Source organism: Papaver somniferum, unplaced genomic scaffold, assembly GCF_003573695.1.
Source record: "Papaver somniferum cultivar HN1 unplaced genomic scaffold, ASM357369v1 unplaced-scaffold_135, whole genome shotgun sequence".
NCBI classification, from domain to species: Eukaryota; Viridiplantae; Streptophyta; class Magnoliopsida; order Ranunculales; family Papaveraceae; genus Papaver; species Papaver somniferum.
The window spans coordinates 3,452,561-3,524,649 of record NW_020622713.1 but is presented as its reverse complement, the minus strand read 5'-3'; the positions used below and the strand labels follow the sequence as shown (position 1 = coordinate 3,524,649).

Genomic DNA, 72,089 nt, shown 5'->3' with positions numbered 1-72,089 from the left:
ACGAAACTTGACTAGCTTGTTCTTTGGTTGGTTGGGATAGAAGGTGGAGGTTACATTAAGAAAGACAACCATCGAATTTAACTGGGTGCATCAAAAAGGGCTACCTCTTGCAAAGTGTCATGTAATTTTTTGTTTCCTTTTGTATATGTATCAAAAGTGTTTCCTTATCAAAAAAAAAAAAAAAAAAAATGAAAAAAATGAAAAAAATCAATCAAGTATTTATCAATTCCATCCTCTCTTGTTCCAAAAATAAAAGAGAGTAGTCAATGTAAATAAGAGTCATGTAAAGAGTCATCTTTTGTGTTTTATTGTAATAAGCAAGGAAGGGTGTATGCCATTGATGTACAACGCGAGTAATTGTGAAATACCTCCAACTCATTCACAATTCTCGTAAAGTCCGGACAGCTAGCTAGATTTCGACCTTGGTTCTTAGCCTGAGAAACTATCTCTTGGTGATTAGTAGTCATAACATCCGATATTTATTTACACATGTGTAGATACACTTTACACTCTTATCACATGTCTTTATTTGTTATCAGTGCTAGGATTGTGCCTTGGATAGCTAGATTGACATCTCCATTTTGCTGTGAGCTTAAACTGACTTGCACATGTCACATTTGATGGAATCTGAGCTTATATTTTGACCTAGAACTTTGTAGGTACGTTCTAAGCAAACCTTCACGAGACTTCACTCGTCCACTAGGGACACTTAGTGGTTTAAAAGGCTTATTGCATTCGCTAAATGCAATCGAGAGACCAGCGACAGTGGTATAGGTAGGATTTCCTTAGTTTTGTTTTACTTGAGGACAAGCAAAATTCAGGTTTGGGGGTATTTGATGAGTGCTAAAAAGTGCATATTTCTATATATTTTTCTTGGCATTTAACTCATCTTTTGTGCATTAATTCTACATTTTATCCCATATTCTGTGTTTTCGTTGTTTTCAAGAATAAATACTTTTCTTAATTAATTTTGCATTTTTAGGTACAAAATAAAGCATGGTTATCTCACGGAGCGAAAAGAGCAAAGGAACGGCAAAGACTCCCGCTAGGAGGAAGCGAAGAATGATGTTTGCAAGAGCCGGATCAATTAGAAGTGGGCTTGAAGAGGAAGAATTGTTCTTAAAGAAGATATGGGCTTGGCATACCCAAGACCCAAAACCCTTACCCAAATCCATTTCCATTATCCATACCCATTTCCATGAGAGCCGTCAGATTGGATCCATCTTGTCATCCAACGGTCGCCTCATCATTGTGCATCAAAATCCGAAGCTCCTGTCAAACACCATAGTACCTAACTCCATCTGAAGCCGTCAGTTTTGTTGTATCTCATAATCCAACGGTCGCTACATACCTCTCCATCGTAGCCGTTCGATTCAATCTATATGGGATCATCCAACGCTCTTTACTTGCTGTTCATCAAAGTTCGCTACACCCGCTTCACACCCTAGCATCCAAAACCATCGACTTCACCCAAACAAGTTCTTCTTCCCCAAATCTTTTTTCCCCAAAAACTCTCTTCTTCCCCCGACAGTTGCAGTCGAGCTCTGCTCCTGCCTCTCTTCCATGTCCACTGCCACCCTCTGCCTCACAACCATCTCCATACCCCGACACCACCTCAATCACCATCACTTTCCCCAACCCTCTAGCCTAGTTGCTTTTTCAAACCCACATCTCTCTGACCTAGGTGTGGAGTTGATGAAACAACTCGAGCTAGGGTTGCAGTACATCAATTGGAGCAGGAAGAGCATCAGAGGGACATCAAGAAGCATGGGTCGAAGCCAATTTACACATGGGTATGTCGAATTTGATTTTCCCCAAAAAATTAGGGTTTCGAATTAGGGTTTTGTATTTTGTTGTAAGCTATAAAAGGGAAGCTGTAGAGAATGCAAAGGTTGTTCTTGGGTCATCCGAGAAACCCCCTAATTGGGTTAATTTAATTTAATTTGATTTCACTGTTAATTTTTAGGGTTATTTATTTGCAATTTTCATTCACTGTTTAGTTGTTTAAATGCTATGTTATTTCACATGATCATGTTTAGTTCCATTTTAATGTTAATTATGTTCTGAGTTCACTGCTGAGGCTCAGATGAAACCTTAGTGCACTAATGAATGATGAATTGCTAGGAAGGCCTATTTTGCTTGAGTAATGGGAAGAAGTTGGTGCTCTGATATGCCTGTGATTGACTGTGCTTTCAAAAGACAGTCAATGCTAGGGGCAAATCAGTGAGCAAGCTGATTTTCTTCCCATTCTAGTTGGATGCTTAAGTTTTTAAATCTAGAATTGCATTGTTTAGCTAGGACACAAGGTGGATTCTAAGCCTTAGCTTAGCCACAGCTGCAAACTCCTCCCTGCCCTTGGCTAACAGCCTTGGTTTATTTGGCTTTGTTTCCTGTTAACTGCCACTGTTACCTTTGCTTCACTGTCACATTTACTTCACTGCCTTGGTCTTTCTCTTTGCTTCATTTCCATTGCCATCCTCACTGCCATTTTCACCATTTCCTTTGCTTTTCTTCACTATCACTCTCCACTGCCACTGTCACCTGTTTTGTGTTTTGTATTTGTATCTGTTTTCTTGTGTTTATTGTTTTATCATCCATTGTCTCATTATTTCACTACCATCTTCATTGCTTTGTAAATATCACAGCTTCACTGCCACTATTTGCTCTTTCTTCTCATTTGTTTCTCCTGTTCTTGTTAATGCATTCATTACCTTGTTTTACAAAAGCCCAGTGTAATCTAGTTCATAGCTCAGAAGCCTAGCTAATCTAAAGGCCCAGCCAACTGAGCCCAAGGCTCAGTTCATTCCAAAAATCAAAGGTCCAGTCCACTGTGGACTTAATCAAAGCCCAAGGCCCAGTGCAATTCAAAAGACCAAAAGCCCATAAGTTCACAGTCAATCCAAAAGCCCACTGAGCCCAAAACCATTTCATTGTTACAAAAACCCACTAAGCCCAAAGCACAATTAGAAGCCCAATAGCAATTTAGAGCCCAAATAGCTAGAAACTCCAAACACCCCCAATCTCTGTGGATCGACCCGTACTTGCACGAGCTACAACTGACGACCGTGCACTTGCGGTATTACTGTAGGCCCGTTTCATTTCGCTTCAATTTTATACGCTTTCCCGGGCCCACCAAGTTTTTGGCGCCGCTGCCGGGGATTGGTGCTGTGTTTTTCTTGTAGTTTTCTTGGCTATTTTGCATTTCACTTCATCGCACTTGCATCTGCATCTGCTTCACTTCTTTTGCTGTTGGGCCTGCTGTTCTGAACCTGTTTTCCTCTGCTGGGACGCCACCAAGGAAAAGAACCAAAGCCCAACTGGGTTTTTGCAACAATATCAGAGCAGCTGGGCTGTGCTAACAAGGTAAGCCTAAACCCATTAAGAGAACCCAACCTGTGGGCTTCCAATTTTTAATTGTGGGCTTGTAATATTAAAGCCAATTTTTGGGCTTTTTTATTTTCTGTTGGGTTTGTAATTAATTTTTTGTGGGCTTGTTTGTTTAATTTGTGGGCTTGTTTAAATTCTTTCATTGGACTTGTATTTTGGACTCTGGGTTTAAACCCAGCTGAGCTTGTAACCGATTGTGGGCTTGTTTCCACTCAAGAGTGGACCTCGAAACCAAAGTTTTAAAACAAACGTCGGGCCTTAACCAACTGGGCCAAATTAAACTTTCAAAATTAAAACTTAGTGTTTCGTGGGCCGCAGCCTTCCTCCCATTCCATTAGAGGACCAACAGTGGGCTTGCTCCCAAATTCAAAAAAAAAAAGAAAAAAAGAAAACAAATTTATTTTCTTAAATAAATATTTTCTCTCCCATTCAAAAATCAAAAATTTCTCCCATAAAAACCAAAGTTTTCCAAATGTTTCCCTAAAAACCAAAATTTTTCTTTTTCCCATCAAAACCAAATGTCTCCCGACAAAACCAAATTTTTCCCAAAAAGTCCAATCCCATTAAAAACCAAATTTTCTTGTAGATAATGTGTTAGTTCAATTTCCTTTTGTATATATTTTGTGCTCATCCATTGTGACTCTGAATATGTTGGAGTTTTGCCTTGGATAACGGAGTTTTAATTCTGCTTTCGCCGAAATCGGGTATTCTCTCTCCTTTTACTCTACTCAGCATGTCCCTTTCCATATGTTGCATTTTAATTCTTTCCATATTTTTAAACATTCAGGACAATGTTTAGTTTAGGTTTGGGGGTATAGAGTAGATACCACGATAATATGCCATAATTGAAAACAAAACTCCATCTTTTTGAAAAAATTGAAAAATTCCAAAAAAAATTGAAAAATCAAAATAAAAAATTTAAAAATTGAAAAAAACAAAACATAAAAATGGAGCTCATTTACCTTGAAATGTTGACTCTTGTGCAAATATGTAATTATTAGGAGTCTTAGTCTAGATATTTAGGCACCCTGATTCTAGCACAATTCACATAGTGATAAGAAATTTGCACGCGCACGATCTACCAATACATGTATAGCCTCGATCTTCAAGGTGTTTGATAGGAAGTCACGATTGCCAATCACTTTAGAATACTGAACGAAACTTGACTAGCTTGTTCTTTGGTTGGTTGGGATAGAAGGTGGAGGTTACATTAAGAAAGACAACCATCGAATTTAACTGGGTGCATCAAAAAGGGCTACCTCTTGCAAAGTGTCATGTAATTTTTGTTTCTTTTTGTTCTGTATCAAAAGTGTTTCCTTGTTCTAAAAAAAAAAAAAAAAAAAAAAAAAAAAAAAAAAAAAAAAAAAAAAAAAAAAAAAAAAAAAAAAAAAAAAAAAAAAAAAAAAAAAAAAAAAAAAAAAAAAAAAAAAAAAAAAAAAAAAAAAAAAAAATTCAAGTATTTATCAATTCCATCATCTCTTGTTCCAAAAATAAAAGAGAATAGTCAATGTAAATAAGAGTCATGTAAATAGTCATCTTTTGTTGTTTCATTGTAATAAGCAAGGAGGGTGTATGCCATTGATGTACAACGCGAGTAATTGTGAAATACCTCCAACTCATTCACAATTCTCGTAAAGTCCGGACAGCTAGCTAGATTTCGACCTTGGTTCTTAGCCTAAGAAACTATCTCTTGGTGATTAGTAGTCATAACATCCGATCTTTCTTTACACATGTGTAGATACACTTTACACTCTTATCACATGTCCTTATTTGTTATCAGTGCTAGGATTGTGCCTTCGATAGCTAGATTGACATCTCCATTTTGCTGTGAGCTTAACTGACTTGCACATGTCACATTTGATGGAATCTGAGCTTATATTTTGACCTAGAACTTTGTAGGTACGTTCTAAGCAAACCTTCACGAGACTTCACTCGTCCACTAGGGACACTTAGTGGTTTAAAAGGCTTAGTGCATACGCTAAATGCATTCGAGAGACCAGCGACAGTGGTATAGGTAGGATTTCCTTAGTTTTGTTTTACTTGAGGACAAGTAAAATTCAGGTTTGGGGGTATTTGATGAGTGCTAAAAAGTGCATATTTCTATATATTTTTCTTGGCATTTAACTCATCTCTTGTGCATTAATTCTACATTTTATCCCATATTCTGTATTTTCGTTGTTTTCAAGAATAAATACTTTTCTTAATTAATTTTGCATTTTTAGGTACTAAATAAAGCCTGGTTATCTCACGGAGCGAAAAGAGCAAAGGAACGGCAAAGACTCTCGCTAGGAGGAAGCGAAGAATGATGTTTGCAAGAGCCGGATCAACTAGAAATGGGCTTGAAGAGGAAGAATTGTTCTTAAAGAAGATATGGGCTTGGCATACCCAAGGCCCAAAACCCTTACCCAAATCCATTTCCATTATCCATACCCATTTCCATGAGAGCCGTCAGATTGGATCCATCTTGTCATCCAACGGTCGCCTCATCATTGTGCATCAAAATCCGAAGCTCCTGTCAAACACCATAGTACCTAACTCCATCTGAAGCCGTCAGTTTTGTTGTATCTCATAATCCAACGGTCGCTACATACCTCTCCATCGTAGCCGTTCGATTCAATCTATATGGGATCATCCAACGCTCTTTACTTGCTGTTCATCAAAGTTCGCTACACCCGCTTCACACCCTAGCATCCAAAACCATCGACTTCACCCAAACAAGTTCTTCTTCCCCAAATCTTTTTTCCCCAAAAACTCTCTTCTTCCCCCGACAGTTGCAGTCGAGCTCTGCTCCTGCCTCTCTTCCATGTCCACTGCCACCCTCTGCCTCACAACCATCTCCATACCCCGACACCACCTCAATCACCATCACTTTCCCCAACCCTCTAGCCTAGGTACTTTTTCAAACCCACATCTCTCTGACCTAGGTGTGGAGTTGATGAAACAACTCGAGCTAGGGTTGCAGTACATCAATTGGAGCAGGAAGAGCATCAGAGGGACATCAAGAAGCATGGGTCGAAGCCAATTTACACATGGGTATGTCGAATTTGATTTTCCCCAAAAAATTAGGGTTTCGAATTAGGGTTTTGTATTTTGTTGTAAGCTATAAAAGGGAAGCTGTAGAGAATGCAAAGGTTGTTCTTGGTTAGCCGAGAAACCCCCTAATTGGGTTAATTTAATTTGATTTCACTGTTAATTTTTAGGGTTCTTCTTTTGCAATTTTCATTCACTGTTTAGTAGTTTAAATGTTGTGTTGTTCCTGTTAATCATGTGTTGTTCCATCTGTTTTCTCATGTTCTGAGTTCACTGCTGAGGCTCAGATGAAGCTTTAGTGGACTGTTAGATAGTGGAATGCTAGGTTAGAGCCTTAGTGCAGTGTGTTGATTGATCAATGGGAAGAGATTGATGCTCATAGTGCCTGTGATTGATTGTTCTGTCAAAAGACAGTCAATGCTAGGGGCAAACTAGTGAGCAAATCAGTTTTCCTCCCATTCTAGATGTATGCCTAGGATTTTCAACTCAACCTAGGATCACATTGTTTGGCTAGGACACAAGGGTGGATTCAAAGCCTTAGCTTAACCCACATTTTGTTTTCACAGTCACTTGCAACTTAACTTTTTTTTTTTTGCACTTCACATTTTGCTGTGCACTGAAGTCAGTGCACTGTCACCCCTGCCCTTGGCTTAGGCCTTGGTTCCATTGTTCTCTGCTTGTAGTTTCATTGTTCTGTCACCTTCTCATAATACTTTTGTGCTGTTTGCTTTTGCCATTGTAAATTTTCCTCCTTTTGCCCTGTGTTGCTTCCATGTATATACCATTGTCACTTTTTCTTTGTACCTGTCATTGTAAATGCCATCCTTGGCCCTGTGTGATTTAGTGCCCTGTCTGCCTAGAGCCTGCTTTACCTTGTCTGCCTGCACAGCTCCTGCTCTCCCTTTCCCTGCTGAGCACCTGCCCTTTGCACTGCTGCTGCTACTACTTGCTGTTGCTGTTGCTGCTGCTGTGCACTGCTTCTGCTGCTACTGTGCACTGCTTCTGCTACTGCTGAAGCCCAGATTCATTACAAAAGCCCACTGTGGACTTAATCAAAGCCCAGGTGAAAATCTAAAACCCAATTCACAGTCACTGTTAGCCCAAGGCCCAGTGCAATTCAAAAGACCAAAAGCCCATAAGTTCACAGTCAATCCAAAAGCCCACTGAGCCCAAAACCATTTCATTGTTACAAAAACCCACTAAGCCCAAAGCACAATTAGAAGCCCAATAGCAATTTAGAGCCCAAATAGCTAGAAACTCCAAACACTCCCAATATCTGTGGATCGACCCGTACTTGCACGAGCTACAACTGACGACCGTGCACTTGCGGTATTACTGTAGGCCCGCGTTTTTATTGCGCTTAATTTTCACACACCTCCGGGCCCACCAGTAGCAGGGCATTCCTTGGTGAGGATGCACTTTCAACACATTCAAGTTGTGTTGAGGTGAATAATATCTTGCTCACCACAAGTGACTTTTGTATTATCATGAAAGAGATCTCTTTTAGAAACTTTCACATCCAAATCCTTCTTTCCAAAGAACTTTTTAAATTCCAACATCATGGATACTGCCTTCTCCATAGTCATGGAATTTTCTGGGAGATCATTCCTTTCCACACTCAAAGCATCATTGACTTTATTTGGAACCCACTTCTGAGTGTGTTTAGGAACAACCGGAACCTTCTTCCCATTACTCTCGTCAAGATTTCTCGAAAGAGTGGATTGACTATTCTTTTGCAAGTTAGTCTTTCTCCAATTGGGAGCATCGGATCTTGTCTTTGTCTTTACGAAGTTATCCTTTTGATAACCATTATGATTGTGAAAAGGATTCGTATGACGTTTATAGGAAAATCTAGGTTTATCACAGCACTGATTCCGTTGCCTAAAGGTTGGACAGTTACAACCTGTAACGTTAAGGGGATTAGTCTTAACATATGATCTTGGTTTTACAACTTATTTTGATGCCCAAACAAGAACATCATGAAGTTTATCATTCCTTATACGGAAACAACATCTCCTTTCCAGGTGACCTTTATTTCCGCAATAGTGGCAAACATAAGGAATGTTCCTACCTCGATCCGGATATGCTGACTTTGGAGGTTGATATACTTTGCTCTTTTGAACCTTCACTGCCGGTGAAGGTATTTCACTTTTGCCATCAGTGCAAACCTTTTGATTAGAATCACTAGCCTTGACAAATTTTACCTGTTTGCTAGTACTTAGAGCATTTATTCCCTTATAGCCCAATCCTCGTGTATCACGGTGATTTTTACTTGCTCCTAGTATAGTGGTTAATTTGCTTGAACTAGTATTGAACTTTTTCAAGTCATCGTCCAACATCTTGATTTTATCAAGAGCAGTAGTTAAATCAGCCTCAAGGCGTTTTTCTCGAGCGAGATAAGCGCTTTCCCTGTCATCAAAACTAACTTGTTGAGATTTAATCCTTGCTTCAGATTCTGCAAGTTTCTCTTCCAACTAAAAGTACTTTTGATAAAGAATATCACATTCAAGTGACTTTGTACGTAGGTTTTCCTCAGAATCCTTGTGGATTGATTTGTTAGAACGATTCGAAACATAAACACGTGCATAACATCTTCTCAACTGCTTGTTTTTTCGACATAGAGGAGTCAGAAGAGGTGTGACATGAGAAGTTGTCATCTTCTTCTTTTCCAACGAATTTCAAAACCTTAACATACTCTGAGACTTCCTTATCAACCTCTCTATCAATATCTGAATCACCTTCATCAGAAAGTTCATCCAATTGTTCTTCTAGGAATGTTTCCCAGTTATCAACAATTTTTACATTAAGAGAATGTTTAGATATTGATATAGATGTGATAGTTCTCTCAGATGAATCCAAGCTTTGAAAAACATCTGGTAATTTCTGACCTGGTATGTTATTAGAGATAGACTCGTCCATAATCAGATCGCTACAAACACAGACTTATAAGGTCTTTAATGTGTTTTCCTGCTCTGATACCAATTGAAAATGCGGGGGTCTAACAACCACACCCAAAAATTCGTTTGGAAATCCGAGAGGACTTACTCCAATACACTTTCTATTGAATCAACTAGACAGTCAGACTCAATCTAGAGTAAATTATATCAAAAAGCTTAATATCTCTAACTCTTAATTCAATCCTCAATAAGCAAATAGAAATCTGCGAGCCCGATTAAATATAAGAGGAGTTACTTGAACGGTACCAAAGACCAATGTTCAAATGTCAATCAATGTAAATCAACAACCAAAGGTTGGATATTCTAATTGATTGATCTTAACGCGCAACCTGTGATATTTCAATTATATAACAAAATATAATGAGGAAAAGAAATAACACAGACACCAGAATTTTGTTAACGAGGAAACCACAAATACAGAAAAACCCCGGGACCTAGTCCAGATTGAACACCACACTGTATTAAGCCGCTACAGACACTAGCTTACTACCAATTAACTTCGAACTGGACTGTAGTTGAACCCTAATCAATCTCACACTGATTCGAGGTACAGTTGCGCTCCTTACGTCTCTGATCCCAGCAGGATACTACGCACTAGATTCCCTTAGCTGATCTCACCCAAAACTAAGAGTTGCTACGATCCAAAGTCGAAGACTTGATAAACAAATCTGTCTCACACAGAAAAGTCATATGATTGAATAAATCTGTCTCCCACAGAAATACCCAAGAATTTTTGTTCCGTCTTTTGATAAATCAAGGTGAACAGGAACCAATTGATAAATCGGACTTATATTCCCGAAGAACAACCTAGTATTATCAATCACCTCACAATAATCTTAATCGACTAGCGAAACAAGATATTGTGGAATCATAAACGATGAGACGAACATGTTTGTGGTTACTTTTATCTTGCTTATCGGAGAAATTAATCTCGAGTCAATTATTTCAATACGATAGAATCGGGCAAGATCAGAACACGCAACTACAAAGAAAATAGTTGGGTCTGGCTTCACAATCCCAATGAAGTATTTGAAGTCGTTAACCTACATGATCTTGATAGAAAAAGTTTAAAGGAGAATCGACTCTAGTTATGCAACTAGTAACACACAGGAGGTGTGGGGATTAGGTTTCCCAGTTTCTAGAGCTCTCCTTTATATAGTTTTCAAATCAGGGTTTGCAATCCAAGTTACCTTGGTAACAAAGCATTCAATATTCTCCGTTAGATGAAAAACCTGATTCAACCAAGCTAATATCTTTCAACCGTTAGATCGAACTTAGTTTATTAAACACAAATGCAATGTACCTTCATTTAAGTTTATGTAACCGTACATAAACGTGTACACCATGTTGGTTCACAAATAGTTAACCGAGGTTAGCCACATGATTACTCTCATATCAACCTTATTCATCTTAACCATAACTAGTTCAAATGACTCAAATGAAACTAATTAAAGAATTGTTCAATTGCTATATTCTCATAGAATTGTACAAGAACACAATTGAAGCCAAATCGGTTTGATCCACTCGAATCAATCATGAACATTATATCCACGGTTTGCAAAGATTGCATTCCTTATTGTATAAATGTTTATGTTCATGTTCATGTTTAAAACCGATTTTAGAACTTTAACCTTCGAGTATGGAAACGGGTACGCATACTTGAAATACCCGGACTAAGATTGAGTTACGCCAGTATGCAAACGGGTACGCGAACTTCAAATCCCAGCAGAAATTCTCGGACATTAACCTGTACGCCAGTACGGAAACAGGTACGCATACTTAGGTTCCCGGATTTCTCAAACCAACAGGTACGCAAACGGGTGCGCATACTATGTTTCCCGTACATGAATTACATTTGTGCAAGAGTGCACAACATGACATATCCAATGATGGTTAAGTGTTCTAAACTCTTATTTCAATCATTGAAACTTTCTTAGAGGATGACAATAGCCGTTTTCACACACTATTAGCATCAAAACAATTTTCAAGTTATGAAAATAATCATTACGAAACATTCCAAGGCAACACCAAATGATTGTATCACATAAACCATGTAAGATGTTACTCGGCAATTTTTACATGATATAAGATGAACTTGGTCGAAGCGAAAGCTTGCCAACACATATTTCGAGAAATATGTAAGCGAGATAAACTCAGCTCGAAATCTCAAATGTGTATATATAAAACTATATCGTAATACAACTTATGTCTCAATATAGGAGATAGAGTAGAAATAGACTTTCCAAGTGATAGATGAGTTTAAGTCTCCACATACCTTTTGTCGATGAAGTTCCACAAGTTCCCCTTATTAGTTCTTCGTCTTCAAATGATGAACGCCGTGAAAACTAAGCTCAACTACACAATTTATGTCCAAGTCCGAGACATATATAAATATGATAGAAATCAAGACTTATAATTTTGAGCACTAACATTGAAAAACATGCTTGAGATAGCAACGCATGCGAGTTCGACCGAGCAGTACTCTAACACCATCCATTCACTATTCTGAAAATATGTTAGAGTGTGCAAAAAAGATTAATTTTTTAATATTAAACCTAGAAGTACTATTTCACTAATGATGGGTCATTGTGTTTGTTTCATAAACAGTACACTCTGTCTATGTATACGAGACAAGGCTTTATGAATGAATCTAATTTAATTTTATTTTTACATCAACTGAGTATCTGATGTGTTTCAAAATCAATTGAAACCCATTGGATAGTCACTTTCACCTGTGTAGAATGTAGACTCGAATATGCTATTTTGTCCTATAAGACAATAATAGCACATGTCAAGGGTTGTGTTAGTTTCTTTGGTACAAACTTTAATTTATTGCACTGTTGTTGTGTCTACGTGAGCAATATGGGGAAAGCCTATATAGTCCCTATTAATTATGACTAGCTACACATCTCTAGTTTATTTTATGTATACCTATGCTTTCCTAGCTACGGGTTAGTATAAGAATATCTTTTTTTAGTTTTTATCACTGAAATCAATATGCCAATACTTTCACGGACATTGTATTATTGTTTGTAATAGCGCTTGAAGTGTTTGTATGTATATTAATTATTTAATGGTCACGTTTGGTTATGTCGCCTGACCAATAGTTATTTCTTTATTTTTCTCCTATATTCTGTATTAGGAATTTTATTATTATTATTTTATTTTTTTCTGTTTCACTAATTTTACAAATTACTGATCATCTCTTATTTTATTAATATTCAGATCATGTCGACTCTTTCAAAGGTGAACTTCAAAATCCTTGACATATCCGGTAAGAATTACTTGTCTTTGGTTCTAGATGCATAGGTACATCTGGGTGCTAGCTCACTTGATAAGACTATTACTAAGTACAATAAGGAGTCCCAAGAAGATCGCTCCAAAGAATTGATTTTTATTCGTCATCACTTAGACGAAGCTTTGAAGTCTCAGTATCTTACGGTGAAAGACCCGTACACTCTATGGACAGAGCTGAAGGATGGGTTTGACCATAAAAAAACAGTCACCCTTCCAAGAGCTAGATATGAGCAGATGCACCTCCGCTTACAAGATTTTAAAAGCATAAGTGAATATAACTCGGCTTTATTTCAGATTGTATCTCGCTTAAAACTATGCGGAGAAACAATTACTGACGCTGATCTTTTGGAGAAGACTTACTCTACCTTTCATGCTTCAAACATTTTGCTTCAACATCAATATCGTGAAAGGCATTTTAAGAAATACTCTAAGCTTATCTCTTGCCTTCTAGTAGCTCAGCAGAATAATGAGTTGTTACTCAAGAACCATCAAAGTCACCCAGCAGGTTCAACAGCTGCTCCAGAAATGAACACTACAGAAAGTCGTGGCAATGCTCTTGAAAGCCGTGGGAAAGGACACGGACGTTGGTTAGTCCCTAAAAATCCCAACAACAAAAAGAGGGCTGGTAATAATTCCCATCATCATAAGGGTAAGAAGAATGTGTTCCCGAAACACAAAGGCAAAACCTCGCAAAGCCATTCAAAGCACCATGAATCTGTCTGTCAACGTTGTGGTTCACCAGGGCACTGGGAAAATGTTTGCCGTACTGCAAGGCACCTTGTTGATCTTTATCAGGCATCTATTAAAGGAAAGGAAAAGAAAGCTGAAACCAATTTTTCCCAATATGACATGCCAATGGATATGACCCATTTTGATATTTCTGACTTCAAGAATGATGGAAATGAGTTTGAAGACATGGATTCCTTCCTCAAGGAAATCTAAGTTTGTCTGTTTTATGATCAGTTCTTTTTGGTATATTGAGTAGTAGTTTGGTTTGAATAAGTGACAATGTTTTGTCATATTTTTTTACTTCTTTTCTTTTAGGCAGTTGATTTTAATGTATTAGTTATTGGAATTCTCTTTAGTAATGAAATTATTTTCTTAGTGTGTATTCTCCATAACTTATATTATTGTCTTTATTTTTCTAAAGGGATATGGATATTGCTAATGGAAATCCGCAAACAAGTGACGAAGATATATGTCTTGTTGATAGCGCAACAACACACACAACTTTCGTAACAAAAGTTTTTTCTCCAATTTAACATTAGCCACGGCCAATGTTACTACAATTTCAGGGACTTCTAATCTTGTTGATGGACATGGAAAAGCATCAATAATGCTCCCTAATGGTACAAAAATCTATGTCCAAGATGCCTTATTTTCAACAAGATCTAAACGCAACTTGTTGAGTTTTAAAGACATTCGTCTTAATGGCTATCATATTGAGACAACAAACAACGCTAACAAAGATTATATATGCATTACTGCATGCCATTTTCTCAGGTAAGAAACAAGTTCTAGAAAATCTTCCATCTCTGTCTTCTGGATTATATCACACTATCCTAATAGAATCACATGTCGTGAATCATCCTAAGACTTCTGATCCCGGTTTTTTTAAACTTTTGCATGACCGTTTGGGTCATCCGGGATCAACTATGATGCGTCGAGTTATTGAAAACTCATATGGACATCCTCTAAATAGACTAAAAGTCTTATCATTTAATGATTGTCCATGCATCGTTTGTTATCAAGGAAAATTGATTATTAGGCCATCATTGATGAAAGTTGGCATCGAATCACCTAATTTTCTGCAATGAATTCAAGGTAATATATGTGGAGCAATTAAACCTTCGTGTGGATCATTTCGTTATTTTATGGTTCTTATTAAGCTTCAACACGATGGTCACATGTTTGCTTACTTTCGACTCTACTGTTGCATTTGCAAGACTTCTTGCACAAATTATTAAACTACGAGCTCAATTTCCAGATTTTTCTATTAAAACTATTCATCTTGATAATGTTGGTTAATTTACCTCTAAAATATTTAATGATTATTGCATGTCAATTGGCATTGATGTCCAACACTCCATCTCTCACGTGCACACTCAAAATGTCTTAGCGGAATCATTTATTAAGCGCTTAAAATTGATTATCCGACCATTAATCTTAAGGTCTAACTTGCCATTTTCAGCATGGGGTCATGCAATATTACATGCTGCAGCATTGAGCATTGCTCGGTCGAACTCGCATGCGTTGCTATCTCAAGCATGTTTGTCAATGTTAGTGATCAAAACTATAAGTCTTGATTTCTAGCATATTTCGATGTCTCCGACTAGGACATAGATTGTGTAGTTGAGCTTAGACTTCACGGTGTTCATCATTTGAAGACGAAGAACTACTAAGGGGAGCTTGTGGAACTTCATCGACAAAAGGCAAGTGGAGACTTAAACTCATCTATCACTAGGAAAGTCTATTTCTACTCTATCTCTTATATTGAGACATAAGTCCTGTTTACGATATAGTTTTCTATTTTACACATTTGAGATTTCGAGTTGAGTTTATCTCGCTTACATATTTATCGAAATATGTGTTGGCAAGCTTTCGCTTCGACCAAGTTCATCTTGTATCATGACAAAATTATCGAGTAACATCTTACATGATTTGTGCGATACAATCATTTGGTGTAGAATTGGAATGTTTCGATAATGATTATTTCAGTATCTTGAAAATTGCTTTGATGCTAATAGTGTGTGAAAACGGCTATTGTCATCCTCTAAGAAAGTTTCAATGATTGAAATAAAGAGTTGAGATTATGTAACCATCATTGGATATAAGAATATATACTGTGTTCGCACATTAGTGGATCCGAAAATTTCTGATGAGTTTAGAAACTAAACAAACTCAGATCATGTTGCTTAAGTACGCATACCCGTATGCATACCTAAGTTGGTTACTTTATCAAATCGGTCAGTTCATGAACTTAAACATTTAAATTATAAGAAATGCAATCTTTACAAACCGTGGCTATAATGTTCATGATTGATTCAAGTGAATCCCGGTTTTGTTTCGATTGTGTTTTCCATACAATTGAACAACTCTTTAACTAGTTTCATTTGAGTCATTTGAACTAGTTATGGTTAAGATGAATAGGTTTGATATGAGAGTAATCATATGGCTAACCTCGGTTAACTATTTGTGAACCAGCATGGTGTACACGTTTGGGTACGGTTACATAAACCTAAAGGAGGGTACAATTCATTTGTGTGTAACAAGCTAAGTTCGATCTAACTGTTGAAAGATATTAGCTTGAATCTAATCAAGTTTTCATCTAACGGTGAATATTGAGTCTTTGTTACTAAGCTAACATTGATGGCAAACCCTGATTTGAAAAATATATAAAGGGGAACTCTAGTAACTGGGAAACCTAATCCCCACACCTCTTGTGTGATACTAGTTGCATAACTAGAGTCGATTCTCCTTTAACCATAGGTTTCTTCTCGAGACCCTGTAGGTTAACGACTTAAAGACTTCATTGGGATTGTGAAGCCAGACCGAACTACTTCTCTTGTAGTTAGGTGATCTGAACTTGTTGTTTCTATCGTACCAGTACAATTGTAAAATTGGCTTGAGATTTATATCTCCGATAGACAAGATAAAAAGTAGTCACAAACATCTTCGTCTCATCGTTTGTGATTCCACAATATCTAGTTTCGCCATCGTACGATTTAGATTATTGTGAGGTGATTGATAATACTAGGCTGTTCTTCGGGAATATAAGACCGGTTTATCAATTGGTTCCTGTTCACCTTGATTTATCAAAAGACGGAACAAAAAATCTTGGGTATTTCTGTGGAAGACAGATTTATTCAATCCTATAGACTTTTCTGTGTGAGACAGATTTGTTTATCAAGTCTTCAACTTTGGTTCGTAGCAACTCTTGGTTGTGGGTGAGAACAACTAAGGGAATCAAGTGCGTAGTATCCTGCTGGGATCAGAGACGTAAGGAGCAAAACTGTACCTTGAATCAGTGTGAGATTGATTAGGGTTCAACTACAGTCCAGTCCAAAGTTAATTGTTATTAGGCTAGTGTCTGTAGCGGCTTAATATAGTGTGGTGTTCAATATGGACTAGGTCCCGATGTTTTTCTGCATTTTCGGTTTCCTCGTTAACAAAATTCTGGTGTCTGTGGTATTTTTTTCGCATTATATTTTGTTATATAATTGAAATATCACAGGTTGTGCGTTAAGATCAATCAATTAGAATATCCAACCTTTGGTTATTGATTTACATTGATTGACATTTGAACATTGGTCTTTGGTACCGTTCGTAACTCCTCTTATATTCAATTAGGCTCCCATATTTATATTTGCTGATTGCGAATTGCGAATTGAATTAAGAGTTAGAGATATTAAACTCTTTGATATACTTTATTCTAGATTGAGTCTGACTGTCTAGTTGATTCTCTATAAAGTGTATTGGAGTAAGTCCTCTCAGATTTCCAAACGAATTGTTGGGTGTGGTTGTTAGACCCCAGCATTTTCAGTTGGTATCAGAGTAGGCAAACACGTTAAAGACCTTACTAGTATGTGTTGGTAGCGATATGAGGATGGACGATATTGTCTCTGATAAACGCATCACCAGAAATAAAAATTATCTTTTCTTTAAGTCTATTCAAGAGAAAGATGTGTAAATATCTAATATAGAAGAACCCAGTTTTCCAAGGAAACAAACATATATTGACAAGAGTTTCTCTGACTACCTTACCGAAGAGTCTGACTCTGAAGTTGAAAGGAATGCAGCCAGAGAGAGTGCAATGATTCTAAAACTTGTTAGAATCCATGATGATGATGTTAATCGGTTGAAACATAAATTCAATGTACTTATTGGTATAGTTAATAATCGTGACTCGCTTTTAAAGACTCTTTGCAAGGAGAAAAATCTCAAAGAGGATGCCTTGGAAACTGAACTTCGTTTCGGTAAACTCTTTATTCAAGAATGTTCAAAAGAGTCCATCATACCAACTGCTTCTGAGTTAACTAAAAATATTTCTGTTACAGAAGCAAAATCAGAATCCCTTCCTATTGGAAAAGATGTTCACGTGTCCTCCTCTAATCAAGGAAACTCCACATCACATGGAAGGAAGAAGTCTCCCAACAATCGTGTTAAGATTGTTCTCTCTAATCACTCAAGTGATCAGAGAATGTGTCTCTTTTGTGATTCAAAAGGACATGTCGAACAAAAGAGGAAATCTGGGTTGAGTGAGAATTCTATTGTTCGTCTTCAACACACCTTAGATTTAATTCTTAAAGGTGTAACTGACATTCGTATGTCTAAACCAATTGGTTTTAGTACTCACCCTGTGCATCCTACCAGGAAAGTCATTTCGATGAGTTCCTCTAATGTTCAATTTGAAAAAAACGGGGGTATAACAACACCGCCCAATATTTCGATTAGCAATCTGTATGGACTAACTCTGAAATACTTTGCTAGAGAATCAACTAGACAGTCAGACTCAATTTAGTTATAAAGTATCTCAATGAGTTATTATCTCAATCTCTCGATTTGATCTTTACTCAAGCAAATAGAAATCTGTGAGTCTTTATCAAAGAGAGATAACTTGGACGATACCAAAGACCAATGTCCAAGGATCAATCAACTACAATCAACAACCAAAGGTTGGATTAGAGAAGTTGATGATCACGAACGCACAACCTGTATTATTTCAATATATAAAATATAATGCGGAAAAGAAATAACATAGACACCACAAGTTTTGTTAACGAGGAAACCGCAAATGCAGAAAAACCCCGGGACCTAGTCCATGTTGAATACACACTGTATTAAGCCGCTACAGATACTAGCCTTTTGCAAACTAACTTCGGAATGGACTATAGTTGAACCCCTATAAATCTCCCACTGATACAAGGTACAGTTGTACTCCTACGTCTCTGATCCCAGCAGGATACTGCGCACTTGATTCCCTTAGCTGATCTCACCCACAACCAAGAGTTTCTGTAACCCAAAATCACAGACTTGATAATAAACAGATTTGTCTCACACAGAAAAGTCTATAAAAGGATAAATCTGTCTCCCACAGATAAACCCTAGATTTTGTTCCGTCTTTAGATATAAAATCAAGGTAACAGGAACCAATTGATAATCCGGTCTTATATTCCCGAAGAACAACCTAGATTAATCAATCACCTCTCTACAATCCTTCCTGACTACACAAGCGGATTGTCGAGGAATCACAAACAGTGAGACGAAGATGTTTGTGACTTCTTTATCTTGCCTATTGGAGAACTCTCACGATCTCAAGCCAATCAATCGATTGTACTCGTACGATAGAAGATGCAAGATCAGATCACACAACTATGATATTTAAGTAGTATCGTTCTGGCTTCACAATCCCAATGAAGTCTTTAAGTCGTTAACCTGATTTTAGAGAAGAAAATCAAAGGTTAATGGAGATCGACTCTAGCGGGGCCACTAGTAGCACACAGACGTGTGGGGATTAGTTTTGCACAGTGCTAGATCTCTCCTTTATATAGCCTTCAAATCAGGGTTTTTCCTTAGTTACAAAGTAGTCCTTATTCACCGTCAGATGAAAACCTGATTTAGATTCAAGTTAATATTTCTCAACGGCTAGATCGAAAACTTAGCTTGTCACACACACTTGGGTAGAATTTTACTGGGTTTGTGAAAACCATGCCCAAACGTGTACGTGTATGTTGGTTCAACATAGTAACCCAAAAGGTTAACCATATGAGCATTTCATATTAACCTTGTTCTTCTTCACCATAACTAGTTCAGTTGACTCAAATGAACTAGTTAAAGAGTTGTTCAATTTATATGAGATCTTATGTAACTACACAAGACACAATTGAAGCAAAGATGATTCGATTCGATTGAATCGGCTCATGAACATTATAGCCACGGTTTTCATAAATCATTCCTTAGTAATTTAATATTTCATGTTCAAAGCACATCTTTAGATCATAACCTCTTAAGTTCACAAACAAGTTCGCAGACTTAAGTTAATCGGTTGAGTTTTCCAAACTCAGCAGAAATTCTCGGAAAGAGAACTTCCACCAGTTCGCGGACTGGGTTCGCGTACTAAGCACACAAACGAGTATTTGGAAAATCCCAGCAGAAATTCTCGGTCGAGAACTTTCGACAGTTCGCGGACTTGGAAAGCCAATTCCACAATCCTCCCGATTTCTCTTGATCAACAAAGTTCGAAAACTTCGGTTCAAGGGATACATGGTTATGTAATCTAAACTCTCATTTCAATCATTGAGACATTCTCAGAGGACGCTATGTAGCCGTTATTCACAGACCGATTCACGTCAGAGCAATTCTCAAAGTGATTGAAACTTTTCATGACTTTCGTCACTAGGTGAAGATAAACTTGATCAAAGAGAAACGCTTTACCAACACATGATTTTGAGATAAAAGATAAGCAATGAATGCTCAGCTCGAAATGTCAAATGTGTATGATCTAGTCTATATAGCATACGACTTTTGTCTCATAAGAAGTAGGAGATAGAAGAGATAGACTTTTGCGTGATAGATAAGTTCAAGTCTCCACATACCTTTTTGTTGATGAATTTCCACGGTTCCTTGTATATATCTAGTCGTTGTATGATGAATCGCCATGATATCCTTGATCTCAACTACACTTTTCTATCCTAGTCCGAGGCTTAGCTATGTAGGCTAGAAATCAAGACTTATAGTTTTGATCACTAACATTGACAAACATGCTTGAGATAGAAACACATGCGAGGTTGACCAATCTATGCTCTAACACAATTGCGGAATAGTCTTCCTAAACTAAATCGTTCAAGAAAAACTTACAGATTTTCTTCAGTTAAGAAGGGAGACAATGTTGTTCTTGATGTGAAAAAGGTACCAGAAGATGGAAGCAAAAATGGAGAGCCGAAAGACGACCTAAAAATGATAATTGAAGGTTACAAAGAGATCATTAACAGGCTGTCAATTCCCTCTAGACAAACCTCTTCAGGTAAGAATCCAAACTATGATAATAAGTTTTATGATAACTTTTCACATCATAATTCTGGAAAAAGAGGTTTAACCAGAAACAACATTCATTTAATGAGCTCAGAGCTCATACTTATGCTAATTAATCACAAGGTTGGAACCTCACTCTCAAGAAAAATCCAGGTAGAGTGAGAATTATTCAGGTATACTTGTTGGCAAAAATTTTCTCTAATTTTCTATGCTAACTCTTATCGCTCTTAGCTAGATAATCAAGCATAAACATTTCTTCTTAAGTATTTGTACTTTGTCTTTGAAAAATCTTGTTTCTTTTGTCGAAAATTTGCTGCTCTAACTCTAAGAATTATTTTCCTGTATATATATAATTTTTATCGAGTTAAGTTTGTGAGTTTTCCCACATAGGCATACATTATCGTTGTATTGTCATGTTAATTGAGTACTTCTCTTTTCGAGTTTGCTTTTTGTGTAATGGGTCAAGATCGTGTTCGTACGGGTATCCCTGTTGCTTGTCACGAACCGACTTTGGAAACCCTAAACTCAGGGTTTTTGTGAAACCATTTAAATATCAAAACCTTCTGTTGAAAAGTACGCATACTCCAGGATACTTTTTCTGTCAAGAATGGCTTCACCTTCAGGAACTTGTTATTTTCCAAGAGGCTTTATTGACAAAGGTTTTGGTCTTTCACTCGAGGAGAAGGAAAAAGGAACTCTTGAGGAAATTGATGACAAGTCTTCTCGATCTCCTGATGGTTTGTCAGATATTGAGGATGATGAAGAGATTTCTAATGAAGTTGTTCAAAACTTTATCGCTAAATTTAACTATGAAAAAATGTTGCTTGTTAATACTCTAAAAGAGCTAGATGGGTTAAGAACTGAATTGATATCAACACCGATCTTGCTCTAATGAAGACACGACTTAAGGATCGTTTCAAAACTGTGTCTGAAGATACTGTCAATTCTGTCTGTCACAAGTTTGAAGGTTTTGGAACCAGTGAAGATTCCGAATCAGAACGCTGATTATCGCTTGTGATTTCCCTTTGTTTTTAGAGTTGTTTTTGATTTCATTATGTCTAGTAAATCTTCTTATAAGAATTTATTCTTGTTTTGTTTAAATGAATCACTAGGGTTTGGAACAACCATTATTGTGAGTACACATAGCTATATCCAACGTTTTTCATCTTCATGTTTTTAGATTTATTTATTTAATTCTAAGTCTTTTGTAAGATGATTTTTGCAATTCTAATCTTTATGATTTTATATATTGCAAATTTTTATGGGATATGTTGTTTACGTCCGTGAACCTGTGACTGTCCCATACTTGTTCAAAAGTTATCTCTAATATGTCAATATGAATGTGTTGATAAAAGATAGGATGAACTTTTGACAAACAAAAGTTAAAGACTTTTATGTCATTATTTTGATGGAAGAAAGGATGAACTTTTATTTACAAGGATTAAATCTATTATACGTCATTGTGCAAATAGTGATAAAATATAGAATGAATCCTTATCTATTCCGCAGTATTGGTCGATCTCCGATCCACAATTTTGTGTATGTACTGTGTTGCAACATAAGTTTTCTTATGATTGAGCATAATCAATTGGATTGATCATTCTCATGGTTAATTTAGCTGTGTTTCTCCGTAAGTTCTCTTATGTCGAGCATGACCAATTGAATTGATCACCATATTGTGGTTAATTTAGTTGTGTATTCCGATTGAATTAATCATGGGATCTCTTGTGGTTAATTCAATTGAAATTTTGGATACAAATTCATGTTTTTCATGTGATTTGGTTATATCCAAAGAAATCCTTCTTTTCTTGTGAAAGTAAGGTCGCCTTTGTTGTTCTTTCGGGAATGACATTTTATGGGGGAGAGTTATTTTGAACTTGTGCTTAATTTCCATATCTTTGTGGGGAGTGCGGCTGTGGAATATTTTAGGGGTTACCTTGTATCTTTATAAACTCCTTGATGAATGCATTTAGCTTCGGCTATATGATTGCATCTAAATTTGTTGGTATGTTATTCACTTTTGGTCATGAAGTGTCTCCATGAAAATTTCATTAGGATCCCACTAATTTTCGTACCTTTACCAATTTTATTGACAAAAAGGAGGAGAATTAATGTGTAGTTCACACTACAAATACATATGGTTTACGGATCATTATGTAAGGGGGAGTGGTTTTCATATTGAGATGAAGTATTGACTAAGGGGGAGTGATACATATCACCATAGTATTTTTGTCAAAGTTGTGATACAATTGAACTTTGATGCTGTGTAATAATACTATGACACTGTATAACAATGATTGAGAACATTTGTTTCTCATTGTTATCGCTACGGATCCTCAACAACGATGATGCTAAACTTACAACCTTTGGAATCATTGGAGTACTTGGAAGTGACGAAGATTTCGAGTCGTGTTGAAGATGCCAAGGATATCAAGCATGTGGATGAGAAGCTATAATTTTATCTATTTTTGTAATCCATATGTATTGATAGTTTTGTCACTAAAATTGACAAAGTGGGAGATTGTTAGAGCATTGCTCGGTGGAACTCGCATGCGTTGCTATCTCAAGCATATTTGTCAATGTTTGTGATCAAAACTATAAGTCTTGATTTCTAGCCTATTTAGATGTCTCGGACTAGGACATAGATTGTGTAGTTGAGCTTAGAATTCACGGCGTTCATCATTTGAAGACGAAGAACTACTAAGGGGAGCTTGTGGAACTTCATCGACAAAAGGTATGTGGAGACTTAAACTCATCTATCATTAAGAAAGTCTATTTCTACTCTATCTCCTATATTGAGACATAAGTCGTGTTTACAATATAGTTTTCTATTATATACATTTAAGATTTCGAGTTGAGTTTATCTCGCTTACATATTTCTCGAAATATGTGTTGGCAAGCTTTCGCTTCGACCAAGTTCATCTTATATCATGAGAAATTTCCGAGTAACATCTTACATGATTTGTGTGATACAATCATTTGGTGTAGACTTGGAATATTTCGATAATGATTATTCAATATCTTGAAAATTGCTTTGATGCTAATAGTGTGTGAAAACGGCTATTGTCATCCTCTAAGAAAGTTTCAATGATTGAAATGAAGAGTTGATATTATGTAACCATCTTTGGATATAAGCATATATAGTGTGTTCGCACATTAGTGTAAAAATCCATAAACCGAGAAATAAGTGTATGCATATGTCTGTATACGAAATTGGTGAAGGAGACAGGTTAGTATGTGTACCTGTATGCATACTGGCGGAAGTTAACGTCCGTGAATTTCTGCTGAGTATGGAAATTGATAAACTCTTAACTAGTCACCTTAAGTATGCGTACCCGTACGCATACTGGCGGAAGTTCTCGAACCGAAAATTTCTGTTGAGTTTGGAAACTAAACAAACTCAAATCTGGTTCTTAAGTACGTATACCTGTACGCATACTTAATCTGGTTACTTAATCAAATCGGTCAGTTCATTAACTTAAATATTTAAATTATAAGGAATGCAATCTTTGTAAACGTGGCTATAATGTTCATGATTGATTCAAGTGAATCAAACCGATTTCGTTTCGATTGTGTTTTCCATACAATTGAACAACTCTTTAACTAGTTTCATTTGAGTCATTTGAACTAGTTATATATGGTTAAGATGAATAAGGTTGATATGAGAGTAATCATATGGCTAACCTCGGTTAACTATTTATGAACCAACATGGTGCACACGTTTGGGTACGGTTACATAAACCTAAATGAGGGTACATTTCATTTGTGTATAACAAGCTAAGTTCGATCTAACAGTTGAAAGATATTAGCTTGAATCTAATCAGCTTTTCATCTAACGGTGAATATTGAATGCTTTGTTACTAAGCTAACATTGATTGCAAACCCTGATTTGAAAACTATATAAATGAGAACTCTAGCAACTGGGAAACCTAATCCCCACACCTCCTGTGTGATACTAGTTGCATAACTAGAGTCGATTCTCCTTTAACCTTAGGTTTCTTCTCGAGACCATGTAGGTTAACGACTTAAAAACTTCATTGGGATTGTGAAGCCAGACCGAACTACTTCTCTTGTAGTGAAGTGATCTGATCTTGCTGTTTCTATCGTATGAGTACAATTGTAAAATTTACTTGAGATTTATATCTCAGATAGGCAAGATAAAAAGTAGTCACAAATATCTTCGTCTCATCGTTTGCGATTCCACAATATCTAGTTTCGCCATCATACGATTTAGATTATTGTGAGGTGATTGATAATACTAGGCTGTTCTTCGGGAATATAAGACCGGTTTATCAATTGGTTCATGTTCACCTTGATTTATCAAAAGACGGAATAAAAACTCTTGGGGTATTTCTGTGGGAGACAGATTTATTCAATCCTGTAGACTTTTCCGTATGAGACAGATTTATTTATCAAGTCTTCGACTTTGGATCGTAGCAACTCTTAGTTTTGGGTGAGATCAGCTAAGGGAATATAGTGCGTAGTATCCTGCTGGGATGAGAGACGTAAGGAGCGCAACTGTACCTCGAATCAGTGTGAGATTGATAAGGGTTCAACTACAGTCCAGTTCGAAGTTAATTGGTAGTAAGCTAGTGTCTGTAGCGGCTTAATACGACGTGGTGTTCAATCTGGACTAGGTCCCGGGGTTTTTCTGCATTTGCGGTTTCCTCGTTAACAAAATTCTGGTGTCTCTGTTATTTCTTTTCCGCATTATATTTTGTTTTATAATTGAAATATCATAGGTTGTGCGTTAAGATCAATCAATTAGAATATCTAACCTTTGGTTGTTGATTTACATTGATTGACACTTGAACATTGGACTTTGGTACCGTTCAAGTAACTCCTCTTATATTCAATCGGGCTCGCAGATTTCTATTTGTTGATTGCGGATTGAATCAAGATTTAGAGATATTAAACTCTTTGATATACTTTATTCTAAATTGAGTCTGACTGTGTAGTTGATTCTTTAGAAGTGTATTGGAGTAAGTCCTCTCAGATTGCCAAACGAATTGTTGGGTGTGGTTGTTAGACCCCCGCATTTTCACAACCAGTTATCAAAAATACTCACATGTACAACTCGTATATGGGCATCAACCAAATATATCTCATCTTCGAACTTTTGGTTGTGCTGTGTGTGTTCCCGTTGCTCCACCACAGAGAGCGAAAGTGGGTCCTCAACGTAGACTCGGCATGTATGTTGGCTATGACTTTCCATCTATAATTCGGTATTTAGAACCTCAAACAGGAGATGTTTTTAAAAGCAAGATTTGTTGATTGCCAATTTGATGAATCAATTTTCCCTTCGTTAGGGGGAAATAAGCCAAAACTTGAGGAACGCCGTGAAATTTCATGGAATACACCATCATTAGCCCACTTTGATCCTCGTACAAAAAAATGTGAACTTGAGGTTCAAAGAATCATACATTTGCAAAATATTGCAAACCAAATGCCTGATGCATTTACTGATACAGGTAAGGTAACAAAATCACATATACCTGCTGCAAATACTCCTGCTAGAGTAAGTATCCCAGATAGACATCATGATAATCAGTCCACGATACGCTTAAAGCGTGGAAGACCTCTTGGTGCAAAGGATTTAGTTCCGCGGAAAAAGAGATCAGTAGTTGGCATTCCGGAAAAAGCCATTCTCTCTGAAACATTGATTGATCAATCAAGTAATGATACACAAGTTGCTCCTGAAGAGGCACATGTACCTCAAAACAATGAGATCTCTATAAACTATATGTTGGTACAAGACAAAACTGGGATAGGAATACAATTATTCCTGATAGTAAATTTGCTTTTACAGTTGCTTTGAATGTCATTGAAAATATTGATGATCCTGGACCACAATTTATCGAAGAATGTCGTCGTAGAAAGATTAGCCTAAGTGGGAGGTTGAAATCCAAGCATAGTACAACTCATTAGTAAAACATGGAGTTCTTGGTCCTATTGTTGTAACTCCTGAAAATGTAAAAGATGTCGGGTACAAATGGGTATTCGTACGAAAACGTAACGAGAAAAATGAAATTGTGAGATATAAAGCTCGACCCGTTGCACAAGGTTTTCATAAAGACCGGGTATTGATTATCAAGAAACTTATTCTCCAGTGACGGATGTCATCACATTCCGGTTTCTTATTAGTTTGGAATCTTCAGAAAATCTTGAAATGCGTCTTATGCATGTAGTTACAACTTATCTTTATGGGTCACTTGATAGTGACATTTATATGAAACTTCCCGAGGGATTTTGTATGCCTGAAGCAGACAAGTCCAAAGATCGTAGTGTATACTCAATAAAACTTCAAAGAGCTCTATATGGACTAAAGCAATCGGGAAGAATGTGGTATAATCGCCTTAGTGAATATTTACTGAAAGAGTGATATACTAATAATGCTATTTGTCCATGTGTTTTCATTAAGGAATCCAATTCTGGGTTTGGTATTATTGCAGTATACGTTGACGATCTAAATCTTGTTGGAACTCTAAAAGAACTCACTGAAACCGCTACTTACTTGTAAAAGGAATTTGAGATGAAAGATCTTGGTAAAACTAAGTATTATCTTGGTTTACAAATTGATCATGTCTCAAATGGTATATTTGTCCATAAATCTACTTATACAGAAAAAATCTTAAAACGATTTTATATGGACAAAGCACATCCACTGATTCCCCCTATGATTGTGAGATCACTTGGCGTGAATAAAGACCTATTTCGACCTAAAGAAGATGGTGAAGAACTTCTTGGTCCGGAAGTGCCATATCTAAGTGAATTGGTGCTCTTATGTATCTTGCAAATTGCACAAGGCTAGATATTCCATTTTCTGTTAATCTGTTAGCTAGATATAGTTCTGCTCCAACTCAAAGACACTGTAACGGAATCAAGCACTTATTACGTTATCTTAGTGGCACTATTGATTTAGGTCTATTTTACCGTTATGAATATAAATGAAAATTAATTGGGTACGCAGATGCAGGTTATCTTTCAGATCCACACAAAGAACTATCACAAACTGGGTATTTGTTTACTTATGGAGATGCATGTATATCTTGGCGGTCAGTGAAGCAAACAATTTCAGCTACATCTAAAAATTATTCTGAACTACTAGCAATCCATGAAGCAAGCCGTGAGAGCATCTGGTTAAGGTCAGTAATGCATCATATTCAAGAATCATGTGGACTTCCTTCAACTAAAGATTCACCAACAATATTATACGAAGACAATACTGCTTGCATTGCACAACTAAAGGAAGGATTTATCAAAGGTGATCGAATAAAACACATCAGTTCGAAGTTCTTTTTCTCACATGATCTACAAAATGATGGTGTGATTGATATCCAACAAGTACGTTCAAGTCACAATCTAGCAGACCTCTTCACTAAAGCATTACCAACTTCTACATTCAAGAAATTAGTTCACAAGATTAGAATGCGTCGACTTAAAGATTTGTAGGCCAATATTTCGCTGAGGTATCCATCAGGGGGAGCATCATTAGGACTTAAACGCGTTGTATTCTTTCCTTCGTCAAGGTTTGTCCCAATGGGTTTACTTGTCATGGTTTTAATGAGGCAGCATATGCGTGTCTAATACTGTTCTGAGTCTCACATATTTCAGGTTTTTTCACTCTTGATTTTCCTGATATATTTTTGTGACTCAATTTTCATTCATTCTGACCCCACTTTTTGCTGATGTGGATAGCTATGGTGAGAGCATCAGAAAATAGAGCATTCTCCTTCATTCTCCGCCAACGTGAATCAAGGAAAGAAATATGTTTACAACCATAACCACCCCATTACTCCACTTCTGCATTTTTTTCATCGTCTAACTGCTCCTAAGAAACAAACCCATATTATCCAACTTTTTTTCTTCATTCAACACTGCTCAGATCTCTTTGAATGTTTTCTTCCCATAATTTGGTTCTTCAGTACAGACGAAGATGGTTTAGGGATTTCAATTTCATCAAAGATCTCCCAATCGATATATTCAAAGTCCCAAGAGGTGATTCTCTATCTTTACCTATGAAGCAAACTTATTAAACTAATCTTTGTTTTTTTGATTTAAACTTCCTTTATTGAACTTTAGTGATTCTGATTACAATCTGGGGTTTTTTAATTTCAAGTTTTTCGTTCAGTTAAGGGAAGGAAGGAGTCTGAAGACTACTATCAAGAATCTATTACACATCCCGATAAAGCCACGATCTTCAGAATCTTCAGTTTTTCATACCAAAAAGGTTTTGGTTTCCTCCATTTAATTTAGACTATTAATTTTGTGGGTTTTCTCAAAATTTTCAATTATGTGTAGTACAATTGGATGCATCGTTCTTCTTAATTTTCAAAATTATATGAAATTTCAGTTCATACACAGGTTGGTTTGGTTTCTACTACTGTAGTTTAGATTTTTCAGTTCCATTATACTGTTGTTATTGTGCGTTTTTCACAATTTCCCAATTGATATGGTTAGTTCAATTGTTTTATTGCTCTGCAGATATTAGATAAAGGATTGCACCCATTAGCTGCATTGTTCTTCTTATAACATTTGATATTTTGCAGGTAGTACTATGTCTCTGCGTTCACATATCTATTTGAAACTAATAGAGATATAAGATCTCTCACACTTTTGATTTCAAGTTGATCTCTCTAAGCAGCATGTTCAATTGTTTATTATTTTCAAAGAGCAAACCTAATGCGCTTTAACTGTTTGTTAAAATGCTGAGCAGAATTTCATCCTAAATTCTGCTGTTTTGTGATATAATCCATAACTCTAAGGCTAAGATTCAGGTAACTATTCTTTTATTTTTTCAGTACTTTTTCTTTTTTTTTGTTTCACTTCTAATTTTTTTGTTTGTTTTGATTTTGTGATTTTCATGAAATGAATATACATTCTTCATGTTGAAGAATAGAAGTGGATTTGCAAAAGCACTTACGAAAGCAATTCTTATATATTGATTTTCATTTCGTGAAGAATGTTGTTAAAATTTCTTTTAGAACTTCCGTTAGTATTACTAAACTAGCTCCTTGGATATAGAATGATAATACTAAACTAGCACTTTGAAATTAAACACACAAATCATAATAGCATGAACCATGAATTATTTTCTTTTTTAGATGCTTGAATGTCCTGATTTTGTCCTTGAATGTGTTGATTTTCTCATGACGCACTTTGCTCAGTAGTTGTTTGTAACTTTGTATATTATTACCTGAAGATCCCTGAGGATCCATGATTAAGTATTAGACTCTTAAACTATGTTTTTTATGTGATACAGTTTAGGTCTATGAGAAACTCCAAGCAAAAGGGTACCTTGATTATGAACGAGTTTCAATTACATATGAAAAGTCACCAAAAGGAGCAGGATTATGTAAGACATCCGCCAAAGTTAACACTAATTTGTTCACTGTTGAACAATGCCAGATTATGGAAGTTGCTTTGAAGTATGGAAGTTGGAACGCACACATTGGCACTGTCATCAAATCTTTCTTTGGTAAATTTTCTATGCAGCTTCTCACAATTTTGTTACTTTGCGTGGCATCCATTCATTGTGTGGATAATATATAAAGAGTACATTCTTTACTTCTTTTAATTACCTGTACATTATGTTGCTAATACTTTGCAGATCGATCGATTTAAAAAATTCTTATCTAATTCTGTTATTGCCTCCAGAGGTATAATATGAATGTGTTGTTGTATATAGCTGTTATAATCATTGCCCAACATTGACTGAAATAGTTTTTACACATAGTTTTTGAACAATGAACAACGCTTATCTTCATTATTTCCTTTCACCTCACGCTTTTACTCAAGGAGCATGAGCTGTAGATGCAGATTAGAATGCAGGCCAGGTGTTTGACCCCCAACATTTTTGTATGCCAGACTAACTACAGAACAAGGCTCATAATGTCTGCAGAATACCCGAGCACTTTGGGCCATAGACTCATAGTGATTTTGATGTCTTGATAAATCTAAATTAGACTAAATTGAAAGGAGACGGCACACAGTTTTTACATTGCCAAGATCAGTCTGCCTTTAATGACATTCCAGTTCCAGCTTTGCTTTGATCTTCTTTGCGGATCCTCTTTTTCCATGGTTGGGATTGACCAGTTTCACCAAATACTTGGTGGCCACTAGCAGATGGGCAACTTACCCGGAGGGAGCTTTGTCAGTTTCATGTTGAGAGTAGTTAAATTTACGAAAAGAAGTTACGATCCCAGACCGCAACATTGTGGTTCCCGAACCAAAGGAGAAGAGTTAATATTAGAGCAACCAAAAACATTGATAGTTAAAAGAAACGAGATAATCAAACACTTAATCCTTTGTTCTAGAACTAGCAACATGATTGAGAAAATCAAATTCGCGCAGATCCGTATATGAAACGTTACTATGTACATAGGCTCAAGATGGCAAAGCAATAATCCCAAAGATAGAAAAAAGAAAGAAAGAGCGGCAGACCAAAGTTATACCATCAGAAAGAGATTGTATACTGTGGCGATGAAGACGGGAGATTAAGGCTAACCCCTATGGGCTAGATTGAACTGCTAGATTGGCCAAAAAGTGTTGCAAATCAAGAAAAAAATGTGGGAAAAAAATTAACACTCTATCTGGCTACTGCTCTCTCCTAGCAATTGCTCGCAGTCCAAATAATAGCGAGATTGAAACGCTGAACTATCCAACGCCTCAAAAAGTGAAAATTACGGATCCGCGCAAAAACGCCGAACCATACAGCATGATAGTAAATTTATTATCCATTGAGAACGAAATATGTTATTATTGTAAGTCAACTTTCATTTTTTATCACAGGATATGCAAGATGAGAAGCTCAATGTTTCTGATGTTGACAAGTCACCATTAACCTTTTTGAATTTAATGATGTATTGTCGCCTGTGCAGTAAGGTGTGCTTCTTGAAGCTCGAGCACACTGACGCGTCTATATGAGAGCTAGCTAGCATTTCATTTTAATATCCAAATACAACAGTGATGGGATGAGATGGGACAGATTGATAGACACGATCAATGCACGCATTGACTAGTGAAGTTGATTTAATTGGTAAACTCTTGAGCGTTGTTTGGTTCAGCATCGGACGCTGCACGGATCAGCGTTTCTCAGCTAGATTCGCCATCCCATAGGACTTAGGAGGTTTTCCATACTGACGCGAATGACCAATCTAGCAGCTAGATATCTAGTCCATAGGACTTATCCTAAGAAATCTAAAAATACGGTATATAGAGATCGTATATGATGACTTAGCATGGGGCTCAAGGAACGAATTTTGAACCGTACCTGAATTAGATTATATTTCCTGGTGCGAAGCACGGGTTACTATCTAGTTAATGTTAATAATATCTAGGGTAAACCCCGTTTATTACCGGGATGCCCTTGTGTCTATCTAAATAGAGGCTGTAATATTTCTTTATATTATTTACATGAAATACTAATTATATTTTATTTTTATTTCAGTTGATATAATTTTTTTTTCTTTAAATATCAAACATCAACAGACGACAAGAAACTAGTTGGAATCCTAGCTACAAGCTGGGCTCCAACACCCTTCTGAATTGCAATTCCTAATCTGTGAAAAAAAAAATTACATTTCTTGGCACCAACATCAAACCTAGACAAATGATTATGCAGCCTCTTAAGTAAACCACTGTTTCTTCACCAAGCTCGCCAAACGTCGTGAAAGTCAGGGTACCAAAACCATAACCCAGAGCCAAACACTTGTCCAAATATTTTTTATTTTTACGAGTGATAGCATTACTCAAAGCTAAGCCAGGCCGAAAGGTCCGAACACCTCCACCAGTAAAAAGCGAGACCCCAGTCACATCTAAGCACATGTCCCGACCATTTTCCCAATTGTAAACAAAAATATCCGCTGGACGTAATGCGCTACCATCATTAGCGGTAAGCCCAAAGGAGAATTCCTTCTTAGCAGGAACCCCGGCTCGAAAAAACATGTCCACAACGATGTCACACACAAAATCATGCCGAAATTTACTCCCCACCTCATGTGAACAATGTAACGCATGATCCCATAGCAGTCCAAATCTCGATCACAGAAAGCACATTGGCTGTCAACAGAAAATAATGGGATAACCAAACGATAACACAGGACAGCAAAGTTTTCTCTATATTGAATAAGAATTCTCCTTCTCTTTCTCTACTTTTCTATCTTTCACACTAGAAATAACATTACTTTTAAAAGTTTTTCTATTAAATCTTCTCTCCAGCTGAACCTCCTGTTAATAACTGAGTTAGATGATGGACCAACCGACAAATCTCCCGTTCAAGTTATGTATGATGAAATGGTAAAAAGTATCAAAATCGGGCCCATTAACCCATTTTAGGCCCAATTCCGGTCACTTGGGTTTCGGACAATTTTTCTTTTCTATTTGAAGCATGATTTTGGACAAATTTTCATTCCGAAAGCTTTTCACTGTTCACTAGCATCTACCATACTTTGTGTCCCATAAACTTATAATCATAGGAATAAAATGGTATTTTGAGAAAATAAAATAAAAATATAACCAGTTTTTGGAAGAAAATTACACACTAATAATCGAATTGGTAAGAAAGTTTAGGCATTTTGTTTGAGCCATCCGATCAAGGAGGGAAAATGCTATATATAGTGAGCTAATTTTAGAATTTAGCTAATGTGAAGAAAATAGAACTAATATGAACTTTGCAAGATTGCGATTGTGTTACTAGACGCAAGTTTCGACAAGTATTGATTGGTTTCTCCCTTCTCGAGATACATCAAACAACGGTTGCGATCCCAACAGGTAATCCCTTGTCTAAAACTATATATGTGATGCAATTTTTCGTTTTGTTTCATAGCTACTGTGGTGTGTATGCTGCATGAAGTGATAAATTAGCTGCTTGACACTTTCTTAGGCCGTAACTAGATACTCCACCGGTTTAGGTAAATATCGAATGCGTTCCCCAACACGGGAGTTCATTTCTGGAGGAGAAATTTTGGGACCTCCACGTTCCCTGGTTGAAACCTCTGGGTCCAAATAGCTTGGACCATAAAAAGAATCTCTTCACTAACAATTAAAACCACCTGAGGGGAGAAAAGAAGGACTGGCAATAAAAAAAAAAAAAAAGAGCAGCCAGGTGATAAATAAAACTAGCTAGGAAGAAAAACTGAACTACTCTAGAAAAAATGTATTTACAACAAAGACATGGTACGTATTTCAAACACCAGTACTTCTTTACCAGGAGGTGTTGGAAGAATGATCATAGATGCCATAAAACACAGGTTGAAGACGTACCTATGGTTTCATACGATATGTTACGTACATTTCCCGTCGTCTGTAACGACTCATGCACAAACGAGAGCCTTGCCTTTTTGTTTTCAGTTACAAACGTGATAACATCAGCAAAACTCAATATACTGCATATCAACACTCAAGCTAGCTCATCAATAAGGACCACGTACGTACACTCTTTTATCAGTTTTTTCTCCAAGGAAAATACAACATGTACACATACACACTTACGTAGAATGCTGTTTTGGTTCCACTGAGTTTGTTTCTTTTTTATGTAAAACGAAAGAAGAAGAAAATAAAAGTAATCACAACACAACAGAAAGTAAGTCACGAAGAGCCATTCCCGGTCTTGTTACTTTAACAGTTTAACCTATAGTTTGTTAACTTTCCGCATTAGTAGTGCATATACCATGACAAAATCAAACACAAGAAATCCCATTTTTATATCCTTTTAAATTTGACCCTAACCCTAAATAGTTCGATCATTAAAACAAAGTGAAATCCAACTCGGAAACCACTAGCTTAAAACACAAAAAGATTTCTAACCTTTTCATCTTCTTCCTTGTTCTTTCCTGCAACAACTTTTTTGAGTATGTGGATGGTTTTAATTCAGCATCAAAGATAATCCCCTAGATAATGTATACTGATCGAGTTAAGATTGTGTTAATTACAACATTTTTTTCTTACGTGCATGATCTTTAAACACCATCCAATAGCAACTTAATGGATGCTATAATAATGAGATCCTATTAAAAATGAAGATTTTGATAAACTTTTTCATAGTCTATGCTCCCTTCATTGAAGTCATTTAGATCCTGCCAATAATTACATTCTGATACTTGTTAAGTAACTACTGGTAAACTCAAATATATCGACAAGTGTCGTCCGACGAGGATGACATGTGGGTTCTAAACTTGTGTTTGGTGTGTGATGGAATGTGGATATGCCATTCTTTAAATGACAACATTTGTCACTAAGGGTTGTGCTCTTAGTGTTTGGTCAATCACCTCCCCATTAAGCTTTGAACGTTCCACCACCACCTTGGTACGCTCTCACATGACATGAATATGTGACGTGAAATGTCTAGTACAAAAGGAACATGTGCAGAGAACACTGAGTACTTGTCTAGAAATAGTAAAGTGGGAGAGGAGGAGAACATTAGAAGAGAGACAGAGATTTGGGGTTTATGTATATCAACTCTTATCGTTGTTGTGATCACAATGACAAAGATTTGATGTGATTCTAATCATTATTAAGGTTTTTTTTATGTTGAAGATAAACACAACTACTGCTTCAATCATGGTTAGAGGAGATGGAGGGAGGAGATTACCATCTAAAGGGCTAACCAAATCATGTGTTCTTGTGATTGGTAAGATTCATTTTTAGAATCTGTTCTTTTTTTTTTCTTCTTCTAAGTTTAATTATTTTCTCCTTTTAGAAATTATAATCCCAATTAAGACTCTAATTCTTTTTAAGTTTTTTGTCTCTCTAGTGGTGGCTGGTGTGGAGAGGTTTGCATTCAAAGGGGTTGCGTCAAATCTTGTTACATATCTGACGGAGGTGTTGAAGATGAGTAATTCAGCAGCGGCAAAAACAGTAAACAGTTGGGCTGGAATTTCGTTCTTGTTGCCGCTGTTAGGCGCATTTCTTGCAGACTCCTATTTGGATAGATATTTCACCATTTTGGCCTCTTCTGTTCTCTACGTTGCTGTAAGTATTTAATTACTCAGATATGAATTTTGAAAAAGCTGATTTTTCTTGCTGGTGAAACGAAAATCCTAAAATGATGTTCGTAATTATTATTATGAAGGTCGAGTGCATCATAATCTCACTCCTAAAGTGATGGTAACTTGCTGGAAGCATATAATTAGTAAAATTACTAATAATAGTTAGCAGACGTGTGGTGGGTCAGAAATCATTTTGACTTGATTAGTTTAATAGTCAGGTGGTTTGTCCTCAATCGACTTCTTGATTTATCAATGCATTATGGGATATCTCTTTGATGGGAATTTTTAAAAGCGCACCCGTTTTTGGTGCATGGCGGGATCTGGCAGGTCCTCGAGTTAGGACCCACAGCACCAAATTTTTGTGTTCATTATGCTAACCTAATGGACACTACTACCGCATTATGCAACACAAAATGCGCACTAAAACATTTGGTTTTTAGGTAAGAATACTGTGCTAGGTACATCAATGATGATACCCAGCATCATTTTTAGGATCAATATCTCGCATTTTCGTCTACGTTGGGCAGGGTCATCGATTAGGCAACAGATATTTCGCCTGAGTCATAATGGCAAGTCGACTATTATCTTTAAGGAATAGTTTGTTTTCAATCATTTTCAGGAAACCCTTTTTGCATAATCTATTTTTACATTTTACGTGTGTTTATACGCCAAGAAGTACTGCCATGTCTAAGCATAATTATCTTACTGTCGGTCAGCTTCATGTTTTTGTTGGTTATAGGGACTGGTGGCGCTGACTTCAACAGCACTAGTATGGGAATGGATAGCTAAGAGTAGTCATGACCATGAAAAGACTAATTCAAGTCCATGGTCTTCTTTCCCACTGTTTTTGTCTCTCTTTTTGATCGCTTTAGGACAAGGCGGATACAACCCGTGTTTGCAAGCGTTCGGAGCGGATCAACTTGAACTTGGGAAAAGTGAGACTCGGCTGAAACAGTTGCCAACTTCAAATAACCCCAAAGATGGTGATGCAGATGATGATGAAAACACTTATTATGAGAAGATGAAAAGTATGTTCTTTAAATGGTGGTATTTTGGTATAGTTATCGGGAGTTTGCTAGGCGTATCTCTAATGTCCTACCTTCAAGATACTTTTGGTTGGGGAATAGGTTTTGCTATTCCTTCCATTGCCATGGCTATGTCTGTTGCTCCTTTCACATGTGGGACTAGGTTTTATACAATAACTGAAGAACAATCCAAGTCAGATAGAGGAAGCACTGCACGCATGATAAAAAACTTAGTGAACTCCATTAAGGGTGCTGCACAGAAGTTAATGCATCGCAATTATGCCACCTTGCCAACAAATCTGTCCGAGGCAGTCGAACTTGAGTAAGCTCCTCTCTTTCATTTGATGCACAATATATCTTGTGTGGTAATAGTGCTTTTAACTCAAAGCTTTGCATTTCGTTTGTAGGCTTCAGCAGGAACCGCTATGTAGCCAGCATTCTGGTGATCAACGATGCAACAACATGGCAAACAAGCCTAACGGTGCAGCACCAGATACAGTTGAGGAAACAGGATCTATATTAAAACTAATGCCAATATGGGGAATGTTGCTAGTTTTTGCAATCATCTTTCAACAACCAGCAACTTTCTTCACTAAACAAGGCATGACAATGAAGAGAAACATTGGTAACCATTTTATGATCCCTCCAGCAACATTGCAAAGCGCGATAAATGTTTCTATAATTCTTTTAATGCCTTTATACGACAAACTAGTAACACCAGTTTATCGGTTTATTACCGGAAGTGACAAGGGGATTAATGTGATGCAAAGGATGGGTTTTGGTATGTTTTTGTCAGTAATTGCGATGTCAATCGCAGCACTTGTCGAGACAAAGAGACTCGAAATTAGTAGAAGAGAACCAAGCATCAGTCCAGTTCCATTGTGCATCTTCTGGTTATTACCCCAGTATATCATCTTGGGTATCTCGGACGTTTTTACAGTTGTTGGTATGCAGGAGTTCTTTTACAGCGAAGTTCCGAATAAGATGAAAACCATGGGAATGGCTTTACATTTAAGTGTTTTCGGTGTTGGGAGTTTTCTTAGTGCAATCTTAATATCGTTCATCGAACTTGTCACAAGTGATAAATACGGAAAGCATAGTTGGTTCTCGGACGATATGAATGAGGCACAACTAAACAACTACTACTGGCTATTAGCATTCGCATGCGCATTGAGCTTGTTTCTCTTTGCAAGTTATTCGCATAAATATTACAACAAGTAGGTGAGTTGAAATACAGTAAGATTTGCAAATAAAGTTTAATTGATCCAGTTTGAGAGCAGCACGTAAGGTTTTACTTCCTTTTGCTAGCATTTGGGTAGTTTTATAGTGAGTTTTAAGAGTAATTTTTGTACATAAACATTTTAGTATTATTGTTGATGCTTTTTGGAGAGTTGATAAAAAAAAGATGTTTTGTGCTAGGGATTCTCGAATGTACAGCTTTTGATTCTGACCGGTACTGGGATCTGTTTTGATTAATTTTTAAGATTTGAAATGTTTTTAGATTTTGGGGGAATATATGGGTTCTTGATCACCTGTCCGGTCAAGGTCCTGAAAGGGCATATGATTATTCTAAAGCCTCATTGCATATGATGGAATGTGTCCCCAACCTCTAGTTAGATATTTGGACTGAGAAATGGTTATCTGACACCTATTAAATCCTCATGATAATTCAGACCGAATATGAATAGTCAGGTATTGAACTTGTATCTTGTTGTCTTTGCACTGAGAGATTACCAGTAGCAAGCAATAAATCAAGCCTTCAAACATACAGAGTTTGTGTTAAAATTGGTAGCTCAAACAAAAAAAAATAAAAAATAATGCCAGTAACACAATTTACATAAAAACTGATCCAATTTACACAATTTCATACTATTATTATGATGCATATATTCAAATTTGAATTTGTACATCAAAGGCAAGCTAAAATCAAGAACTCACTACAACATAGAAAAAATATACAAGGATCAAAGAACAGATAAAAATATACAAGGATCAAATCACAAAAATCACACGGATCACAAAATTTGATTTGACGGCTGAAATTGGTTGCGCTGAATGGTTCAGCGTTCAAAAAGTGACCCACTTACACAAATCACAAAAATCCAACGGATCACAAAAGTTGATCTGACGGTTGAAATTGATTGCGCTGAACCAAACAGCGCTGGACAGTGGTCCCAGATGACGTGGACTGCTAATCTAGCTGCTAGATTAGCACTCCCATAAGATTTAGGAGGTTGCCCTAGGTGACGTGGATTGCTAATCTAGCTGCTAGATTAGCACCTATAGGACTTAGCCTTATTACAGGATATGTTATGCATGTGCCCACCAACCACCGCAACAAGGACATTTCACCATCTTAACCCAGTTTCTCCCGAAATGACTACCATCTGGTTTTCACTAATTACCTGCATCAACTCAACGTGCTGAGAGTAAATGACCGAGTCAGACCTATGAGAGAGGGGAAAAAAGCGGACATCTGATTCGCCCCAGTCAGATTCCGAGTCAGACGCCACGAGTCAGGCCCAAACAAACATTGTGATAGTATTCTTTTACAATGCAGATATAGGATTTGGATGGCTAATTTTTTACCGAAAAGCGAATTAAAGGCCTTAATCTTTGTCGCGGCCGCTGAACCCCTACAACTTCTGAGTGCTAGCTAGTCTCAGTTATATGATAATCAAGCCACCTAGCATATCACGAAGGATAAAAGTAAAAACAGTGAATTTATATCCAATTTTGAGAATAGTGAAAAACAAGGTATCACCTATTTGCCACCCATATTTTTCCTATTTACCACCCTTGTCAAAATGTCAAAAGTAATTTTACTTTCTATTTTTCCTATTTACCACCTATAAAAAGTCAAACTAAATTTGACTACAATTATTACCAATCTTATATTTCTTCATCTTCATTAATCCCCCTTCTTCACCATTAAAATCCTGTACCGCTTTGTAGAAGTTTATGTGACATGTCCGGACAATATAAAGCTTCCATTTCTTTCATACAAAGATCACAATGGAACTTTAATCGTTCCTGCTGGAAGGTTCCTAAGAGCCATCACAATGGAACTTTAATCCTAAGTTAAGGTTTCATTTAATTATGGTGCACCAAAGATTGATTAATTCCTTTCTAATTAATTTATTTGTTTTAGTGAGTAATATTTAACGTGTTCATACAATTATTGACGTATTCAATTTTTTTATGAAGTTGATTTCAGGTTACATAGTCCAAACTACAACCGTGACTACCATTACCTTACAGTTGTAGTCACCTAGATTACTAGCTGGCCAGATTGTTACGACCAATTCTATTCGTCCAGAATTTGGCGCTCATACGATATGTGGATTTTAGTACATCGCCATTTAAGAACTCTAGGTTATTACTGTTGAAATTTCAGTTTCTTAAACTTTATGTTTAACACTAAGTATCATATTAGCTAACAACATGCTGAAAACAAAACTTAAACCTAGTATAAACATGCTCTTACAACACACAGAATCAACACCTTACGTAGTTAGAACACTACATACAGGACATACCAAAACAGATTTAACAACAAGGAAATAGAAAGCAATAACCTAGAGTTCTATGAGACCCTTTATCTCCGTAGAGATCTTATCTGTTCTCAATATGAGATGTCTCCGTCGAGACATTTATCCATCTCTGAAGAGACCTGGCCTAATAAGAGATATATCTCCGAAGAGAAAACCTTTTTCTTAAAATGAAAACGTGTCTCCGTCGAGACCTTTATTCATCTCTTTATTGGATTAATCTCCGAAAAGATCACCTGTCTTACTCGAGACCTTTATTCATCTCTTTATTGGATTAATCTCCGAAAAGATCATCCGTGTCTCAGTCGAGACCTTGAACTCCGAAAAGATCTTTATCTGTGTCTCACTCGAGACGTGTTCTGTGCTCATTATGAGCTATGTTTCCAAAGAGAGTTTCTGTAATGATGTCCCACTTATTTTTTGTTCCTTAAATAACATAAACAGCAAAACAAGTTAAACAACCAGAACACGTACTTGTTTAAGATGATAAACAAAAAAATGTTATCATACTCCCATTGTTCTTCATAACTCTGCCATATTACAATGTGGTATACACTTTTACTATGCACAAATGAAACATTAGAATAGATCCATCAGGTGCACCTTTGGGTAAACCATGATGTACAAGTATCTTTACTTCCAGTTTTCAAAACTTTATTTCACAACATACATGCTTATTATCACTTTAAATAACTATGCATACTAACAAAAACGATCGCATATTAATAAGCGCACATAAACATCTTAAGCTTAAAATACAAGACTCGGTATCATCACAAAACACCATTGGGCAGAATTGTGACATACATGAGTCAAATCCTAACAAGTTTAAGATTAAATTTTCATGCATTGAAATAAAAACTCTGTAAACCTTTGGGTTAGTAGGAAACATGATTCATTCCAAATATCACAAATATGAATTACCTTTGGGCAAAAATCATACTCGTAACATTCAGAAAAATCATAAACAAACCTTGCTTTTACCGAAAACTAATGAAGAACTTGATTGCTAATTTCTGGTTTCAGTGGTCTGTACCACCAGCCCCTTCATTACTTTATCTAGCTTAGCCATATGCAGGTACTGTCTTGTGGCACAACACTTTCGGCGTTAGTTCTATGTGGTAATGCTTCCAAAAGAAAACTTCATTCACATTAGAACACCCTTTCATACTCTCAAAATATCGCTTTGGCGGCACTTAGTCGAGTAATGGAAGGTATAGAATATCTATAATCATAATTTTCAAAAACTGAAAATCAGATATACCTTAAGTTCAAATTTGTACCTTCAAGAAAATGACGTACCTTGACTGTTGCCCAAATAAACAACTTGAACTTCAAATTCACAAGGAAAAAAGTTATCAATGACTAACGGTGCCTGATAGCTCCTTTACATGGAGACTTGCACTTGTTCACAGCAAGAATGATAGTTTTGCTTAGATGATTAAATAAGTTGATGAACGACACAAAAAAATGCACTTTTACACTATGACTAGCCATTCAAACTGCCTCCCACTGTTTAAACACCACTACATGTACCTTACAGATATAAATTTCTCAAAGAAACATTCTAGTGCTTGAGTAAGCATAAGTCTCTCCACTACCTGTACCTGTAGTACCTTACCTGAACCTATCAGCATTCAATGCAATTTAATTATGCAGAGTACCTAAATAAAAAACAACACAACAGCTTTCTCATGATGTATTTTCTGTTGTAATTCCTTTATTTTAGTTAATTACGGTATCATACCATGTAATACTGATCGAATTCCTTTCATAGCATATCAATAAGCAAACTTAAATATCTTGAACTTAAAATACGACTTGGTATCATCACAAAGTCACCTTTGGGCAGATATTGCGACATAGAGAGAGTCTAACAAGTTTAAGACGAATAATTCATACATAGTAAATAACAAGGTGAGACATGATTCATTCCAAATATTACCAGTAAGAATTACCTTTGGGTTAATTCATACTTGAAATGTCAGAGATGAATCACCGCCAAAACAACAATTATCATTCTTTAAACCAAACTGTACTTGAAAGGAAAACATACCTTAAACTTGACTATAAAACCTTTGGGTCTAATAGAAAAGTTAAAAAACTTGAGAAACAAGAGGTCACATACTTTCTTTGACTCTTTTCATAGAAACTGTCATGTCTCCATGTGTCAGTGAAAACTTGTAATGAATCTGTCTCACCATAGCGGTAGAGTTATAAACCATAAAACCCAACCTTATCAAATGCTAGACTAGCCGTATCAGTTGCATCTGACAACCCATTTAACGTGCTCCCCACTAGCACATACATCACCAGCATGGTTAGTATAGGACTGAGTGATGATTGCAACGCCTGCAAGAGTAAGCTGCAGACAACCTCTTATTTGCTGCTATGCTACAAGACCTGATACTGACCTATCAACCTGTCTTGTCCGCTAGGAAGGTATTGTACATTTGCAGTCAACCGCTAGTAATGTCCAGGCATGTCTTAACTTTGTAGTCAATGGATGGCAATATCCAGGCATGTATAGAACAACTTCAAACTTCAAACTTTTGAAGAGACTCATTTTCCATGAGATTAAGTCCATATGCAACCGATAATTCCCAGTGAATGTCATCTCAAGAACGCATATAATCTTGATTTGATTTGAAAGATAAGCTGTAGCTTGATGTACAATAGGTATCTAATGATGACCTACACGCCATACAATCAAACTTTGCTACACAACCATAAGTTGGTTTGATTCCCACAACACCATAGGAAAATACTAGCCGTCTCACTTTCCCACTAGTATCACTACCCAAAACAGCTACACTCTGCGCCTTGCAGAAACAATGGCAGCTAAAACTCATTTTGATCCCCTAGTATCCTTACAAGGATAAATGTAGCAGCAATACAAGCTCTTCTGGTAACTGATTTGAGTGTGGTATGAAACAGTACATTTTAGTGGGATAACACAGCTAAATATGCATTCTTAAAAAACATTTGGCTCACAAGAAACGAACAACCAATCATTTAAGAGTGAGTCAATAATCATCAGTAGTCATTTAAAGACATTCGAAGTCAGTATGAGATCAAACATGGCTTAGATGCGTATGTTCATGCACATACACATTAAAACATGGCCACTAGACTGCCCCACTGCCACAAGTTTAAAGAACGTAGACCATTCTTAGCTCTAATATTTTACAACCACCAGTGGGTAGTTACTGTACATACAATTTGATGCAGACACGATATCTAAAGTGATTCAGATATAAATCTGAACTAAACAGAGTATCTAACATTGATTTTCCACAGTAGTACAGAATCTTAGCTTGTCCTCAGTCAAGCACACCAGAATGAAGGAAAAATCCCATTATATGAAGCATACTGAGATCAGAACAACACAGAATTCTCATGCTATCAGCTATAACTTAACCAAAAAGAATTTTGTTATGTACCCTAGTTGAAGAACATGAAATAACTAGGGAAATAAAAGTAGAATGTTGGAATTTCAGCTTCTTAAACTTTATGCTTAACACTAAGTATCATATTAGCTAACATCATGCTGAAAACAGAACGTAAACCTAGTATAAACATGCTCTTACAACACACAGAATCATCACCTTACGTAGTTAGAACACTACATACAGCACATACCAAAATAATTTAACAACAAGGAAATAGAAAGCAATATCTTAAGGTTTCATGACTTCTCATCTACTTCTATTTCCTCACCCTTAATTGATGGATGAAAACATATTTTCCTTTTAAAACAAGTGAGGCTAGAAGAGAGTCCTATTCATGCTTGCCACATGTCTCTCCAACCTTTCCATCATGAGTTGGAGTGACACCTCATGGCTAGAATAGACTGCTCATAGGACAACTCAAACTACTTGACATGTCATGCTAGTTTCCAACCCTATCTAGCATTAACCTTAAACAAGTCACTAAAACATGATTAAATCATAAACTGATTTTAAACAAAAAAACATAAGTTAGCTACACTAAACATGTATTAGTTTAGACTAAACATAATTTGTTGCGCAAACCATAAAAAAAGTCTAACAATTACAACCATTAGTACAGAACCCTCTTTCTCCTGTTTTTTTTAATTTCTCGGTAACTAAAGAGGGTGAAGGTCGGTGGTGGAGATGGAGAAAAAAAAAGGTGAAAGTCGGTGGGTGGATATGGAGAAAAATTTACTGGGAATTTAGGTTTTTTTTATTATTGGGATGATATAATTATTGGGTGTAAATAAAAAGTCAAAAGATGGTATTTAGGATATTGTAAAATCTATATGGGTGGTGAATAGGATAAGTGGGGGTGTCAATTTATGTAGGAGGCAAATAGGAAAATTGTGGGTGGCGAATAGGTGAAACCAAAAACAAAGTGAAAGAAGAGATCGAGCTTTGTTAAATCCGGGTGTGCATGTTTGGTTTGGAATGGTGGCTATTGGGTAAATGAATGGAACGGGCTAGGCCCGCCGTTTGAGAAAAATAAAACAAAAGAGAATGCATGTTTGCATGGTTGAAGATTTTTCTATCTGTAGGGAGCAGTGAAACTAGATTTGTGCAGAAGTGGAATTCCAGGATTGTTTATTGAATAGAATTCCTAGTTACGATTCAAATTAGGAACCCGCTAGGATTTAGAAAATAAATCACTCAATCTTAGGAACCCTCTTTGCTCCAACAAAATACTCCACTCCTGGAATTAACTCCCCAAACTTGTCATTGATTACGTACGTGATATGCATTTTCATGATGAGGTATACTCCTTGTCAATATAGTTTTGTAGCGGATCCGCTAGCTTCTAATAAGGTACAGGTACTGGCACATTATCTCCAAAATAAATACCCGAGTGAAGTGGAACTAAGCTCTTCTCATAAGTTTGGAATAGTGATTTTGAACATAAACACCCCGGGTTCTTTTTTTGAGCATGAACACCCCGGATGCTTTTTGAACTTCAAAGTTTTAGCCTTACCATTCTTTGGATTCTATAAAACCAAAGCCTCTATATAATGGAATTGAACTTCTAATAGAATCTCGCCCGTTTTTAAACACTCTATCCTTGTCAGGTACTGATGCGGTCGTCTTTTACATAAATTCAGTTTTGAAATGACGTAAATATGATTCTCTAAATATGATTCTCTATTGCCGTAATCTTTCATTACCCATACTTCAAAACCAGTTTTTGAGTTACTAAAAAGCATGCATAGCAGGGACGGGCCTAGCAAGGGGCTAACCCGGGCTATAGCCCGTCCCAATTTTTGAGCCAATAAAATTTTGCATGGGAGCATTTCTTAGAATAAGTATTCAGCCCACCTCTTATTATAATTAATCAATGAAATTTAGCCCAAATGACTTATTTTAGTCCATAATTTGGTTTAAAGCATAATTTTTTTCTTTCTCTCCAACCGTGCTTTGCTATTAAGTATGTGGATTTTAAATTTTTATTTTCTAAATCCCACCTAATAATCAATTATGCAATTCGTTCTTAAAAAAAATTGCCGTGGCCTTCGGCCACCCCGATGATTAGTGATAGTATATAGCCCTACCCTAAGAAATTTTTTGGGTCCGTCCCTGATGCATAGACACCCGTCCAACACACCGATACGTCTATATTCATAGTTATTAATTAAAATGACGTTATCGTCTGGTTTTGGGATTTCTCTGGTAGGTAGTCTCGTCTGTCATATCTAATGCAATCAAGACTATGGATGTAGACGCTGACTGATCAAATCCAGACTCCATGAACCAATGAAGAGCCCCATTACAAAACATGAGAAAGCTTAATAATTTCCATACTGATTCGTCTGAAAATAAACAAGGACCTACACTATTACCTAACCTAAAAATCAGTATTTGTATGACTCTTCCTTCTGCCCGTTGGATATGAATATCCCCACCTTGTTCATTATTCTAAAAGCTTAATTTCCTGGTACTTTCATACATAGTCCTTTTTTTTTTCATTTTTTTTTTTGTTCTCTCTTCAACTTGTTCTGTCCGAGATGACTGGGACTTTGATGGGCGGGCATTCATGCTCGGTCTTGAAATCTCCACGATCCTCCCCGCTGGTAGCTTCCAGAACATCCTCTCTGGTAGTTGCCTGTTCCGCGAAAAACATCTCCTCTGGAGCATCAGCAACGTCAGTTTTCTTAGCCGTGAAGTCGATATGGTGAAGAATGCATGTCCTAAGAAGCGCAGATGTCATGTAACCAGGCTCCACCAGCTCATATTTTGTACCCTACAAATTTAGGCCAAGGCAAGAGAACATTTAAAAGAAAGATTAAGGGAATCCAACAAAAACGGCAATTGATTTCAAGAAAATCAATAAAGATTCAGAAGAAGAAGACTTACTGCTTCTTTGTTATAGAGCCTCAAGGCCTCAGCTGCATATGGCCTTGCTGCATCATGAAGTTGTTTAGATGTGTACTTGCGTTCCTTTCTGCGTTCAGCAACCAGGTATTCTGGATCAGGCCTGAAATTTTCAAGATTAAAATCAAAATCACTCATGAGCAACTGAAAAGCATTCAAATTGAGTTTACGATAAAGATCACAACCCCTAATTGCCCTATGTCCATTCATAAACAAGCATTCACCAAGATATTTCAAATCATACTTAAAAACAAAATCACTCAAAGATTAAAAAACGAGTACTACTTCCTAAATTGATTTGAGTTTATATGTCCAAAGAAAAGAGAAGGATGAAGAAAATGCACCGGAAATTTAACCTAGTTTACCAAAACTCGAGTCATTCTTGTAAGAATTATGTGAAATGTTGGAAGAAATTAAACGGAATTACCAGTTAGACTTAGACGTGGAACGCAATCTTTTTGGAGTTAGATGGAGAAGAAGAACGAACGCTCCGATCAAGCACAGGATCGTAATATCCGATAATTCCCTTTGCAGGTGAACGAAGAACCACCACTGCTTTACTCTTTCTCTGTCTCTCTCGGGAGTCAAAACACCTCTACCTTCACGCCTCGGTGCCTCACTCAGTATGTATATAGAATGAAATAATATGGGCTTGTGGAATGGCAAGTCCATCAGGGTCGTTATGATATTTCCTAATCTAATTGGTTTCCTAATCTAAGCATAGCTTAATTTAATTGGTTCACAGGTATTTAAAAGTTTCCTGTAAACCGTACACTATGTAGAGTTTTTTTTTTAATTAAAAAATAATTTCATTAAGGAATTAAGAGGTTACACAGTTATCATGATCTACCCATTCTTGGTATTCCAAGGGCAAAACCGACTGATACTCAAACTTAAACTTTAAACTTCTGGCTTTTTCGCCAACGTATCAGCTACAACATTTGCACTTCTCTTAACTGAGACACAACTCCAATGTTCTAACTTACTTAACAAAAATTTAATGTCAAAAACTAGGGACTGACAATGAATATATAATGTTTGCTCATTGATGGATTTTATTAAAACTTGACCGTCTGACTCAAAAACTACTTATCTAAACCTTCTTTCAATTGCATAGTTAACTGCTGCAAGCATTGCTTTGCACTCCAGCTCCTCTACTTCAATCCCTAGAGTCATTCCTCCATCAAAATAGTCCAATAAAACCGTCATTATCAGGAGGAATCCATCTCTAGAGTCATTCCTCCTGCAAAATTCCTCATAATTAGTCCAATTCCACCTTGTAAATTATGTTCCATAAAAGATGCATCACAGTTAATTTTAAAACAGTCATTATCAGGAGGAATCCATCTCTAAATCTGCAAGTATCCATTTACATTAGTAGGAGAAAGAGTGCAGATACTAGTAAGCTTATTAATGTTGTCTAGAGAAAAAGCTCTGTTTGGATTGATATTCTGAAATATTTTAGAACATCTGTCCTTCCAAATGGTCCAAGCAGTGACCATAAGTAGAATATTCAAATTATGTCTATTAATACATGCTCCAAAGATTATATTTGAACCTGCAGAAAACCAAGAAATAACCCAGTTTTTGAAAGATCCATGCTGGGAAATAATATTGCCCACATTTATTTTATCAGCCAACCAGACAGATCTAGAATAAGAGCAGTTCAACAACAAATGATCCACTGATTCAAGGGGAGGATTACATAAGCTACAATGCACATCAATATCAGGTTTATATCTTGCAATCTTATCTCTAGTTGGGACTATATCTGTGACGGACCGGAAAATTACGCCTTTGGTGCGTTCCCCGCAGGCCATAATTTCCCCATGCGCCATGATGAAGCTACCATCTGGGCTTTAAAGCTAGGAAAATGCGGAAAACTAAGCTTTCACACCGTTCCAACTTATCCTTATTCCGCAATGGGTTTATCAAGAAAAATAAAAACTTTCCTAATACTGCAAAAACGGCCTTTTGAGGCCCTAAACGATGGAATTTGGCTAAATTCTGGTGACCATGTGGATCTGTAGATCGACCTGTCTTGATCGTTGGGTCGTTTCCCATCAAAATGGACTCCTCTTGAGCTAAATTACGACACTCGAGTTTTTAGCCTATGTCGAACGCCTTGATAGGAAGTATGAGCATCCGGTGAATAAAATGCAACTTGCCTCATCAAGTGTGGCCACAATCATCTATTGCGTTGAGATACCGAGCCAGATGATATCAGAGGCCAGGATGTCGCAATCATCTCCCAATTAGATGATATGAGCGAAAAAGTGCTGGACCGGCAATGCTACAACTCATTGTGGCTGCCTACGTACCCTTTCGTACTCTAAAGGGATCAAGCACATACCGTAGTTCATCACCGAAGGGACAAGAACTTAAACCAACTCGTTTGTGAGGCCGTGGCCAAGCAATAAAAGTAATGGCCTAGTCCGTATAGGCCATTCCGTAAAAATGCATCCAAGTGATGAATACTTGGTCTGCGGCATGGCATAGTGGTGCCAATGCTTAACACGCTCCATTGGTAAGGTTATATATCTATAAATGAGGCATACACATCATTTATACTCTTCCGGCTAAGCTATGAAGCTTACTTGGTACATGGTCCGCATATGTACCTTCAACCAACTATCCTTCCCCATATATGTTTAAAAGTGTAGATGGTGGATTTTCGACAAGGGCTAAAATCGTAAACTCATAATTATACGAAGCTCTGATCCAGCAATCAGATGTGAGTATCGAGACATGGGTCTCTCATCGAATTCTCAACGGAGAGTACTTTCTCTCAGAGTACATGTAGATATGTGATGTATGGTGGATGTCCCATATCGATATTGAAGCACCATTTATAGTCCATCCTAGAATTACTTTGAATATGCCAAGTATGCCCTTGGTGCTAGTATAAAGTAGAAAAAATAAGGCTAAAGTTGGAGGTTTTGAGAGTTTTATAAGATTGTGTGAAGAATGAGAGGTTCTTTTCTTTCGAACCTAATTGTTATCTCTAGGGGGAATTAGATCATCTAATTCTAGAGTATCAACTAGATGCCTCTCATAATCTTATAGTTTCCAATTTAATTGGGTAGAAATTGTAAGTTATTTGAGAAGAATCTCCATTATTAGGTTCTTCCTTTATTCAAAGGGTAGAAGAAACTAAATTGGTTGATTATTTATCCTTTTTCAAGTTATCAATTTCAATTTCTTTTCATTGTAAGCTTCAGCTTCTCATCATTTGGTATCAGAGCTTTGGTTTGATTTTTGGGGGAAGGTTTGGTAAAGATACTAATATCATCATCAAGTATTTTGGGTTGTGTTTATTTTTCTTGGTAGTTTTCTTAAATTGGGTATTTCAATCTTATGGTGTTTTATTATGATATCAAAAAGAAGAATGAAAATGGATGGGGAAGTAAAAGTAAGTAATGTTCAAGTGATGGGATTATTAAATAAAATGAGATATGAGATGTTTGATGAAATGTGTCAACTAGTAGAAGAGAAAATTAAGAAGTTGGAAAGTCTTTATATGGACTCATTTGAACTCTCTAATGATTATAAAAGATGAAATGGAGTTAGAGAATTCAATTTCCATTGGTGGGTATGAGAATCAAGAAGTTGCCTATAAGGTGTTTGATGAAATACCTCCATCAAGATTTGATTTCTCTTTAAACTACGAAGAAGGTGAAATTTCTCACAAGGTGTTTGATGAAATGTATCCACCAAAATATGATAGTTATTTGAGTTACGTGGAAAATGAAATAGAAAGTGAACTTCCAATATATCAAGATGGCATGAATGTTGATCAAATCGTTAATTATTTCACTATATTGGAGCAAGTACTATCATCTAACATGCAAGAGTTAAAAGAGCACAAGCCATTGTATCCAACAATTATCAAGGTACTTGATGATAGTGAAATAGAAGATTTTGGTGAGCCATTGTACGGCATAGAAGTGGAAGACATTATATCAAGGGGACCTCAGTAACAATTTCAAGTATGTGAATCAATGATTATCGGAAGTAAGCCTTTATTCAATATACAACAAAATGTGGAATCAATATATGTTGGTCCAATTTGGGCTTTCATTGAAGACAAGTTTCATGATTTTGGTCATCGTGTAAGGTTCGAAGGAATCCTTGGTGTGTTATTAATACTTGGGGATGCTCTCGACTATGACCACAAAGTGCTAAATTTGGTGAGTAATTACAATGGAAGGTGTAGAGGTAGAATTGCCTTCAAACAAGGAATAAGTTCAAGCACTAATGGAGAATTTGCTTTGAAGAATTCTTGGACGAATTTGTTCAAACAAGGGGAGGAGGATGTATTTACAAACGAAGAAATACTTGGTGTGTCATTACTACCTGGGGATGCTCTCTACTATGACCACAAAGTGCTACATTTGGTGAGTAACTATAATGGAAATTGTAGAGGTAGAATTGTCTTCAAGCAAGGAAGAAATTCAATCACTAATGGAGAATTCGTGGACGAATTTGTGCAAACAATGGGAGGATGATGTATTTACAAATGAAGATATACTTGGTGTGTCTTTACTAGTTGGGGATGCTCTCAACGATGGCCACATAGTGCTACATTTGGTGAGTAACTACAATGGAAGGTGGAGAGGTAGAATTGTCTTCAAGCAAGGAAGAAGTTCAAGCACAAGTGGAGAATACGCTTTGAAGAATTCGAGGACGAATTTGTTTAAAGAAGGGGAGGATGATGTATTGTGGATGTCCCATATCGATATTGAAGCACCATTTATAGTCCATCCTAGAGTTACTTTGAATATGCCAAGTATGCCCTTGGTGCTAGTATAAAATAGAAGAGATAAGGCTAAAGTTGGAGGTTTTGGGAGTTTTAGAAGATTGTGTGAAGAATGAGAGGTTCTCTTCTTTCAAACTTAATTGTTATCTCTAGGGGGAATTAGATCATCTAATTCTAGAGTATCAACTAGATGCCTCTCATAATCTTATAGTTTCCAATTTAATTGGGTAGAAATTGTAAGTTATTTGAGAAGAATCTCCATTATTAGGTTCTTCCTTTATTCAAAGGGTAGAAGAAACTAAATTGGTTGATTATTTATCCTTTTTCAAGTTATAAATTTCAATTTATTTTCATTGTAAGCTTTGGCTTCTCATCAATATGTAGTCTCATGACTGGACAACGGCATATCTCATGAATACTGAATACTTTCAGTGATTAATTCTATATAGTATCACGAGATGGACGGCTCCTAGACAGCTTACTCTGCTAGTATAGAGCGATAACGTCTTCAGGAACAAACAACGAGTTTACCCTGACCATATAAAGGATATGACTTACCGACAAGCTCATATCAGGATAATTAATGCTCCTAGACAGCTTACTCTGCTAGTATAGAGCCACAAAGTTAATTATTCCTAATTACAATTGCTCTTATTCCATGGTCGAATCCACGACTGGTCCCATGGAATGGCAATAACAATTGCTCCTATTCCATGGTCGAATCTGCGACTGGTCCCACGGAATGGCAATAAACAATTGTTCTGATTCTATGATCGAATCGACGACTTGATCTCATGGAATAACAATAACTATATTATCTCATTACTCTGATTTCATGATCGAATCCACAACTGGTCTCATAAATGGTAATAGATAAATCTTAATTACTCCGATTCGATGGTCGAATCTATGATCCCATGGAATGGTAATGCTCACTTTATTATTCTGAATTCGTAGTTGAATCCTCAGCTGATCCTATGAATTAATAATAAACATATTATTACTCAGTTTTGTGAATTATTCTCCACTGTATTCCACAATTAGTAATAAATAATCAACAACCGGGCGTCTGAGCTACCTCTAAGTAAGCCCCGATTCAATTGGTGAAAGTATATTCAACGACGGTACACTAACAGTCACGCACGAACAAGTATTTCAAAATACAACGAAACGATGAACCTGGGCAAAAAAGGGAAGAAAATAATAAATAATTAAAAATATTGACCAAGGTGCTGGGAACACGAACACACGACCTACCGACCATGCCGTGGTCATTTCCACGCCAGTTTTATATTTTTAATACATTTTTATTATTTTCCATGATTTGATGAAAATTCTCTCATCTGATCAAATCTCCTTCGTCTCGAGGAAGCTCCTCGGTTTCATGGTACTTCCATAAATCCATAAAAAATAATATAAAATTAAGGAAAGGAGTGTGGGATGTGACCATTGGCCAACCGGCCATGCCTTGGTCCCAGCCGGCCCCAAACCCCAAGGTTCCTTATTATTTTATTATTATTATTATTACTATTATTATTTCTTATTTCATGAAAAAACTCCTTGATTTCATGGTATTTTTTGCACAAATCATCATATAATAATAAAATAAAATAAAATTATGAAAACTTGTGGGACCGGGCCACTAGCCGGCCGGCCATGCCCTAACCGGTCCCACACGCCCTTTGCTTTATTATTTTATTATTATTTATCCTATTTTTCCTTGAATTCATCAAATTCCTTGATTTTATGGTATTTCTCTCAAATTAGGAAAAATTCCCTCAAATCATCAAAAATACCTAAAAATATTAAAAAATTATGAAAAACTCGTGGGACCGGGCCATAGCCGGCCGGCCATGCCTCTATGGTCCCACATGCCCGTGTTTTTATTATTTTAATATTTTGCTTCCATGAACTCATGAAAACTCCTTCAATTCATGGAAACTCCCTAAATTCATCAAATTTCTCAAAATTCATGAATTTTTCATAAAATCATCAAAATATTATAAAATTAAGGAAAAGGCACCACGAGACCGTGGTCACGACCGGCCGACCATGCCTTGACCACGGCGGTCCCACGCCTCCTCATTCCTTATTTTATAATTATTTTTCATCATCTCATGGTGTTTTCCTCAGTTTCGTCGAAACCCTAATTTTGGCATATTTTCTCGAATGGATGCTCAATCGCACGCCAGAAAATATCAAAATTCTCAGGACTGAGACGCGGACGCCTTGGGACATGAGCACGCTATCTTGACCGACCAAGATTGGATCTTTGGCTCACGGAAGCCGGTCCCATCAATTTTCACAGTTTTGACCTAATTTGCACAATTGCTCGTATTAGGTCAAAAACTCTTCCAAACACTTTGGATTGTCATGAAGTGATCGTCAGGCGGTCACGTGACAACCCAGGGCCGGTTTCACGACTCCATGGTCGGTCCCTCGCCTCGTCATAATTAATTAGGTTTTCTCACCTAAGGCTTAGACGAGCATTTTTGAATAAATGATTAAGCCAGCATTTAATCATTCTTCCACCAACAAATCGTCAACTCTTCAGGAGTTCTTCGTATTTTCTCACGTAAGAAAATGGACACTACATGGTTGATCCACGATCCCATGTAGTCGTTCCCTCCTTCGTCCCATGGTTAAACTTCTGACGAACCATGAATTGATCATCAATTGATCAAATTAGGGTTTCTGAATCCAAGGATCATCATTCCAGATTCCAACCTTAATAATTTTACGACGGCCTCATGGTCATTAATTTTATTAATTATGCTCGGTTCAACGACCAGTATTCTAATTAATATTTTTAGTACGCTGCCAGTAATCCATCAGATAAGCAACACATGCTCAGACGATCAAATATTCAATAATTCATCACATGAGCAACACTTGCTCAGATGATAAATATTTGCTCAAACCAAGGAATATTGATTCAACAATCAATATTCAACGATCCATCAAATGAGCAATACTTGCTCACTTCATCGTAAGAATTATACCTCTGTCTCATGACATGTTCAATTCATGAGTTTCAGAACATCATGTTCGACACTCAAAAACTACATGGACTCATCGTCCCATCAAACCACGAAGTCATCAATTGACTAACAAACCACGAGATATCAATCGTGTCACTTGGGGGATATCACTTAGGGTTTTGGTCTGGCGGTCTACGACACGTGTGTTCAAACACACGATGGAATGTGAGCAAGTCGTGCAGTCAGTTGAAGGAATTCACGAGGTAGTGGGTGGAAAATAGACCAAGTCTCCACACGTTGAGCAACTGGTTTCAAACACGATCTCCACTTCCCCACTCCTTGATTCCATCAACTGTCACACTTCATGGGATCATGGTGTCTAAAATTCCAGCAATATAAATAAGTCTCTGAATCATGATTGAATCAGCATCAACAGTATCATCAATATCACATCTCATCGACAACACGAGATCATCAACTCATCAATTGAGCAACTACTCTCAATTGAGAAATTTCAATCATTCAGAGCTTATCATATTCAGAATTCACACACCCACAATCTTTGATTACCATTGATTCCACACATTTTCCAGCTTCCCTCCTACAGATCAACTCATCCTCTCTTGTGACCGAATTTACTCTGGAACGGTCATTGTCTTGATTTAGACTAGAGTACTACAAATTGATATCTCGAATCTAAATCACCCCCTTTGTATCGGTTCATCTGTGTGAGGTTTAACATTTTGCTCGGTTCGAGGAGTCTCCTCCGTACGGTCATCTCCTCAATCCCTTAAAAACCAGCAAATCGGTTTTCCCCATCCACAGATTGGCGACCACAATGGGAGATCATTCTCTCGGTTGCAATCTCACAATTTCACAAGATGGTTGATCTTAGGTCGGGTTCAGTTACGAATCCTAACACAAACCGTGCTAGCACTAGCAACAACAACAATCAGAATATCCCGAAGACAATTCCGACCTCCAACAATGATGGTGGTGACATTACTCATCCTCACGCCGAAGGTCATCCACTGTCCGTACGACACCCTGAAGAAGTCTGAGGAGATCCACCACCTACCATTGCTGATCTTATCAAAGCGCAAAAGACTCTTGCAATGAATCATACTGACATGGCTGCTACACAAAACGAGCTGTGTAATTATCTCAAAACTCTTACTGAAAAGATGTCAGAGAAGACTCAAGAGAAGGGAAAGGAGAAGGAGAAATCCTCAGACGACGATCTTGAAGTAATTCCAATCCATACAGTAGAAGACGACGAAGTCCACAAAACTGCTGCAGAAAACTCATCAGCGAAGGGATCATCGAATTTCATCACTCGCGAGGATCTGGAGCACCTACTGGAGAACCGTGGAAAAGACAAAACATCGCATGTCCATCGTCATCAACCTCCTTATCCTTCCGCTACGCAGAGGATTCCACTCCCCAAAGGTTACGTTTCTCCAACCTTCACCTTATATGATGGAACTGGCAATGCTCGGGAACATGTCTCTCGTTTTCTCGAAGCCCTGGGAGAACATGAACATAATCATGTCGTTCGTCTCAAGGAATTCTCAAAATCTCTGAAAGGCAAAGCATACACCTGGTATAACAACATCGTACCAGGGACTATCAACAATTGGGGAGAAATGGTTAACGTATTCTACAGGAAATACTTCTTCGTGTCAGAACAAGTCACTCTCTCCGACCTTGGAAGGATGTTTCAGAGGGGCAGTGAAAATCCCAATGATTATGTGAAAAGATTCAGAGTCCAAGCCCTGGATTGTCATGACCCAAACGTCACAGAGCAACACCTGGTGGACTTGTGCATCAATGGCATGCTCCCGGTCTACAGGGTCTTGCTGGAAAACCTTCGATTCAGACTTTCTCAGAGCTTCACGAAGCTGCGAAAGAGGTCGGCAACCACTGCACCCGCTCTTTTGGAAAGAACAAAGTCTACAAAGACTGAGGATTCAAAAGACACTCGAGGAAGCATGCGTTTGATCAACAAGCAGTACAACCTCCAACCTTCAACAAATGCTGTCGCAGAAGGGAGTAAGAGAAAAGCAGAACCACAGCACAAGCAGACTTCCTCCACCCATTCAAAGGCACACAATAAGGAGAATTCTCAAATCCCTCCCCAGCATACGGAAGATCCAGAAGCACCTGATTTTCCCTGTTCAATGGAAGAAGTTAATTAACAACTCGATGCCTGGATCCAATATGGTTCAATCAAATTGCCTTATGTCAATAAGGAGCCAACTGAAGATGCCATGGAAAATCCTCGGTATTGCCGCTTCCATAGATACGTCATCCATCCCACAAGTCATTGCAAAATCTTGAAGCGCATATTCAAAGAAAAGGTCGAATCAGGAGAGCTCAACCTGGGGACTGAGGGAGTGCACAAAAATCCCCTCCCAGTTAGAACTTTTACCATCTCTGAACCTCCTGTCAAGGAAGCGGTCCAATCTCTGATCGAACATGTCTGCGAGTTGTTGTATCTTTCGAAAGCTCAAAGGAAAGACATGTTTGCTGCACTGAACCACATCGTGTCCGGAAAACGTCTGCTGATCCAAGAAACCACCACCGAATCTTCAGCCACCGACAAAGAAATGTATGACTGGGGACTGCTCACCACAGTGTACATTAAAGGAAATGAGTTCAAAAGGGCGTTCGTCGATGTTGGTACCGCTGTCAACATCATACCTTTGAAAACTCTCAGAGGTGCCGGTATTACTCGACAGGAAGCCACCCACGCTCCCATAGAAATTAAAGACCACGAAGGAATCTCCAGAGACGCATACGACTTCATCACTTTTCAAAGTTACGGAAAGATTGATCTGCACTGAGGCTAAGTTTTTCATAATACGGGAAGACCCTGGATACGACATGGTCCTTGGAAGAACTTGGATTCATGCCGGAATGATAACGATGCCTTCAACACATCCTGTCATCGACAAGGATTCTGAGTCGGAAGACGAAGCAGAGGACGCACCACCGTTTGAGCATCTGGAAGAAGTAAAAACTCTGATGGGACTTACGCAGGAACTTGGAGAAAATCCGCACACCTTTGTCAGAAGGTTTCGAGCTCAGGAAAGTCTTATTCCTCCTCATGCTCCAATATTACCGATGTTCAAATACGCTACTATGGTCCAGGGACTTTTCCCCATGAACAATTTAGCAATCATCAAAAGCTATGAGTGGGTAACTTCACCTCAACAATATTACACTCAATGGTTGGGTTCAAAACTTCTTCAAATCGGTCACTCCATAGAGAGCTTTATTGATGAAGACTTGGCTAAGCATGATCAACACTATGCTGGATACTCTCTTCCGGCGAGTGTCCATATGTGCCACAATCGTGGAATTCCGTCAAACAGGGAATTCCGAATCAACAGAAGATATTCAAGGTACGATCGACCAAGCCTAACAAGTTTCATGAAGGGGACCTGGTTCTCAAAGCAGTTCAGCGCGGTCTTCATTATACAAAGAACTCCAATCGGGAAGGACCATTCATGGTCGCTAAGTCCGTGGCCGGAGGATACTACAAATTGATCAACACAGATGGCAGAACCCTACCAGTAATTCATGAAAATTGGCTCAAGGCGTTTATCTGAAATTATTGGACATTTAAGGTATTGGGCGTTCGAAGCATTCATGGCGTTTGGATTTAACATTTAGGATTTTCTTTCATTTGTATTTCAATTCCTCCAAAACATTTGCAATACTCGCAATCAGTATTTGAATTCAGCAATTTATCAAAATTCAGCTCATATTTCGTAAAAGAAAATCTCTATCAAATCTACAAGAAAATCCTTAACCATCAGTCAATCCAAAACCATCTAAATATCAAAACCCAAGTATAAACCTCACATCTCTCAGAAGTTCAAGAGATTAGCAAGAAAAGGCTTTCGCTCATCAGCATCTTTCAAGATTTGCAAAGCCGCCCTCTCCTTGTTCAACTTCTCGGTCAGCTTGGCAATCTTGTCCTCCTTATCCTTCACAGCATCATTGGGAAAGGGTATGTTCTTCTCACATTAATCCTTGATAAAGTTTATTTTCTTACGACGCCATTTCACGTTGAGGCCAAGTCTTTCTGAATTCTCCAAGTTAAACTCCCAATCAAAGAGTATATCTGGAGTCACGGTATTCCTGGGTCTCGTATGCATATCACTCACGACACGCAAGATAACGCCTACTTGCATGGTTAAAGCATAAGCACGCCCAGGGTTCCTGTCAACGATCATGTGGCCAAACTTCTTCCATAGCGTCTCGTACAAGCGTGCATATCCAATGGGAACGCTGAATCCACCGACCAGTTCATGATACGGGAGTGAAGTGTTAAAAGGAGGATCGAAAGAAACCCCTGCAGTTGGATATTGATACACTATTATACGGTTGTCAGTCACTGGAGCGGCTTCCACGACCAAAGCAACAGTTCCTTCGGTATTCTCCACTGATATCTCGGTTTCTTCTATCACTGAGGCAACAACCATCTGGTTTTCCATAACATCAGCAGCGACCTTCTCATGGCCTCGAAGTGCAGGGTTGGCTGTCTCTTCATCAATAACTTCGGAAGGGTTAGATTTATCATCATTGGCTCCAGTATCCTCAATTTCGGTATTTAGCACCTAATACGAAGATTAGATGAGGTTAGAGTCACGAAGCCAAAGAAGATTATGAAACACAGTATACCCGCAAGGAAATATCATCAAAGTTCATCATACTACATTCAAGGCACGAGCAAATAACATGAAAGTCATGAAAACACATTTTACAATGAGTCCGTCTGAAGAAACTGAACTCTTCCCTGTACTAAGAGACGAACTTGGAGAAATCTACAAGGAATCTTAGTATGGGTCATATGCCATTCTCTTCGTATGGATGTCCTCTATGACATGTCAAAATTTCATGACAATCCGATGAACGAGCGAGTAGATATGCCCAAAATATCAAGTGATGCGCAATCTGAAAAAGTTCTGGAAGTCTCATGGAAGTTTACTATTTCGCCTTTTTCAGGCTCTGAACGTGCTCAAAAATGAAAATCTTCTTTTCCAAAGCTTGGAAATTTTTCGGGCTTGAATTTTCACATGCATATCATCAAAATCCGACTCCGGACGAAGATTCTACAGCGTTTCTACTAAAAAGCTGGGTTCTGAATTTTCTGACGACGAAATTCGACTAAGTTTTCATATATTCACATGGGTTCTCATTCATTCATTCACAAGTCAGCACTTTTATACTTCTATGAAGAATATACAGGATATATACTTACTTGAGGAGTCTCCAAAGTGTCCAAGGGGTTGGAATTGTCCACATCAACGACAAGAGGAACATCACTTCCATCCGGCTCTGAATCTTGGGAATTACCTCCATTCCCATTCCAAGAGGATGATTGAGTTACAGAATTCTCCATCTCCATGACGAAATACTCCTGTACACGTCCTTTACAATCCATATTTTCATCTATGAAGCAGCACATTTGAACATGTGAAGAAATACTTACAGTTTCTTCGTCACTCAAATCAGCGATTGCTTGTTCAGTAGCAGAAAATTGAAGACCTTCAAGACTTGATGGAGTAAAATTCTGCAACAAAATTAACAACATTGGCTTCATGATTCTAATGTTAATAGCAATGAAAGTCACGGTGAGAAATATTGGGAACTCACCAAAGAACGAACTGGGGACTTCACAGTATTGGGTAACAACTTATAACTTTTGTTCCTTCCTTCTCCGCGTGAACAACTTCTCCAATATCTGAAAAATTTGCATGGATTTGAGGTCTTACGCTACGACCGTCCTGTAAAGAATTCAATAACATGATCAGAATACAGTTACCATGGTTTCATAAAAGACATGTGGAGAATCTTACTTGAGAACATCCTAGAGATAATTTTCGTTTATCACCAGAAAGGTACTTCAGTCTTGGTCGACCAGAGATCATCTCAGCAGACGGAGGAATCTTCGCTGGAGGCTGACTAACTGTCACGAATTCATGCAACCTCTCAAATTGTTGATGCCAGAATTCTATGTAACCTGGGGTTACATATGCAGATCTATCAAAACCAGGAAATCAGTAACTACTCCCTTCCACGTGAGTGTGATCTAAATGAGACGCAAACTGATCAACTGATGGTTTCCTTCTCCGGGTAGTTGGAACACATTGATCCATACCCATTTGTCGAGCCGCCCTATCAATGTTGTATTCTTCTACGGCCCACTCTCCTAGCATAACGGATAACAAGTGACCAGGAGTACAACTCAACATGAAGGATCTATCACCATCATTCGGGTTAGCACCAGATTTCAGAGTCGTGCTCTCTCCAGTATTGAAAGTCGTTGGTTGAGAAACATAATCAGGAACCGACACCCACGGACGAAAGTCGAACTCCGATTCTTCATCCAACACATCAATGAGGCGTGCTTTAGACCGAGGCTCTTTGTATACCAACGCATGATTCGGGCGTTATCTTTCTCGGCGAAGATGTGACGGGCATCAGTATTTGGTCCTTGCAGGATATTACGTGGGATAGGCGCATAATTCTTGAAGTGTTCCCACATCAAAGCTTGAAGAAACATCGTGTTGACATAACACTCAATCTCCATGAAGCCATTCGACACGCTGGAATCTAACACCAAGGAGTCTAAGTTAGAATACAAGGAATCCAGGAATAAGCTACCTATTGGGAGTTGCTCACCTTGAGCCATCTTAATAGAAAAGGGGATTACGAAAGGCTTCAACAAATGTCCACTGTCTTCGAATATGTCTCTGGATAACCATAAGCATAAGAAAGCGGAAATAGGTAACATACTGGTGATGGGACTATCAGAAACTTCATCTCTTGGCCACCAACGTGTCAACCAATGGGCATAAGAACCTTTACTACTAGACGCCTTGTTCACTTCTTCCATCGCAGCTGTCAGAGTGTCAAAAACCACTTTTTCCTCATCCAAAAGACCTCCAGAGAAATTACCTGTAATCGGGAGATGCATCAAAGCAACCACATCTTCTAAGGTAACAGTAAATTCTCCCCATCTACATATGAAGGTGTGAGTGGGAACACACCAACGAGCCATCAAATCCACGATACTTTTCACATCATGATTAATAGACAAGTCTCCAGAAGCTTGAATAGCTCTCTTCACTTGCGCCTGGTTGAGCATAGCCCTGACATGAGGGAAACCCAACATATGCCTCGCCCATCCAGAAATTTTTTCCAAAGGGCGTCGAGAAAGCTTAAACTCTATGGTTGATGCAAGTAAAATCCCTCGTTCGAGACAAAGCTGTATTACCATCTTCGAGGTCACCAATTTCTTCTGAGTCACAGTTTTAGGTTTGATCAGAAGACGATATACTGGGGACTTGAGATATGCTTCAGCTCCTTTCGGATCCTCCTCAAAGAATGCGTCGTCTATATTCGGAATGTTCTTCACGCCATTGGCATCCTCATCTTATTCACCAATGGAGGTATCGTCCATGCATGCATCATCCCTGGATATGTCATCATCAGTATGCGATTCGTCCCTTGAAGTATCGTTGGCTGGGGAATTGGTCATTTTTGCTAAAACAACTGCAAAGTCCACATTACATTCTACTTCAGTATGCTGTCCAGACACGAATCAAGGAAATACGGCAAAAATGGTAACTCTTAACTCTTACCTTTTGTACTTCCACTAACAATAGTGATAGTAACGGTAGAGTTATCACCTCAAAATCGTTCGTCTCTTCGAAAACTGCAAAAACGAACGAAACTTTATTAATTTCGAAACTGATTTTTCATAAAATCACGGACACAATTTTCATAATGTGAACATTCACACAACTGACCTATGAAGTTTACAACAATAACATATTCTATCATAAATATATTGTCTATCTTCGAAGAATCCTCAAAACCCACGTTTTGATTTTTCGAAAAAAGCAGCAATTAATCCAACTTGCATATAAAATTCTCAAGAATTTTATATAATGAAATAAAATTCATGCAAATAAAATATACCATCATATTTTACACAATATATGTCACGGCTGCATATATATATATATATATATATATATATATATATATATATATATATATAAAACAAAATTATTTTTCCTTCGTATCGTCGTTATTTGTCTTTAAAACGAAGGTTTATTTCAAAAATATTGTGAAAGCTCACATCTCATACATATGATAAAGTTTTGTATTTACATGAAAGCTCATAAGAAAATTTTTATCACTGGACACAAGTTCATCATACATATTTTCTTTCGTGTCGTCATTATTTGTCTTTAAAACGAAGGATTATGATTTCATGAAAATTCACTTCTTTTATGATGAAACGTTGGTATACATGAAATCTCATACAATAAGTTTTATCACTGGACCTAGGTTCATATTTAAAAAAAAATCTCTCTCAAAAATCAGGAATTATAGTTAGTTTTCAAAACTAACGATCGAACGAACGAACGTTTTCAAAAACGAGGGTTTTTTCACAAAACTCACACCAATTGTATACACATGTATATGATTTCAACATGATAACTTCATGAAATTCATGTAAACAACAGCAAACATCAAAAAAAAAAATTGCTCACCTAGTCGGCGCCGGCCGGACGGTGGCGACGATCGGAGCTCCGGCAAAAAACTCATGATGCTCGGACGTGATGAAGATGAAGGCGTGATGGATCTCTGGGTGTGAAATAAAAAAAGGGGGGGATTAATTCCTTTTATACAATTTTTTATTGCCAAAACCTAATTTTCTAAGGATTTCCTTATTGGGCCCGACCCGCGAATCCAAACCGACCATGGACTCGTCGTCAAAACCAGCGGATCAACACTAATTTATGCTCATCAAACGATGCTCCAATCATGACATTGAATCCTTCATCAAGTCGTGGTTTGCTAATGCTCTCTAAATCCGGTAACGACTCAACTTACGACTAAGTTCAATTACTGGTATTATTATTTATGGCAAGAAAATCACCATTTAATGCTGACTGAGGAACACAACTTTCCTCAATAAGCAAGGGACTTAATGTAGATGGTGGATTTTCGACAAGGGCTAAAATCATAAACTCATAATTATACGAAGCTCTGATCCAACAATCAGACGTGAATATCGAGACATGGGTCTCTCATCGAATTCTCAACGGAGAGTACTTTCTCTCAGAGTACATGTAGATATGTAGTCTCACGATTGGAAAACGACATATCTCATGAATACTGAATACTTTCAGTGATTAATTATATATAATATCACAAGATGGACGGCTCCTAGACAACTTGCTCTGCTAGTATAGAGCAATAACGTCTTCAGGAACAAACAACGAGTTTACCCTGACTATATAAAGGATATGACTTACCGACAAGCTCATATCGGGATAAATAATGCTCCTAGACAGCTTGCTCTGCTAGTATAGAGCCACAAAGTTAATTATTCCTAATTACAATTGCTCTTATTCCATGGTCGAATCCACGACTGGTCCCATGGAATGACAATAACAATTGCTCATATTCCATGGTCGAATCTGCGACTGGTCCCACAGAATGGCAATAAAAAATTGTTCTGATTCTATGATCGAATCCACGGCTTGATCTCATGGAATAACAATAACTATATTATCTCATTATTCCGATTTCATGATCGAATCCACAACTGGTCTCATAAATGGTAATAGATAAATCTTAATTACTCCGATTCGATGGTCGAATCTACGATCCCATGGAATGGTAATGCTCACTTTATTATTCTGAATTCGTAGTTGAATCCTCAGCTGATCCTATGAATTAATAATAAACATATTATTACTCAGTTTTGTGAATTATTCTCCACTGGATTCCACAATTAGTAATAAATATCAACAACCGGGCGTCTGAGATACTTCTAAGTAATCCCCGATTCAAATGGTGAAAGTGTATTCAACGACGGTACACTAACAGTCACCGCACGAACGAGTATTTAAAAAAACAAATAAACGATGAACCTATGCAAAATAGGGAAGAAAATAATAAATAATTAAAAATATTGACCAAGGTGCTGGGAACACGGACACACGACCTACCGACCGTGCCGCTGTCAGTTCCACGCTAGTTTTATATTTTTAATACATTTTTATTATTTTCCATGATTTGATGAAAATTCTCTCATCTGATCAAATCTCCTTCGTCTCGAGGAAGCTCCTCGGTTTCATGGTACTTCCATAAATCCATATAAAATAATATAAAATTAAGGAAAGGAGTGTGGGGCGTGACCATTGGCCAACCGACCATGCCTTGGTCACAGCCGGCCCCACACCCCACGGTTCCTTATTATTTTATTATTATTATTATTATTATGAAAACGTACCTCTGAGGGCTTTTATTGAAAATAGGGAAAAGAGTAACATTACAAGAAAAGTGTTGGTAACCTAGCTACAAGCTGGGCACCAACACCATTTTGAATAACAATACCTAAACCATGAAAAAGAAAACTTCCAGTGCCACAATTTGCGTCATTGTGAGAGAGACAGTTCTTTAACCTCTTTACAAAAGCCACTGTGTCCTCACTTAGTTCACCTAATATAGTGAAAGCAAGAATATGAAAGCCATAACCATGAGACTCACACTTCTCTAAATATTTGTTGTGTTTACGGATAATCGCCCTAGAGAGAGCTTGACCCGGAGTGAAAGAACGAGTATCCCCAGTGAAGGGAGAAACGCCTGTGACATCAAAGCATGTATCTCTGCCGTTTTCCCAGTTGTGTACCAATAGGTCGGCCGACCTCAAAGCAGCATTCTCATCAGAAAGAAAACCTAAGGAGGCTTATTTACGTGATGCGACACCGGCTTTGATACATATATCCATAAAAACGTCACGTACCAGATCGTGCCGGAATTTGAGTCCGACGTCGCTAGCACAATGTAGGGCATGGTCTCCAAATATGTCCATCTCCTTATTACAACTTGAACAATGACTGCCTTCGAGAAACAGCGGGATGCCAAGGAGGTAGCTGAGAACACTTCTGAACTGACGGGGTCCAAGGGTTTGATTCAAACCAGCAATGGGTATGGCAAGTAAATAATCTTGGGCGTGCTTAAGCTTGTTACACTGCCATAACACACTGTCACGTACACTCAAATGAAAGGTTGTGGGTATCCGTTTCTTCACTGCTTCGAAGTATAAAACAGCCAGAGAGTGCATAGAATGAGGGGCTGTATCGTCAAAGCTATGTGAGGAAGAGGTAAGACCACAAACTTGGTTGTAGGAGGCTAAGGCTTGCTGGTATGTTGGGCTTGAGCTGGTAGTAGAGGTGTCCTTCAGTATGACATCTTCTATAGCCCGAGTTTGAAACTGTGAAGCCAAGTAGCAGTAATTGCTGGTGTCCTGCATCGTATACACGCCAAGACCTCCGTCTTTGATTGGAAGGGTAGCAATGCGGTATTGCAATGGACCAAAACCTGCCCCATCTGCAGTAATAAGTTGTCGCAAATATTTAAAGAGGTGATCGTCAAAATGAGTCATAGCTTGCTGCAATGTTAAGGGGTTTGTTGTGCGCATACTAAAGTATAATCTTGAGACCCCAGTACAATTACGCAATAATAATAGTTCGCTTTGCGGATCCTTGAGATTCTTGACGACTGACATGAGGTTGATGGTTTTAGTAACTCTCTGCATCACCATTTCCTTGCAAAATTGTAAATCTAGGCTGACTGGACCACCTAAGAGTTTGACACCGATTGAGGGTCGACCAATGTTGTCCGGAAAAACGCCTGGAATTAAACTCCTGGGTCTGGTGTAGGCCAAAATAACTCGGTTTTGGTGATGTTGAGGTGAAGACCCCTGCGTACACCTTCAGATTGAATTATAGCCAAGGCCTTGGATACTTCCAACGTATCACCAATAATGGTTCCGTCGTCGAGGTACCACGCATTTAAGTCTAACTTTCACTTGGAGGCGATGCTCAATACAACAGGATGAAGAGTAAGCGCGAAGAGCAACGGACCAAGGGGGTCACCTTGTTGCACTCCCTTATCCGAGGATAGGATGAACTCATTATAGTATAGCCGAGCCGGTTTAGCATAACAAAATTCGACCCACTGAGCAATTGCAGGACAATGGGATCTGACCTCTTGGATTAGTGTTGTACGATCTACCATGTTAAATGCATTCAAGAAGTCGATGAGTAACATGGAATTATTGTTCATTGTACCTTTTAACTCCATGAGTCTGTTGACGGAATGGAGGATACTTTCCCCACCACATGGCACTCCCACACCAAACTGGTAGTCTCCCAAATAGGTAGACATTTACTTTCCAATTTTCACAGCTGCAACTTTGGAAACTAGCCTGCGCCATATGGTACCCACAGCGATGGGTCTGAGACCACCACCAGGTTTCTGCAACGGCGTAAGGGGAGGACTGGCAATGTATTCACCTAGAATGGCAGGGCATTTTCCAGCGAGTAAGATATTTACCACCTTTGTGATTGATGTTACAATCTCATCTGCAACTGCGCTTGCTGCTCCACACATGGCATCAAGTAGATGCTGTGCCCTGAGACCATCCCTGCCACAGGATGTTCCTTTGGGGAAGTTTTTTATAGCACCAAGAACTGAACCCGTGTCTACAACAATGGGATCAGCAGTGATTACTTCAGCGGGTATAGTAGGAGGGTGAGCATGTGGGTGTTTTTCCTGCAGTTCTGTGAGTGTATCTGTAGTGCATGGTGCAATACCATTTGACGAGAGAACTCGAATAGCCGATGTATAGTTCCCAAAATTCAACTTCTTTCTGCAAGCCTGCAAGTTGGCACTCTCTTGAGTCTTCTTGCTTCTTGGTTTGCTCACTGGTTTACGCTTTGGTACCTCCGACAGTTTGGTGATGAGAGTAACACATCCACTATGTTCTCTCCAGGTGAGTATTGCACGATTGATAGAAGAAACTTGCAGGAGCTTCCTATTGCCAGACCGCTCTTCGGGTGTGCTCTTAGGAGTGTATAGGTTGAGAGTGCAAATAGGAAGGAGCAATAACTTTATCCATGATGATAAGTCAGTGGGACTTAATACGACAGCATCCAAGCATGATTTAAGAGTTCTTGAGAAGTTCAGTCGACAAGGTGGAGGAATACTATTGATAGTGGTAAATTGCCTTTGAAAGACTTCATTGAGCAGTTCTACAGATAGGGATGGAGTATTCTCAACCACAGTGTCTGTTGTGTCTTCGGCATTCGCAAAAGGCTTGGTAATATCATAGATAAGGAAATCAGCACATTGCCCATTGAATGGCCCTGAGAAAATTATTCCCTGATGGCTTGAATGACGACAGGGTTTTTTCCAGACATGCATACTCATGCATAAACTGCAGAGCCACATCTGTAATGACCCTAGAAATCGTTCCCAGGCTGTAAAAACATTCAAGTTGTTGCCGATTCTCTCCTTGCAGGTTTGTTTAGCCTCTGTTGTACGAAAATGTCTGTCGTTAAGGTGTCTGGTGAACGAACTGCGAACGAACCCTCTACCATTAACCCCGTCTCTGCAATCGTCAAACCCTTTAAAAGGACAATGAAAGTGATCACCGTATGACTCTGTATCTTCACCAAAATCATGTGATGAAATAAAATTCGTTGCTGGGCTAAAGTATTGAGACTCTGATACAGAAGACGACGCCGCAGATGATGATACCCCATGTTGTGATGAGGAAGATGATCTAGAACGAGTGTTACGCATGGCAACTGTAAAAAATAACCGTCGTAACTACATCGGTTGGTGAGAAACAGTGGTTAAGAATGGCATCAATCGAAAGGAAATAACAAGGGGATTTGAAAGATGAAGAGTGATCGGAATTATATGGAGGAAATTCGAAGCAATTGCCGGAACAAATTTGCAGACTTTCTGTCGCCTGTAAATCGCCCGGAGTTTCTTTCTCATGCCCTTATTATTATTATTATTATTATTTCTAATTTCATAAAAAAACTCCTTGATTTCATGGTATTTTTTGCACAAATCATCATATAATAATAAAATAAAATAAAATAATAAAAACTTGTGGGACCGGACCACTAGCCGGCCGGCCATGTCCTAGCCGGCCGGCCATGTCCTAGCCGGTCCTACACGCCCTTTGCTTTATTATTTTATTATTATTTATCCTATTTTTCCTTGAATTTATCAAATTCCTTGATTTTATGGTATTTCTCTCAAATTAGGAAAAATTCCCTCAAATCATCAAAAATACCTAAAAATATTAAAAAATTATGAAAAACTCATGGGACCGGGCCATAGCAGGCCGGCCATGCCTCCTCGGTCCCACACGTCCGTGTTTTTATTGTTTTAATATTTTGCTTCCATGAACTCATGAAAACTCCTTCAATTCATGGAAACTCCCTAAATTCATCAAATTTCTCAAAATTCATGAATTTTTCATAAAATCACCAAAATATTATAAAATTAAGGAAAAGGCACCACGGGACCGTGGTCACGACCGGCCGACCATGCCTTGACCACGAAGGTCCCATGCCTCCTCATTCCTTATTTTATAATTATTTTTCATCATCTCATGGTGTTTTCCTCAGTTTCGTCGACACCCTAATTTTGGCATATTTTCTCGAATGGATGCTCAATCGCACGCCAGGAAATATAAAAATTCTCAGGACTGAGACGCGGACGCCTTGGGTACATGACCACGCTATCTTGACCGACCAAGATTGGCTCTTTGGCTCACGAAACCGGTCCCATCAATTTTCACAGTTTTGACCTGATTTACACAATTGCTCGTATTAGGTCCAAAACTCTTCCAAACACTTTGGATTGTCATGAAATGATCGTCAGGCGGTCACGTGACAACCCAGGGCCGGTTTCATGACTCCATGGTCGGTCCCTCGCCTCGTCATAATTAATTAGGTTTTCTCACCTAAGGCTCTGACGAGCATTTTTGAATAAATGATTAAGCCAGTATTTAATCATTCTTCCACCAACAAATCGTCAACTCTTCAGGAGTTCTTCGTATTTGCTCACGTGAGCATATGGACACTACATGGTTGATCCACGGTCCCATGTAGTCGCTCCCTCCTTCGTCCCATGGTTAAACTTCTGACGAACCATGAATTGATCATCAATTGATCAAATTAGGGTTTCTGAATCCAAGGATCATAATTCCATATTCCAACCTTAATAATTTTACGACGGCCTCATGGTGATTAATTTTATTAATTATGCTTGGTTCAACGACCAGTATTCTTATTAATATTTTTGGTACGCTGCCAATAATCCATCAGATGAGAAACACATGCTCAGACGATCAAATATTCAACAATTCATCACATGAGCAACACTTGCTTAGATGATAAATATTTGCTCAAACCAAGGAATATTGATTCAACAATCAATATTCAACGATCCATCAAATGAGCAATACTTGCTCACTTCATTGTAAGAATTATACCTCTGTCTCATGACATTATCAATTCATGAGTTTCAGAACATCATGTTCGACACTCAGCAACTACATGGACTCATCGTCCCGTCAAACCACAAAGTCATCAATTGACTAACAAACCACGAGACGTCAATTGTGTCACTTGGGGGATATCACTTAGGGTTTTGGTCTGGCGGTCTACGACACGTTTGTTCAAACACAAGATGGAATGTGAGAAAGTCGTGCAGTCAGCTGAAGGAATTCACGAGGTAGTGGGTGGAAAATCGACCAAGTCTCCACACGTTGAGCAACTGGTTTCAAACACGATCTCTACTTCCCCACTCCTTGATTCCATCAACTGTCACACTTCATGGGATCATGGTGTCTAAAATTCCAGAAATATAAATAAGTCTCTGAATCATGGTTGAATCAGCATCAACAGTATCATTAATCTCATGTCTCATCAACAACACGAGATCATCAACTCATCAATTGAGCAACTACTCTCAATTGAGCAATTTCAATCATTCAGAGCTTATCATATTCAGAATTCACACATCCACAATCTTTGATTACCATTGATTCCACACATTTCCCAGCTTCCCTCCTACAGATCAACCCATCCTCTCTTGTGACCGAATTTACTCTGGAACGGTCATTGTCTTGATTTAGGCCGGAGTACTACAGATTGATCTCTCGAATCTAAAGAACCCCCTTTGTAGCGGTGCATCTGTGTGAGGTTTAATATTTCGCTCGCTTCGAGGAGTCTCCTCCGTAAGGTCATCTCCCCAATCCCTTAAAAACCAGCAAATCGTTTTCCCCCATCCACAAAAAGACATTTTTACAACTTAGATTGGGGGAGCAAAAATAATTCATCAACTCCCCAGGCCGTGATGGCTGCACCTCACCACCCTGGATAACAGTGAGGTACGGCCGTGATGTTTGTACATTCATTTCTGGCTCACAGGTCAGTTCTAATGTCTGACCATGACGGCTGAACATTTTCTGAGCCAGGTCACGTGAAGGGTCGTGATGGCTGTACTTCCGTCTTTGGTCCATAGGCCACTCCAATGTCCAGCCGTGATGGTTGTACATCTCTAAGGCTATCTTACTTTGTGCATAGTCCGTATATGCACCTTCAACCAAGTACCCCTCCCTATATATGTCTTAATGGAATTTCTACAAGTATGGAAAGGGGGGCATATTGACTTGCTTGCTTCACTATTCATGGCCATTTCCATGAATTTCTGAATGACCGACCAAGATGGCTGCTCACTGCCAATGCCAACTCCGATGTCCAACCATGTTGGCTGTCCGCTGCCAACTCGGTGTCCAACCATATTGGTTGTACATTACCGGCTCGGCGTACAGCCATGTCGGTTGTCCTCTTCCAACCCACTGTTCAGCCATGTTGGCTGTCCGCTGCCAACCCGATGTGCATCCATGTTGGCTGAACATTGTTAACACATTGGCCGAGGGCCAATGTTCCTTTTTCCTACGCAGCGGAAGCTTTGGATGAAGCTTCATCTCAGGACATAGCGCATCTTTTAGCATGCGCCATGATAAAAACACAGGGTGTTACATTATTCACCCCTTTAAAGAATTTCATCCCCGAAATGCAAAACAAAAACTATTGTGGACATTCTCTTCGGTTATGGTTTATTGAGCAAAAGTCCTAACATTTTAGACTTTTTGAGCAACCATCCCATACCGCCTGCCCAGGAATCCAAAAGTACCCCTAACAATACCAAGAATCTCAATTGGCCAGTGCCAAGAGGATATCTCTACCAGGTTTCCTAGATGGCATCCCATACTACCACCCAGAAATCCCTAAGGTTCACAAGGTTGGTGCCAAAGGTTTGGCACGAGTATAACGCAACATGACACTTCTTTTTGCAATACTGTGTGGAACAGCTTCCAATTTCCCATCGTCCCTGGCGATCATCCAGGTTGCCACTCGCAAGTGGGATGCTAGTAGGGATTGACAACACACACCGTTGGCCAATTTTCTACGTGTGGGGATGATCAGTCCCATTGTCTACCCACCGTCCCAGACGGTCTTCCGGATATCCACTCGTAAGTGGGGTGCCACTTAGGCCAGGCAAACTCACAGTACTTAAAACAAGCTCATCTCGCATTGCAAAGTAACTGGCATAGAAGTTAAAAACTCTTTTCGCGCAAAAGTTGACCTACTCTCCAACTTTATTTTCTTTGAAGGAAAAATACTCTTTGAAGAGTCCACTCCGCACAGTCCCTAGAGTTATCTCGGAACTTGTTCTGATACCAACTGTGACGGACCGGAAAATTACGCCTTTGGCGCGTTCCCCGTAGGCCATAACTTCCCCGATGCGC

At 38.0% G+C, this 72,089-nt stretch overlaps 4 protein-coding genes and 1 long non-coding RNA gene across 8 annotated transcripts; 4 read left to right on the top strand and 1 right to left on the bottom strand.

The window, feature by feature from the left end:
* Nucleotides 1–12,602: 12,602 nt before the first annotated feature.
* Nucleotides 12,603–13,613, top strand: LOC113334005. Its single transcript, XM_026580358.1, has 2 exons — nucleotides 12,603–12,620; nucleotides 12,684–13,613. Exons 1-2 carry the CDS (start codon nucleotides 12,603–12,605, stop codon nucleotides 13,611–13,613), a joined length of 948 nt encoding a protein of 315 aa, XP_026436143.1.
* Nucleotides 13,614–25,950: 12,337 nt separating this feature from the next.
* LOC113334004 lies at nucleotides 25,951–26,520 on the top strand. Its single transcript, XM_026580357.1, has one exon. The coding sequence runs from the start codon at nucleotides 25,951–25,953 to the stop codon at nucleotides 26,518–26,520; it is 570 nt and encodes a 189-aa protein (XP_026436142.1).
* A 1,943-nt stretch (nucleotides 26,521–28,463) lies between these two features.
* On the top strand, nucleotides 28,464–30,364 carry LOC113333972. Of its 4 annotated transcripts, XR_003352480.1 has the most exons (5): nucleotides 28,464–28,700; nucleotides 28,822–28,932; nucleotides 29,187–29,251; nucleotides 29,419–29,479; nucleotides 29,965–30,364. It is a non-coding gene; the product is annotated as an uncharacterized LOC113333972 (long non-coding RNA). The 4 variants fall into 4 exon arrangements; XR_003352478.1 differs by having other exon boundaries at nucleotides 29,187–29,479; XR_003352479.1 differs by having other exon boundaries at nucleotides 28,822–29,066; nucleotides 29,187–29,479.
* A 4,465-nt stretch (nucleotides 30,365–34,829) lies between these two features.
* On the top strand, nucleotides 34,830–38,190 carry LOC113333952 (protein NRT1/ PTR FAMILY 5.8-like). The gene is made up of 4 exons (XM_026580314.1): nucleotides 34,830–35,331; nucleotides 35,455–35,672; nucleotides 36,429–37,036; nucleotides 37,122–38,190. The coding sequence occupies exons 1-4, from the start codon at nucleotides 35,229–35,231 to the stop codon at nucleotides 37,933–37,935; spliced, it is 1,743 nt and encodes a 580-aa protein (XP_026436099.1). The 5' UTR covers nucleotides 34,830–35,228; the 3' UTR covers nucleotides 37,936–38,190.
* A 7,845-nt stretch (nucleotides 38,191–46,035) lies between these two features.
* On the bottom strand, nucleotides 46,036–47,296 carry LOC113334003. Its single transcript, XM_026580356.1, has 3 exons — nucleotides 47,052–47,296; nucleotides 46,607–46,727; nucleotides 46,036–46,493 (listed from the first exon to the last, which is right to left on the bottom strand). The coding sequence occupies exons 1-3, from the start codon at nucleotides 47,294–47,296 to the stop codon at nucleotides 46,239–46,241; spliced, it is 621 nt and encodes a 206-aa protein (XP_026436141.1). The 3' UTR covers nucleotides 46,036–46,238.
* Nucleotides 47,297–72,089: the final 24,793 nt, after the last annotated feature.

Bases quoted from the DNA above. Each gene is read 5' to 3' on its own strand.
- LOC113334004 (XM_026580357.1), top strand. From the start codon at position 25,951: ATGTTTTTAAAAGCAAGATTTGTTGATTGCCAATTTGATGAATCAATT.
- LOC113333952 (XM_026580314.1), top strand. From the start codon at position 35,229: ATGTTGAAGATAAACACAACTACTGCTTCAATCATGGTTAGAGGAGAT. The intron at 35,673-36,428 runs GTAAGTATTTAA...TGTTGGTTATAG, and splicing joins CTTCTGTTCTCTACGTTGCT to GGACTGGTGGCGCTGACTTC. The intron at 37,037-37,121 runs GTAAGCTCCTCT...TTTCGTTTGTAG, and splicing joins TCCGAGGCAGTCGAACTTGA to GCTTCAGCAGGAACCGCTAT.
- LOC113334003 (XM_026580356.1), bottom strand. From the start codon at position 47,296: ATGGACTTGCCATTCCACAAGCCCATATTATTTCATTCTATATACATA. The intron at 46,728-47,051 runs GTAATTCCGTTT...TGAAAATTTCAG, and splicing joins TCCACGTCTAAGTCTAACTG to GCCTGATCCAGAATACCTGG. The intron at 46,494-46,606 runs GTAAGTCTTCTT...CTAAATTTGTAG, and splicing joins GGCTCTATAACAAAGAAGCA to GGTACAAAATATGAGCTGGT.